We start from the raw sequence: 72,089 nt of genomic DNA on the forward strand, positions 1-72,089 counted from the left end.
GGAAACAGTGGCTGACTTTATTTTTCTAGGCTCCAAAATCACTGCAGATGGTGTTTGCAGCCATGAAATTAAAAGATGCTTATTCCTTGGAGGGAAAGTTATGACCAACTTAGATAGCATATTGAAAAGCAGAGACATTACTTTGCCAACAAAGCTCTGTCTAGTCAAGGCTATGGTTTTTCCAGTAGTCATGTATGGATGTGAGAGTTGGACTATAAAGAAAGCTGAGTGCAGAAGAATTGATGCTTTTGAACTGTGGTGTTGGAGAAGACTCTTGAGACTCCCTTGGACTGCAAGGAGATCCAACTAGTCCATCCTAAAGGAAATCAGTCCTGAATGTTCATTGAAAGGACTGATGCTAAAGCTGAAACTCCAATACTTTGGCCATCTGATGTGAAGAGCTGACTCATTTGAAAAGATGCTGATTCTGGGAAAGATTGAGGGCAGGAGAAGGGGACGACAGAGGAAAAGATGGTTGGATGGCATCACTGACTCAATGGACATGGGTTTGGGTGAACTCCGGGAGTTGGTGACGGACAGGGAGGCCTGGTGTGCTGCAGTCCATGGGGTCACAAAGAGTCGGACACGACTGAGCGACTGAACTCAGTATATATATATACTGAACCCTGTTAAGTAGTGGTATGAGCTTCTCTATATCCTTACTTATTCACATGATCTGATGATTTCTTAGAGAAATACCTCACTTCAAATATGTCTGAAAGTCTGCCCAGCAGCCCCAGTACTTATGTCTTGTTAGGTTATTCTGAACTATTTCAAACCTTCTCCATGTTTCTCAAATTTTTGCTACCCTTCCCCTAATCATCACATCCTACTTTATATATAAGATATAAAGGGTCAAACTGGATCACCTTCATCTGCCTGGTATCAAACATACAACTTATAACTGTCTACCCTCATCCCGTTCCATTTAACTTTTTTTTAACTGTTTCTTTGCTCACTGCTATTTCTTTTTTTTTTTTCACCGCTATTTTTATTTCACATCATTCACTTTTTCAGATTCATTTATTTCATTTTGCTGTAATTGGGCTTCCGTGTTGTCTCAGACAGTAAAGAATCTGCCTTCAGTGCAGGAGACCCAAGTTCAATCCCTGGGTGGGGAAGAGTCCCCGGAGAAGGGAATGGCAACCCACTCCAGTATTCTTGCCTGGAGAATCCCATTGACAGAGGAGCCTGGTGGGCTACAGTCCATAGGGTTGCAAAGTTTCGGACATGATTCAGTGACTAACACTTTCACTTGCTGTAATACTTACCTGAGTAATTCGTAAAGGTTCTGTATATGCCTACAATGTGTTCTGAATATATCAGAAAATTAGAATCTGCAAATTGGAGCTTTGTTCCTTGTATTACTTCACTCCTCATCCTTCCCCACTCAGGGCCAGTCATTCTATTTACAATCATCCCTCCGGATCCACAGAGGATTGGTTCCAGGACCCCAGTGGATGCCAAAATCCTGAGGCTCAACTCTCATATAAAATGACATGGTATTTGCATATGACCTATGCACATCCTGCCCTGTACTTCATTATTATATTTTGGAGTGTATTTATTTTTATTGAAGTAATGTTGATTTATAATATTAAATAAGCTTCATATGTATATTTCTACTTTTGTATACCTTACAATATGCTCACCACCAAAAATTTAGTTTCTATCCATAACCTTACAGTTGATCCCCATTTCATCCTCCCCACCTTCCTCTGGTAACCACTAGTCTATTCTCTGTGTCTATGTCTTTGTTTTGGTTTGATTTGTTCATTTATATTGTTGCAATGGAATATACTAAGCCAAAGAAAAGAAATCTTGCCATTTTGCAACAACATGGATGGACCTTGAGGTTTTTATGTTAAGTGAAACAAGTTAAATGGGAGAAAAACAAATACTGTATGATTTTTACTCATGTGCAGAATATAAGAAACAAACAAAAATCAAAACAAACTTTTAAAAAACTGAAGTATGGTTGATTTACAGTATTATACGTTACAGGTGTACAATACAGTGATTAACATTTTTAAAGGTTATATACCATTTAGAGTTATTATTAAAATTCCCATGATACTTTAAATCATCTCTGGGTTATGATAATACCTAATACATGTCAGTGCTATGCAAATAGATGTAAATACAATGTAAATGCTATGTATATAGTGGCCAGCTCTGCAAATTCATGTTTTGCTTTTCAGAACTTTCTGGATTATTTTCTATTGAAAGCCTTGGTTCTTCTTTTTATGTTGTAGGCTTTCTCCAACTATTTCTGGTAATCCTTTGTTGTCTGTGCATATTGGTGAATAAGGGACAACTTGATTAGCAAAGATAGGTTGCCTGGGTTCCCTCTGCAGTTGTGTGTCTCTGTCCCCTCTCCTTAGCAGAAGGACTTTGTATAAGTGGGTTGTGTGTGTTGAACTGTCAGGCTCCCCTTTAAGGTAAGTGCCTCTGCCAGAGTCAGAAAGGGCCATTCATTCTCCTTACTCCCTGCAAACTGCCGAAACAGTTTTACTCTGGCAGTGGAGAACTTTAGTGTATTTCTCTCCTGTCCAAAGTTGCTTCTCTCTTTTTGTTTTTCCATATATTTTGCAGAAGTCCAGATTACACCAAGGTCTGTTCTGTTGTTGTTTTCTCCCCCTAGGATCCTGTATTCACACTAGCAAATTTTGGGAAGCAAATACCTCACTTGCTTTAGTGTGAAATTTTAGGCTTTAACCTTGGAATGGGTTGGGGGAGGGGGTGTAGGACTGATCACAAGGGGGCCCAACTGATCCTTCTTTCCTGAATGCAATTCTTTAATTGACAAGAGAGCTTCCCCTCCTCTTTGCATTTATTCATTCTGAAATTTTATTTTCTCTAGATTTAATCCAGTAATTTTCCCTTGCAGGTTTTGAACTGGACTCCTCCTTCTCTTTTATCACTGAGATCATATTCAATTTCTATCCTCAAGGGATCTTCACAATTTCTGAACTGCTGAAGGTACAGTTTGCTTTAAATATACCAGTCTCAGTCCTTTTGCTATTCTGATGTTTCAAGAGATTTGGAGAAGAGAGGATGGAGACAAAGTTACAAGCACTTAGGCTGCCATCTTGATCTAATCTTAACAAAGTCATTTTCGTCTGTCAATTTGACTGAGGCAATGATAGTGGCTCACTTTGAGAGACCAGAGGAAAAGACCTCTTCCAGTTCTGGCTTCTGATTAGTCAAGACTTCTAATAAGGGTGCATTAAGATTAATCTAGTTTTCTGCAGACCAGTGCTTCTGAGAGCACCAAGGTGACAAATAACAGGCATGATCTCAGAAACACTGTACACAAAAAAATGTGCCCCCTCTCCGTGAGCTGATTAGAAAAAGGCACTCCTTTGGGTTGTTCTTGTTTAGTTGATAAGTCATGTCTGACTCTTTGCAACACCATGGACTATAGACTGCCAGGCTCTTCCTGGGATTTTCCAGGTAAGGATACTAGATTGGGTTGCCATTTCCTTCTTCAGGGAATCTTCCCAACCACAGGATGCAGAGGTAGAGGGGACAAAACCTTAAGGGTATGAGGTGTCTTTCACGGGTTTCAAAAATGTTCTGAAACTGACTAGTGATGGTTACATGTACCTGGAATTCGCTAAAAATCATTCAATTTTACACCTTGAATGTGTAAATTGTATGGTATGTGCATGCGTGCTTAACTGCATCTGACTCTTTTGTGACCCCATAGGCTGTAGCCCACCAAGCTCCTCTGTCCATGAAATTCTCCAGGCAAGAATACTGGAGTGGGTTACCATTTCCTTCTTCCTCCAGGGGATCTTCCCACCCCAGGGATAGAAACCAAGTCTTTTCCGTCTCCTGCTTCAGCAGGCAGTTCTTTATCATTAGCATCACCTGGGAAGCCCTTTAAACACAAAGAAAAGTTTAAAGAATTTCACAATGAACACCAATATACCCCCCAGGTAGATTGTACAATTAACATCCTATCATTATATTTCCATAGCTTTATTGTATTCTAGCAGTACTAGAAATAGAAACAGGAAAAATAAGTATCCCATTTACAATAGTGGAAAAGTTATGTGTGAAACATCAACTGGCAAGACAAATGAGGACTCCCCAAATTCAGCTGTCCCTAGACAAAGGATCAGAAAGGAGCAACCTGGCAAGACAGAACATTTTAGAAAACTGATGTATTCTAGCCAAATGCCACGGAAAAACTGCGCCCCACCCCTCAGCCATGCCACCCTGGGCAGACTGCCTCGAGGCCGCCATCTTATTTCTCCCGCGCGGTTGCTCAGCAGAGACCACGTGAGGAGCCTGCCGGCCCTCCCTCTCCCCTGGGATGGCGCGCAAGGAGACCCGGAGGAGAGTCAGAACTTTCCCACTCATTAGTGTTAGTTCAGGAAGTGTCTGAATTTACGGACATGGACCTACTTTTTTGGCCAAGAGACGCTAAGTGGTGCCACATCTTTACTGAGGTTTTCAGTTATTCTATATGTTGTACTTTCGTTCGTTATTCTCTAACTTCTAGAAGAGGGAGATTAGAGTTACAGCTTTTATTAACGTGCAGGATGGAGAATTAAAGGCAAAGTATGTGAGAGAGTATCTGTCTGAAAACTGTCGCTGGGAAAGTGACGACCAGAGGAGGACCCTCAACCGCCATAGGTCGGTAGCCCTGATGAGGTCACAATAGAAGACCATTGGCGACCTGGCTGAAATTACAAGTGAGCTCACATTTGGGAGGGCCCTCGAGATAGTTGCGGGACAGTTGGAGGCGAGCCTACCGCTATGCATTCAAGCCAGCGGGGGCTCAAGCCATAGGAAAAAAAATTTTTTTTTTTACCTTCCCGCTCTCTCTAAGCCATCGTAATTTGAGGTAGGATTTGAAAGGCTACGATGGTTGTCTGAACAAATGTGTTTTTTCTCCCCTGAACTAGCTTTCAATGAAGGAAGAGAAATAAAAACAGATCCATAGCCAAGGGAAAGGTAAGATTAGCGGGCCAAAATTGTGAGGATTTTCTTGAAGATAGGAACAAATATGGTAAAATTAGTTGGGAAACCAGAGTCATTGAATCCATAAGGCCATAGAGAAATGGGAGAGGGCAGCTGTAAAACCAAACTCTCTGTTCATTAACCTAGCTCCCAAATACAGACGATGTCACAGTCACCTGGTCCATTGGATGGAAGTGACAATGAAGCCATCCCAGAAGGCAGTGAAAGTGAGGCATTTACTGGTGAGTAAATGAACTTGTAACACTTTCAGTCCAAATAATTGTTAAGAATATGTCTAGGGAGCTTGAGTCAATTACCAAGTTATTCCTGAGAAGATCAAGTATAATGAAACCTTTAATAAAAAAACATAGCAAGGTGGAAATCAGTTTACCTGAGAGGGATCAGGGGATGGTGATCAAGTGGGCATTTCTGCTTTTACTTTGTTGTGGTTGTTTTAGTGAGAATGAACTCATGTAATATTTTGATAAAAACTTTATAATAAAGTTTGATCATATTTAGTGTTGCTAATGGTGTACACAATCGGTGGTCATTCTGATGGTGGGTGTGTATCTGCAACATTCCTTAACGCTAATATATTTGTCTATCAAAATTTAAATATACCTTCTGCCTGACCCAATTCTATTTCTAGTATATCGTCAGAAATACTTCTACACAGGCGCAAAGGTCTGTATTACAAGATCTTCATTGTTTGTAGTAGCAACAAATGGAAGTAACCAAATGTTCCAAAATAGGGGAATGGTTACATAAAATGTGGTAAGTTTTTATTATGAAAGAGTACTGCAGCCCTTAAAAAGAATTAGATAGACCCTCATGTACTGTTATATTAGGCTTAAAAAGCAAATTGTAGAGCTATACATATAGTAATGACACCATTTAAAAAAAAACACTGAAGCTTTATATTTGTATACATATATATATATACACATAAATACTGAGGAAAACTATACACGAAACTTAGTGAACAGACACTTCCACTTTTTATCCTATATTCTTCTATACTTTGTATTTACAAAATGTTTGTGTGTCATTTGTATAAATAAACAAAACTGAAAGATAAGCATCAATAGAATAGAAATAGTTTATAGAACTTCCCAACCACTAATAGCTAAAAAAACAAAAAAGGAAATTCAGTCAGTCCAGCAAAAGTAAGGAAAAGGGAAAAAGAAACAATGAAGTGTGATAATTAGAATTTTTTTCTTAAATGACAGGAATATGTACACCCATAAACACTTGTGCCTTGGTTTCCACTGGGGATTGATTCCACAATCCTGTCTCCACACCCGCTTCCCTCCCCACCCCTATTCCCCCATATGCCCCCACCTCCCCCCACCCACTACCTCTGGAATCCCCAGATGTTCAAGTCTCTTATTAAAATTGTGTAAGTCTCATGTAAAATTGTGTAGTACAGTCTGAACTCCACATATGCTAGTGTGAACTGGCAGATACAGAGGGCTGAATGTACTACGCTGCCCGTAAAAATGGTAAGGTGAATTCTATGAGTACTGACACAGAAAAATGTCCATGTTATAATATTAAGTGAAATAAATAGTCACAGAACAATTCACACAGTACAATCTATTTTTTTTTTAAGCAAAACTCTGTAAATAGCTAAATATATAGAAAAAGATATTTAATTAGAAAACCGTTAACTAAAGTTACCTTTGGGGATTGGAAGAAGCTGTCACCTTTTTTTGTAGTCAAAGATTGCTGAGACTTAGACATATCTAATTTAGTACAACTGATCGTATTGCTCTCTTCCCTGCGTGAAGCCCTTCAGTGGGCTACCCATGACCTAAATGGATTGAATCCAGATCCTGGAGCATGACGTTCAAAGTTCACCATGATCTGAATCCTACCTGATTGTCTTCATCTCCTACCATCCTATTGCATGCCAGTAGCACAGCATGTCATGCTTGCATTTGCTTAAATGCACCATTCTTTTCCTCATACTTCCATGTCTTTGTACACATCGTTGCCTTTTTCAGTTAACCTGTACGTTTCTAGATGGCACCATCGTGATGGCACCATCGAAATTAAGTGCAGATTTGTATAATAATTCCAAGTCCCCATTTTGTGGACTATGGAAAGTCTATTCTTCCACCAGGTTGGAGGGCGATTCCTCAAGCTCTGGAATAGTTTTGGGGAATCCTCAAGTAATGCATAAATATTCAAAAAATCAGTCCTAGTTGTCATTTGTCATCTCTGCCAGGTATTCATTCTCTAAACTGCTATGCTAGCGTTCAACTGATCACCGCTTGCTGTCTTTATACTTCTTAAAACTTTTTATTATATAATTTTAATATATACAAAATAATATATGTGACATGTAATTTATGGAGTATAATAAAACAAACATCCAAGAACCCATCGTCAGCTTAAGAACTAGAACACTACCACTGCTTTTTTTTTTTTAACGGGACTTTTCTTTTAAATAAATATTTATTTTTGGCTGTGCTGGGTCTTCGTTGCTGAGTCTGGGTTTTCTCTAGTTGCTGAGAACTGGGGCTACTCTAGTTGAGGGGCATGGGCTCCTCACCACAGTGGCTTCTCGTGTTGCAGGCCACAGGCTCTAAGGCCCTCGGGTTTCAGTAGCTGTAGCCTGGGGACTCCAGACCAGGCTCAGTGATTGTGGAAATCTTAACCACTAGACAGCCTGGGAAGTTCCTACTAGAACATTACCAATGCTTTTGAATCTACCTAGATTCTCCGCCCCCTTGCTTCCCCTAAAGCAATCCCCTATCATGGATTTTGTGTTTATTACTTTCTTTCCATATTTTATTTTTATCACATTATATATCCATGAGTTTTCTTATTTTTGAGCTTTAAAAGAAGTATCATTGTATGTATTCATCTGTGATTTGCTTCTTTTCTTATAACATTCCTGTGATTTATGGATGTAGCTACAATTTATTTTTTAACACTGTAGTATTTTCTTGTGTGAATATACCACGTTTAGTCATTCTGTTGAAGAATATTCTCTTGCCATTCTTTGAAATCTGTGTCACAGGTGATACAGACTAGGAACAGAAAATCCTTAGCATGTTTTAAATCCTTTTGTCCTTTGTACCACCACTAAACATTCTCCATATGCCTCTTTTTTAGCACTTAGCATATTTAAGAGCAAGGATCAGCAATTTTTTTTTCTGTAAAGGACTAGGTAGGAGATATTTTAGGCTCTGCGGGCCATATGGTCTGCTGCAGCTACTGAACTCTGTTGTTTTAGCATAAAAGCAGTCACAGAAAATATGTAGATGAATGAGTATGGCAGTGTTCCAATAAAACGTTCTTTATAGACAGGCAGCTGGCTGAGTTTGGTCCACTGGCCATCATTTCCCAAACCCTGCTCAAGTTCAGCTGAATTCCTGTAGTATTGTCCACTATCATGGTTATAACATGCATCTGTATCATCTCATTTCTTTTTCATTATCTTATTTCCCATGCCTCATCACACCCTCATCCTGCCCTTTGTGATTCTGAGCTCCTGTAGCTAATGATGAGGCCAACTTTTAAGTCCAATTCCTAAATGAGTGTGACTCAAAGCAAGAATTATTATCAGTAGCCACAGCTGCAACAGCAAGTAGGGTACAGAAGTAAGGCCCAGTACTAAGAGGCCTAGGAATTGCTATACCAGATTTGAGGCTGGGATGCTGCCTTGATTTCTCTCCTGAGCATTCTGGAGTTTCCAGTTAGGACTAAAGCTATTCCCTGAAAACTAGTTTCCTTGCAATTTTCTGAATATGCCTTATTCTCTCTCACCTTCAGGATTTAAAGTGAAAGAGACCGGGATGGGGAATTCGTGTAACTCTATGGCTGATTCACATCAATGTATAACAAAACCCACTGAAAAATAAAAAAATTAAAAAAAAAAAAAAAAATAAAGTGAAAGTGAAAGTTGCTCAGTTGTGTTTGACTCTTTGCCATCCCATGGACTATATATAGTCCATGGAATTCTTCAGGCCAGAATACGGAAGTGGGTAGCCTTTCCTTTCTCCAGGGGATCTTCCCAACCCAGGGATCAAACCCAGGTCTCCCTCATTGCAGGCAGATTTTTTACTAGCTGAGCCATGAGGGAAGCCCAGTGTGCTCCCTATTTTCCTTCTTTGTGCCCTCTGCTCATTCACACTCCCTTTGCCTGGCTAATTCCCACTTCCCTCTGAGATTTACTTTCTCTGAAAGCTACTCTTAACTCCCCAGCCCAACCCTTTCTCCACCCCACCACACCCTACCTTCCTAAGATGTGCAGAGGTGTCTCCTCTGTGTTCCTTTTTCAGTTCAGTCCCTCAGTCGTGTCCAACTCTTTGCAACCGCATGGACTGCAGCACACCAGGCTTCTGTGTCCATCACCAACTCCCAGAGTTTACTCAAACTCATGTCCATCGAGTCGGTGATGCCATCCAACCATCTCATCCTCTGTCGTCCCCCTCTCCTCCTGCCTTCAATCTTTCCCAGCATCAGGTTCTCTTCCAATGAGTCAATTCTTCACATCAGGTGGCCAAAGTATTGGAGCTTCAGCTTCTGCAGCAGCCCTTCCAATGAATAATCAGGATTGATTTCCTTTAGAGTGACTGCTTTGACCCCGTTGCTGTCCAAGGGACTCTGAAGAGTCTTCTCCAACACCACACTTCAAAAGCATCAATTCTTCTGTGCTCAGCTTTCTTTATTGTCCAACTCTCACTTCCACGTGTGACTACTGGAAAAACCATAGCTTTGACTAGATGGACCTTTCTCAGCAAAGTAATATCTCTGCTCTTTAATATGCTATCTAGGTTGGTCATAGCTTTTCTTCCAAGGAGCAAGCGTCTTTTCATTTCATGGCTGCAGTCACCATCTGCAGTGATTTTGGAGCCCAAGAAAATGAAGTATATCAGTTTCCATTGTTGCCCCATTTATCTACCATGAAGTGATGGGACCAAATGCCATGATCTTTGTTTTTTGAATGTTGAATTTTAAGCTAGCTGTTTCACTGTCCTCTTTCACTTTCATCAAGAGGCCCTTTAGTCCCTCTTCGCTTTCTGCCATAGGGTGGTATCATCTGCATATCTGAGGTTATTGATATTTCTCGTGACAGTCTTGATTCCAGTTTGTGCTTCATCCAACCTGGCATTTTGCATGATGTACTCTGCATACAAGTTAAATAAGAAAGGTGATAATATACATTCTTGATGTACTCCTTTCCTAATTTGGAACCAGTTCATTGTTCCATGTCCAATTCTAACTGTTGCTTCCTGACCTGCATACAGATTTCTCAAGAGGCAGGTAAGGTGGTCTGGTATTCCCCATCTCTTTAAGAATGTCCCACAGTTTGTTGTGATCCACGCAACCAAAGGCTTTAACATAGACAATAAAGCAAAAGTAAATGTTTTTTTCTGGAATTCTCTTGCTTTTTCTCTGATCCGGTGGATGTTGGCAATTTGATCTCTGGTTCCTCTGCCTTTTCTAAAACCAGCTTGAATTATCTGGAAGTTCTTGGTTCATGTATTGTTGAAGCCTAGCTTGGAGAATTCTGAGCATTACTTTGCTAGCATGTTCGATGATGGCAGTTGTGTGGTAGTTTGAACATTCTTTGGCATTTCCTTTCTTTGGGATTGAAATGAAAACTGACCTTTTCCAGTCCTGTGGCCACTGCTGAGGTTTCCAAATTTGCTGGCATATTGAGTGCAGCACTTTAACAGCATCATCTTTTGCTCATCAATAGCTCAGCTGGAATTCCATCACCTCTACTAGCTTTGTTTGCAGTGATGCTTCCTAAGGCCCACTTGACTTCACATTCCAGGATGTCTGACTCAAGGTGAGTGATCACACCATCGTGGTTATCTGGGTCATGAAGATCTTTTTTGTACAGTTCTGTGTATTCTTGCCACCTCTTCTTAATATCTTCTGCTTCTGTTAGGTCCATACCATTTCTGTCCTTTATTGTGCCCATCTTTGTGTGAAATGTTCCCTTGGTATCTCTAATTTTCTTGAAGAGATGTCTAGTCTTTCCCATTCTATTGTTTTCCTCTATTTCTTTGCATTGATCACTTAGGAAGGCTTTCTTATCTCTCCTTGCTATTCTTTGGAACACTGCATTCAGATGGATATATCTTTCCTTTTCTCCTTTGCCTTTTACTTCTCTTTTTTTCTCAGCTATTTGTAAGGACTCCTCAGACAACCATTTTGCCTTTTTGCATTTCTTTTTTTGGGGGATGGTTTTGATCACCGCTTCCTGTACAGTGTCACAAACCTCTGTCCATATTTCTTCAGGCACTCTATCAGATCTAATCCCTTGAACCTATTTGTCACTTCCACTGTATAATTGTAAGGGACTGTGTTCCTATTACCAGCCTTTATCCACTCTGTCCTATAATTGTCTGCCTCACCCACTAGGCCAGTTGAGAACTGTTTGAGGGCAAGGGTTGTCTTTGTATACTCAGTGACTGGATCATAACTGGTCCTGAGACAAGGTTTGTTCAGTATTTGCCTGGATTTGACTAGGAGAAGGAGCTGGATTCAGTCTCCAGTGAAGATCACCACCGGCTGAGGGTCCAGCCAGGGGACGGACCGACTTTCTAGAGCCAAATTGCCACTCTGTCCTTGAATGTGCATTGCTTGCTGCTGTGTTCTGTGTACTTGATGATAACCTGCACTAAATCCAAGAAGCTTGCTCTCCTTTTGGGCACTGTGATTTGGCTCATCTCAATAAAAGAGTTGTTTCATTATTCCTCATTTTTTTTTTGTCCTGGTGAGTGGGGCTCTGGACATTTTTTCCTAACCTGTCTATACTTGAAACAATTTTATGGCATATCTCCTTACTAAATTATAAACTATGGGAAGTACTGTATTTGGAGTTAGAGAAAAGCTGGATTTGGTTAAGTTTGCTTTTTTGGGCTTCCCTGGTGGCTCAGATGGTAAAGAATCCACCTGCAGTACGGGAGACCCGGGTTGGATCCCTGGGTTGGGAAGATCCGCTGGAGAAGAGAATGGCTACCACTCCAGTATTCTTGCCTGGAGAATTCCATGGACAGGGGAACCTGGCAGGCTATAGTCTATGGGATCACAAAGAGTCTCACATGACTGAGAGACTTAAATGTCAGTATTCAAATGTTTGTGACTTTGGCAAGTCATTTTAACCTCCTTCCACAAGCCTGTTTCTCATCTGTAAAATTCGGATGGCACTTGACCTATCTCACAGTGTGGTTATAAGGATAAAATAAGATTGTGTGTGAAAGTGCTTTGGAAAACTGTAAAATCAACTGCAAATGGAATTTTGTATTAGTTCTGTATTCCCTTCTGAGATCTAGCACCATGCCTTGCTCAGAGAAGTTTGCTCAATACATTTTTGTTGAATGACCAAATGAATTGGCAAGAGAGATAATGCTATCTGTGGGAATAAAGGACATTTAATAGAATCAGGAAAAACAGATCATTTGGCAATAGAAACATCCATATGGTGAGTGATAATTCAGAAGTTGGGCATTTATGGATAGCTCCAAACCCATATTCCCAATGTCTGCTCTTTGTTTTGCTTATTTTAAAAAGATGAATTTTCTTTTAACATGATTTTGGCAGCTGAGATAAGCTGTTAATTTTTACTTGAAGCTAAATATGCAGTCCTTTCAAAGCAGGGTTGGCCCCAGGCAATACTGTGAGGTCAGCAAAATGTACTCTCAGAAATCTTTCCTCCCTTGATGGTAACTTTTCCTCCTACCCACACTGCAGGGCCTACACAGAGTTCTGTTTACCTCCAAGCACTGAAGACTTTTGTATTATCCTTTGTTTCTAAGAAGCATTCACCTAAAAGGGTCAGGAACTAAGTCTCTCTGGTTAATTTGCATTTGAAAGAAGGATTCCTAGAGAAGGCGACTATTTTTATCAAAAGGAATGAATAAATAGTTGTGAAATTTCAGGCATTAAAAGAAATACTAAGGGTTATCAGCCTTATTCAGATCACCATGGTACTTCACCTACTGCTGTGGTCTCAATCCTGGAGTTATTTAGAATCACCCAGAGAACTTCTTTAAAATACTGATAATTGAGATTTAATTCCATTGGACTAGGTTCAGGCAGTCCAGTTGCTCAGTTGTGTCCGACTCTTTGCAACCTCATGGACTGCAGCACACCAGGCCTCCCTGTCCATCACCAACTCCTGGAACTTGCTCAAACTCATGTCCATCGAGTCAGCAATGCCAGCCAACCATCTCATTGTCTGTGGTCCCCTTCTCCTGCCTTCAATCTTTCCCAGCTTCAGGGTCTTTTCCAGTGAGTCAGTTCTTCGCATCAGGTGGGCAAAGTATTGGAGCTTCAGCTTCTGCAGCAGTCCTTCCAATGAATATTCAGGATTGATTTCCTTTAGGATTGACTGGTTTGATCTCCTTGCAGTTCAAGGGACTCTCAAGAGTCTTCTCCAACACCACAGTTCAAAAGCATCAATTCTTCTGCACTCAGCTTTCTTTATGGTCCAACTCTCACATCCAAACATGAAAAGTGAAAGTGAAAGTCACTCAGTCGTCTCCGACTCTTTGCAACCCCATAGACTACACAGTCCATGGAATTCTCCAGGTCAGAATACTGGACTGGGTAGCCTTTCCTTTCTCCAGGGGATCTTCCCAACTCAGGTCTCCCGCATTGCAGGCGGATTCTTTACCAGCTGAGTCACCACATGACTACTGGAAAAATCTTAGCTTTGACTAGACGGACCTTTGTCGGCAAAGGAATGTCTCTGCTTTTTAATATGCTATCTAGGTTGGTCATAGCTTTTCTATCAAGGAGCAAGTGTCTTTTCATTTCATGGCTGCAGTCACCATCTGTAGTGATTTTGGAGCCCAAGAAAATAAAGTATGTCACTATTTCCATTTTTATCCCATCTATTTGCCATGAAGTGATGGGATCGGATGCCATGATCTTCATTTTTTGAATGTTGAATTTTAAGCCAGCTGTTTTCACTCTCCTCTTTCATCAAGAGGCCCTTTAGTCCTTCTTCGCTTTCTGCCATAAGGGTGCTGTCATCTACATATCTGAGGTTATTGATGTTTCTCCTGGTAGTCTTGATTCCAGCTTGTGCTTCATCCAGCCTGGCATTTCGCATGATGTACACTGCATATAATTTAAATAAGCAAGGTGACAATATACAGCCTCAGTGTACTCCTTTCCCAATTTGGAACCAGTCTGTTGTTCCATGTCCAGTTCTAACTGTTGCTTCTTGACCTCATACAGATTTCTCAGGTGGCAGGTCAGGTGATCTGGTATGCCCACCTCTTTAAGAATTTTCCACAGTTTAAAAAAAAAAAAAAAGAATTTTCCACAGTTTATTGTGATTCACACAGTCAAAGGCTTTAACATAGTCAATAAAACAGAAATACATGTTTTTCTGGAATTTTCTTGCTTTTTCAATGATCCAGTAGATGTTGGCAATTTGATCTCTGGTTCCTCTGCCATTTCTAAATCCAGCTTGAACATCTGGAAGTTCTTGGTTCACATACTGTTAAAGCCTAGCTTGGAGAATTTTGAGCATTACTTTGCCAGCATGTGAGATAAGTGTAATTGCGCAGTAGTTTGAATATTCTTTGGCTTTGCGTTTCTTTGGGATTTGAATGAAAACTGACCTTTTCCAGTCCTGTGGCCACTGCTGAGGTTTCCAAATTTGCTGGCATATTGAGTACAGCACTATAACAGCATCATCTTTTAGGATTTTCAATAGCTCAGCTGGAGTTCCATCAACTCCACTAACTTTGTTCATAGTGATGCTTCCTAAGGACTATGTTCAGATCTGGGCATGGGTGTTTTTTGGGAACCCAATTTAAACCTAAATTGGCCGTGCTCTTGAGCGAAGGAAAAGCTGAATGCCATTGTAAGATTAAACCTTAAAGTAGGATGGAGGTAGAAAGACTCAACTCCATAATAAGCAAGTGCTTGGCAGCACCAAAGGAAGAAGTAGTCTGTGACTGATTTGTCCCCCACTCCCAAACCCCCAGAGGAAACTGCCTGGCCCTATTAGTCCTTAAATCTACTTTCCAGATGGTTCACAGGTAGGACAGTACATAAAATTTCTGAAACAAGGGGATAAATTTACTCCAAGTCAGTAAATCTTCAGTTGATGAGATAACTTTAGAAATGATATAACACAGAAATGATCTTGTTTATTTTTATTTATTTATGTTTTGATCTTGTTTTAAAACATGAGATCTGTGTCATTTATTTACATTTTACTGAACATCATAGATTCAGCATTTGTAATTAAGTTCCTTGCTTTATAAAGCAGTTCCAGGATGGGCAAAGGGTGAATACACAATGTATAGTTGGAGCATCATTGCTTAAGCTTTGGCCTCCTCAGTCATCCCCCAGCAGTCCCTTGCTGCTGATAGCATAAGAAAGCCCTTATTATGATAAAATTTTTACTATGTCACCACTGCTTGGTTTGACACATCTGTATTTCTCTCCTTCAAAGACGGTCCTTCAGAAAAATGGATATAGTACATGTACCACCTTTTCCCCAGAAGTTGTCTTTTCTGGACAGATTCTTAAAAAAGGCTTGCTGCAGAAACATGTTTCTGGGCAAGCACTGTCTGCTCTTTTTAAGGAAAATCCCACCCATGAATAACAAGGCTTCAAAGAGTAACTATTCACTGACAAGCCCCTCCTCAGAGATGTCTAGAGAAGAACCCAAACCAAGCACCCTGGGGAATCCCCATGATCAAAAAAGGAAAACTGCTTACACTCTGCCTATTTAGAGAGATGCCTACAGAGAAAGAGGGATGGACATTAGATAGTCCTGTCTTTATTTGTATCTCTTCCTTTATGCATATATTTACCTTTATAAATAGCTACAGATTTATTTATTTACTTGATTAAAAGAAGGCTAGTAATACTTCATCTGGGGGTATTAAGTTTAACTAATGTTTCTAAGGTATAAGTTGAACTTACAAGATGAAAGATTCTGTGTATGGAATATGTGCACAGTGCCCAATTGGGTTTAATCTGATAATGCCATAAATGTATGGTGTCTACATTGCACAGTTTTATTATTGTGGTTTCATTGAGTTAACCATGAAAAATGTATTTTACTGTTGAGAATGTCTTTAGTATTTGCTGACAAACATTTCAGTAGACACCCAGGTGGCGCTAGAGGTAAAGAATCCACCTGCCAGTGCAGGCGACACAGGAGACATGGGTTTGAGTCCTGGGTTGGGAAGATCCCCTGGAGAAGGAAATGGCAACCCACTCCAGTATTCTTGCCTGGGAAGTCCCATGGACAGAGGAACCTGGTGGGCTATAGTCCACTGGAGTCACAAAGAGTTGGACACGACTGAACATGCAACATGATTGTATGTTTTGGTTAGCCCCAATTAGTTGATTCTTGACGTCAAAGATGTTTTACAAAGCAACGTGGGTTTTTCTTCCTTTTAAATTGGTCCAAAGTTCCAAAAAGACACAAAGTTCTAGTCTTCATACATTACACAGTAATATCTAAGTTGGTTTGTGCCACAAAACGTAAATGCTAAATTTTTTAAATTACATAAATTACATATTCATACTAAGATGTGCTAAATATGTAAGAATCGACCTGGACAAAATAAGTTAAGGTTGTAAAATGTCAAAAGGAAGATTTTTATTAATCAAAAAGAAAAAATATTTTCCTCTAAATCTCACTTAAGGATATTTCGCGGAAAACTTAACTAGTAGGTTAGCTACTGGGTCATTCAAAGTGAGCCTAGAGCTCAGGAGCCAAGGATCTGTGCTTTCAGAGCTAACATGTAACACGGAAGACTGAAGGGCTTAGATAACCACGTCAGATTGGGAGCTATTATTACAACCACATAGTTGAATATTAACAGGACTCGACTATGCTGTATATTAGCACAAAAGTTTATCTTTGGCACTAAGAATTTGTAATTTTTTAAATAGCTAGCACTTCCCTAATATTCCTTCTAAGGAATATAATTACATGAATTAGAACATAGCCTACTTTTTTTTTTTTTGGTCTTAAAAGGTCCCTGGTTAAACTGCAAATCCTCCTAGAAAGGATACCACTTTGGGCTATTATCAGTTGGCCCATCCATATAACCTTCTAAGGAATATAACTACATAAATGAGAATGACCTTTACTGTTAAGTCCTGAAAATTGGTCAGTTAATCTTCCCTTACGAAGACATGGTGTTATTTTATTCTCATTCAATGAAATATTCCATTCAGTAAGTATTTACTCTGCATTTACAGTTGTTCAGCACCGTGTGAAATGTGAGACACAAAAAGGGAGGGTTTAATATTTTGGGACACCTTCCCTGGCCTTAAGAGCTTACATGTCTCATATTGGGCAGGAAGAACAACATGGCACATTCAAAACAAATAGGAGCCCATCTTTCCCCTTTGAGGCCTCTTATCTCTCTTCTTTGTGGCCCTGGTCCCTAAGTTCCATTAGAGCCTGGCTTTCAGCCTGTCCTCATCAAACCGCACAAAGCTGGATAGTGGCCCAAGGTGGTACCTCTTCTAGGAGGATTTGCTTTTTAATGAAGGACTTTTTAAGACAATAAAAAATAAAAAGTGGAACTGTGTAAACAAAATTAGAAAACTGATTTATTCTTAGGATTCTGATTTGTCTATCTCAAACTATACAATACAAACTGCTTTTATTCCCTCACAATCCCCTTACTACCCTGCTTTTAAAAGCCCAGTTTGGTCTCCATACTGTCTACTTTGGCCTACAGGGTAGACTCCAAAATTTTTTACTTCACCTGCCAGGCATCCTTGAGCCTCATCTTTCTTACTTCCAACCAGACATACTACTTTTCAGCCTCACTGCATTTTTCATATTTCCATAAACAGGCCGGGTCGTTTCACAACTCCCTGCTTTGCCCCTGTTTCCACTGCTCAGGGTGCCTTTCAGTCCTCTCCCCTGTCTTTTTGGCAACTCCCTCTTTGAGACCCAGCATCAACCTCAATTCTTCCATGAAGCTCAAACCATTCCAGACTTCTCTCAAATGTCTTTCACCTGTTCCCATAGCACTTTTTACATTATACTACTGTTACAGAAATTAATTTTGAAACTCTTCTCCCACTGCTTCTCAATGACAGGACCTGGTATTGTGTCTGGCATACAGTGTTTCAGTGCATGCTCCTTGAATGTTTCTGCGGTTAGGAAGAGCAACAGGTTGTCAAATTTAGTTTTCTTTGCCAGGTTCTCCTACCTCCCCTCCTCCAATACCCTCGGGTTAAATAAAAACTCCCAACAGGGGATTTACATGCCTTATTGTTGTTAATGTACCCAAATTTAAAGGTTTGTTTTTAGGATTAATGTTTTAAAATTTGGGCTTGTGTACTATATTGGTAGAAAACATTGACTTTTACCGATATTGTTTTCTTAAAACGTCTGGAGAAATAACATGAACCAGGATTTCGTAAAAAGAAGTGGTTTTGTTTAGTCTGTAAATTACCGGGTTAACGGCTGATGGGAGCTGGAGCTGGGATTGGCCCTAGGAATTGTGCTAGAGGGACGTGTTACCTTCATGTTCCTTGATCTTAGAATGCATTACCCTTTTAACTCTAGCCAGCCATCTTAGAGAATGCTCCCGGTAGGAAGGTAACAGGATTTGCATCTATGTTACTGAGAAAAGTATCAAAACTCAGTATTGAGTCAGCGGCGTCCTTGACATGAAAGAGAAACAATGTATATAGCTCAACTGAATGAAAAACTCAATTTATCTTCTCTGTATCTAAGCTTTTTCTTTTCCTTTCCTGTCTTATCATGACATCCTCCCTAGCATCAGGCATAATGGCATGACTGTTTCCCTTCATTTCAAGTTACTCCTCTCGCCTTGCAACCCCTCCTTATTCCTTTATCTCTTTCAAAGTTTCTATTCTCCGTTCCTTTCCTTTTACTCCCTCCCTCCCTCTTATTTTCCCAGCTAGCTCACCCCGCCCCTCACCGTCACCACCTTCCCTCCCCTGCAGACTCCTTCCCGCTCCTTCTCCCGCCACCACCCCTCCCTGCCCGCCTCGCATTCAGGAAGCTCCAATCCGGAGCTCCGAAGGTGTCTCGAAGGCCCGCCCCCTCCTTCCTTTCCCCTTCTCTGCCCCCCCTTCTCCCTACCCCCCACCCCCCAGTCCTGCAGACCTGGGGGCTTCGGGATCTGGGCGCTATGAAAAGTGTCTGCCCAGTCATTTCCGGTAAGGGCGTTGCGGCGCGAAGCTTCCCGCGGGACCTTTTAGGAGAGGGTGGGAGCTGTCGGTGGGCCGGGGGAGGAGAGTGCCGCCTAGGAAGGGGAGCTGGAGAGGGCGGGGTAGGGAGAGCGAGCGCGAGGGCAGGAGCGCGAGCGTCTCCGGCGCCTCAGCGGCCCCTTTCCCACCGCCTCCCCGCGCCAGCTCCCCCGCCCCCCGGGCGCCTGCAGTGTTTCTCTCCACCCCCCTTTCGCAGACTGACGCCGCTCCTCCCTCGGTGCCGCGTGACCGGAAGTGGCGCCATCTTTAGCCTCCTGTGCTACTGACAATAACAAGCTCCGGTTCTCTCCCCCTCCCCCCTCCCCCCAAGCACTGCATCTCCCCTCCCAGGGAGAGGGAGAAAAGGAGGAGGAGCTGCAGCCTCTCAGACTTACTGAGTCGCTCCTGCAGAAAGGGGGGAGAGAGACTGAAAAGCAGGGGAGGGGGACGGCACGGCCGTTTACCTGTCTGCCTCCTCATTCGCTCTCCCCCCTTGTTCTGCCTACTCCTGGTGTCAGCCTATCCTCCTTCCCAAACCCTCCCATTCCCCGGGTGGAGCCCCCCCTTCACTTTCCTTCTCGTCCTCTGTGTTTCTCCTCTCTTTATTCCCTTCCCCCTCTAGCATTGCCACCTTCTCTCCTACACGCACACAGGCATATAAACGTAGGATTTTGATGCTCGTCTGCCTGTTGACCCCGCTATTTTCATGTTTCCAACAGGTTTTTCTTCCCCCAATCCCTCAGCTGCTGCTGCTGCTCAAGAGGTCAGATCAGCCACTGATGGTAACACCAGCACCACTCCGCCCACCTCTGCCAAGAAGAGAAAGTTAAACAGCAGCAGCAGCAGTAGCGGCAGTAACAGTAGTAACGAGAGAGAAGACTTTGATTCCTCCTCTTCCACTCCTCCTTTACAAACCAGGGATTCGGCATCCCCTTCAACCTCGTCCTTCTCGTGCCTGGGGGTCCCAGTGACTGCTCCCAGCCACGTACCGATACAGAAGAAGCTACGTTTTGAAGATAACCTGGAGTTTGTAGCGTTTGATGCGAAGATGGCTGAGGAATCTTCCTCGTCCTCGTCCTCATCTTCACCAACTGCTGCAACATCTCAGCAGCAGCAACTTAAAAATAAGAGTATATTAATCTCTACTGTGGCTTCGGTGCATCACGCAAACGGCCTGGCCAAATCTTCCACGACCGTCTCTAGCTTTGCTAACAGCAAGCCTGGCTCAGCTAAGAAGTTAGTGATCAAGAACTTTAAAGGTAACCAGGGCCAAAATCCATGATCACGTACTCAGGATTTGACACTTGAGTGGTCACGTGCTCTATTTATGCTAATATGTTAAGCAGTATAGAGGTGGCCTAATGTTTTATGCATAATCAATGAGGAGGAGGGAGGTCCTTTTTGGGTGGAGGGTTCATTTTCCGGGGGTGGTTAGTATCCTTCTGCTGAAGCATACACCAGGTATTTCTGTGCAGTATTTTGAGGTCTGTCTCAGCCTATTGTATCTGATCTGTTATTCTTCATAACATTGGCAATCGATATGATTGATCCGGATTTTACAGGTGAGAAATTTGTACTCTAAAAATGTTTATTTATTTCAGGTGCATAGTGAACCTTGGCACTGCTGGGATTTTTATTTTTATGCTTCAGTAGGCCATAATATTTAGTCCCTAGAAATTCAGGTAGCAATAGTGATCTTTTCATGTTCCAAGAAGACTTTTGTGTAGATTTATAATGTTGAATACTACATTCTTGGAACTCATGGAAGCAGTAGGTGGAGAAAAGTATTTATGATCTCTGCATTTCTTTCCAAAGGTAGGGTTTGGAAGTGAAAAATACCGTGTATACACAGAAGTAGTAACTCTAGTAGTAGCTTATCTATTTTTTTTATCATATCACTGAAATGGGTTTTAAAGTACTGACCTGCAGCTTTTAGGAGAATTTGTTCAAGTCTTTGAGGTATGTGATTGAGAGTATTATGAATGCATTGATGCAAATATAAAATCAGCAATTTTGCATAATGTAATTGAGCTACTTTTTAATCTATTGAGTGTGTTTAGGTTTCTCTGCGTGACTTTTTCAACACCCTAACTGGCAACTAATGCTAAAATGTTTATTAAGTGCAGAAATAAAATGAATGAACTAAAGTAATATTGACCAGATCAGTGCCTTGTGGCTAAATATTAGGATTGAGAAAATTAGATTCCCCATGATTGTATTTTCACCATTAGTGTAGAAATCAGGAATATGCTCTATTTTGTCTCAAGCAGAGGGTTATAGTGTTGTTTGTTTTTAACCTTTTCTTTTTCCTGTCACTCCACTCCCACCTCCAGGCTCTGAAGTGTTGTAATCTTTCTGATTTAATAGTAGACCTGTCTGAGTAAATATGAATTGTAATTGACTAGTTTGTTCACTGTTTTACTTTAAATATATCAATTTAATAGCCAAGGATTTTTAAAGACATGAGCTATGACCCTAATTGTATTTGTATACTGGTTTCAGAGATTTTGTTTGGGTTTTTGTTTCTCCCCCTCCTAAAATAGAAACACATTATTAAGGTATCTGGATGTTCTAATAAAAAAAAATTGCTGATCAAGGAAGTTTAAATTAAAGCCTGGACTAAGATGTTCCTGTTTATTCTGAAAGTGCTACATAGGTTCTGGAGTTATTAGAATGTTTTTATTTCTTTATATTTCATTCTGCTCATAAATGTAGTTTAAATTAAAACATGAATTAGGATGTTTCTCTCCATTTCTGTAGATGGTACATAAATATGGGAGTCAGACAGACCTGAATTAGAATCCCAGTTTTTCCATTGACCATCTGTGGTGACCTTGGACAAACTTTAGTAAATGAGTCTTCCAGCCTCAGTTTCCTTAGTTGCAAAATAAGGATAATAATACCATCCTTAGGACATTATTAGGAAGATTAAGATGTTTATAAAGTACTTTGTACATAGCAGGCACTCAGTATTTTAAATCTCAGATACAAAATTCATGTTGACTTAGGTTTTACACATGATGGAATAGGATCAGGATTAGTTTTTATCTGTCATTTTCAGATTTTTGTCTTTTGAAGCAATTCAAACAATAGAAAAAAACTCTCACCTTCTGTTTTAATAGGTGAGATAAAATGACTTGCACAGTGTTCTGGCATTTGAAATTTTATTACTAAGCCTAAATATAATGGTTACTTTAATAATTAGGTATGATAATTATAAATATCACAATTTACCCTTGAAGAGCAATAATACTAGTAGTTTATGGATCCTTTTGTTAGTATATCTTGCATGTTATTCTGATTATCAAACCTTTTATTATATTATCTAGATAAGCCTAAATTACCAGAAAACTACACAGATGAAACATGGCAGAAACTGAAAGAAGCAGTGGAAGCTATCCAGAATAGTACTTCAATTAAGTACAATTTAGAAGAACTCTATCAGGTATGTATAGGTGTGGATAACCAGATTTGGTAAGCATAAATTGAGATGCAGTGCATATGGAGTTTACTTTCTGAAATGGGTGCTTATGTAGATTTTTGGTTCCCTTCTAGTTCCAATTTCTTGATTAATGCATGCACTGTTTTATAAACAGACCATATATTCTGACATCAACTATGGCTACAGTCTTATTGGTATAAATTGGGCTTATCTTGGACCCTTCTAATTAGGATTTACAGTTAGGAGTACCTTGGTATAGTAAGTTTTACCTGTAATAGAAACCTATAGCTTGGATCCCAAAGATAATTTCTGGTGACATTTTCTATTGTGATACTTCTTGCTAAGTGGTATTACCTATAGGAAAGGCCTCAAGAAATGCTGTATACTTTATTCTACCTCTTTCCTCTTGGCAAGCTTTTGTCATTTATTTCTCTTCTTCTTTATGTTTGTCGTATCTCTTGGCCTACAAGACACACCTTAGCCCCCAAAACAAGCAGCAGGTTGTTCATCAACTTGGTCTGAGGTTCAGATTTGTTTCTTTTGCTTAACAAATTGATCTGTCCTTGAAATGTTTAACTTAAAAATACAGTTACAGATTTAGACTTCTTGTTACCAAGATACTTTGCCCTACTGTATTTTTGCCACAACCAATTCAAGAAGTTACTTTCCACTATAGTGTTAGCAGTTTCATATTTTTAAAAAGTGCTGTAATGGCTTGAGTTTTTGTATTAATGAGTACCTTGTAAGAAATTATGTTGGTTCAGTTTATCAAAATTTGTATTTTTCATCTATTCATTTTAGTTGTGGAAGTAGTATGGTGATGGACAAATAGTGAATCAGGAGTCAAGACAAAGGGGTCTAGTTTTGGCTGTATTAGCCTGTGATCTTGGGCAAGGTATTAAACCTCTCTCAGCTTCTGTTTCCTTCTCTGTAAACAGGGGGAAGAACTGCTGTATCTATTTCACCAAGTTGCCTATAAGACTCAAATAAGATGTTTGTGAAAAATACCGTGAAGCACTATGATAGAAATATAAGTTGATGTTATCACTAGTTATTTCATAATCCACAGTATGATTTTTTTACTTAGAGTGTGTCAATTGAGATCACCAGTTTCTGTTGCTATTTAAATAAAATGTATCAGCACATGCCAAACTCTCAGAATGGTGCCCACTGCATAGTAATAATGCTGTGTGGTATACACAAGTGTCAGGTAATAGTAGTAGTACTAAGGTATTACTAAGGATAAGCCCACCTCATTTGGCTGTGTTGGTACATTACACATGTGGATCCTGAGTTGTACAATAATAAATGTAGAATTGCAGTTAGACTTGAAGCGGTTATGTGGTCCAGTGTTTTTTCTTCATGCAGTATATGTGATAGCCTACAAAGTAGGGTTATCTCGTTTAAGCATTATAGAAATGCTTTGTGAACTAGATAAGGTAGTAGTTGTTATCCCCATTCTATGAAGAAATGAAGTCTCAAAGGGACTCTGCACTGGAGAGCATATTGGCAGAGCAGGGGACTTAAACTGAGATACCCAAATTTTTAGTCCAGTGCACGCACTCCACATGCCTCTGTAGTGCAGTGTTTGAAGCAAATAGTCTTACTTTAGGGGAAAGAAACTCTGTCATCAGAGAAGATAATTTTTGTTCATACATGCATGTATATGGTGTTTCTTTGGAGATGCTGGCATACAGCTTTAATTTCAGTAATGTGTTAGGTATTTCATGTTGATAACATTTAGTTTCTAGTTTTTAATTTTATTTTTTAACTGGTGGGAAATTGCTTTACAAGGTCATGTTGGTTTCTGCTGTACAACACAAATCAGTCATAATTATATATCCATATATATATATATTCCTCTCCCTCTTGAGGGTCCCTCCCCTCCGCTCATCCCACCCCTCTGGGTCATCACAAAAGGCCAGACAGGGCTCCCTGTGTTATATAGCAACTTCCCACTATCTTATCTATTTTACGCATGATACTGTACATATGTCAATGCTACTTTCTCAATTCTTCTCACCCTCACCTTCCCCTGCTGTGTCCGTAAGTCCATTCTCTACTACTACCGTTTTTCTAGGTTCTGTATAAGTGCCTTAATATACGATACTTGTTTTTATCTTTGTGATGATTGTAGTTGTTAATGAACTCTATTTGCTGTGCTTTGAATATTTTTCTGGAGCTTGTGGGTTAAAAACTATTTTTCCTGATAAATTTTTTTTTTTTTTTTTTGGCCATGCAGTGTGGTTTTTGGGATCTTAGTTTCCTGACTAGGGATTGAACCCGCGCCCCCTACAGTGGAAGCACGGAGTCTTAACCCCTGGACTGCCAAGGACGTCCCTTTTCCTGATAAATTGTTTCTGTTAAATCTCTTTATGTTTCAGGAGCTCATAGCTCACATTTTTGTGTGTTTTTCCTTCCTTATGCTTCAGAATTTCTACCTGGTGTTGTTCAGTTGCATTTCTTTAGCCTAAAATCAGTTATAACTTTTTGCTGTTAGCATTTTTATAATACTTTACTACTTCTGCTATAATAAATTTAAAAGCATTTGTTTCTAGCTCTTTTGTTGTTTTCTACCTTAATTTTGTAAATGCTCCTTTGGATTGTTCTCAGATTATATTGAGATGTTCAAGTTCAAAAAAGAGGATAAAAAAGTTAAATTGTTTCATACCATCTGGATTTCAGGTGCTTGTTGCATTTTTGAGTGGTTGTTTCATTTTTGAGTGGTTGAAATGTAATTTAAAAGTACTCTCCTAAAATTGAAACAATGTAGAAATATGTAGCATACCAAACAAAAGTTCTACAAACTCCTCATTCCCCACCTCTCTCTCTATCCTTGATGTAAATACTTATTTGGCATATGTCTATGCAGAACTTTTTTCTATGAATGAAAAACCATTTTGCTTTAAAGCTTTAGCATGGAAGTCTTCCCTAGTGTAGATTGCATATACTTCCTCTTAAGTTTTTAATTTCTAGAAAAGAACTTGCTGTTCTGAGTATATTTGCAATAAGTAAATGTCATCTTTTAAAAGTGATTCAAAGTGAGACTTATCTTTCCTCCACAACCTTGAAATCCTATAAGAGTGAGGCAGTGGTTCGTGTTGTTTTGGTTTAGATATTTTTGTTTGTCTGTTTGTTTTTTAATATTTATTTATTCTTCATTGTGGCATGTGAACTCTTAGTTGCAGCATATGAGATATAATTCCCTGACCAGGGATTAAATTTGGGCCCTCTGCATTGGAAACACGGAGTCTTAGCCACTGGATCACCTGGGAAGTCTCTGCTAGTTTAATTTTGATTGACAACAGATAGGAGTATGGTTAAATGCACTGACTTTTGAGTTGATCAGCCTGCCTTAGATTAGAGATCTGCAACTCATGATAACTTTGGATCTGTTACTTCTCTAAGCCTTGGTTTTCTCATTTGCAAAACAGGGAGACTAACACTACCTGTATGGCGTGGTTATAAATAAATACTGCGAAAAAGTACTTAACTACCCAGCCTGCTATATGTCTGTGTCATCGATGATAATAATGATAATAAGTAGTATTTGAGTCTTTTAAAAAAGATATCTTTATTTTGAGATTACATTTTATTATACAGCTCTAAAGCCACACATATTTTTAAATTCTAAATCCACACTAGGCCAGAACAGCTGGCTCGTAAATAGATTACATTCCAAAGGTGCATCAGATCCATGACTGATTCATGTCAATGTATGACAAAAACCACTACAGTATTGTAAAGTAATTAGCCTCCAACTAATAAAAAAAAAAAGAAACCATCATTAGCCAAACTGAAAAATAATAGAGAAAGAGAACTGTCTAGGAACAGTGTCCCTCTGCACTTCTCAAGAATGTGTCTTATTTTTACATGTGGTATCTTAATAGTTGAAATCTTGGTTTTAGTGTGTGACTTTTACTAAGTAATAGTTTAAGTAATGGGATTATTATTTTCCTCATGTTCTCAGCCTTGTGTGAGTAGCTGCGTAGTGTTGTTGGGGTTTTTTTTATAATTTTATTTATTTATTTTTGACTGTTCTGGGTCTTCATTGCAGTGCAGAAGTTTCTCTTGTGGCGAGCGGGGGCTTCTCTAGTTGGAATGCTCAGGCTTCTCACTAAGGCGGCTTCTCTTGTGGAGGACATGCTCAAAAGTTGTGGCGCATCGGCTTAGTTGCTCCATGGCATGTGGAATATTCCTGAATCAGGGATGGAAGCTGTGTCTCCTGCATTGGCAGGCAGATTCTTTACCACTGAGCCACCAGGGCAGCCCCTGTGTAGTGTTTTTATATCACCTGCCTCTTTTGGAGCTGGCTGGTTATTTCTGTATGAAAGTGTTACATTTATTCTTAATATAAATGTCTAGTTCTTATCTTTGAAGATTAGTTCCTACTTCAGATCTGATGAAAATAATTCATTAATAATGGGAACTCTTGTTTGGTTTGCTGCTTGTGAAATAAATATTAAATAACGAGCCAATTAGTGATTGTAAATGAATCAAGTAGTGATGTATTAATCTAGTGGATGGCCACAATACTAGAAAGAAATAGTACATCCATCCAAGTATAGTTTATTTCCCATTGTAAAATGGGGTTTCTTAAGTAGTCATTGGATATGGGAGACTAGGAAGATTCTTAGCAGAGGTGATTATTGTATTCTGTGTTGATGACTAGCTATTGTGTTCTGTAAGTTTAACTGTTGATATTGTTAAGCTTAGTCTGTCACATTACTATTACTCCTGTTTTTACTGCATTGTTAATACTATCCCTGCTATTTACCCAACTACAAATTCTTAGTCCTTGATAATTTGTCTTATTTAAGTTGTTTTTACTGGATGTGAAAAGAAAAATAATTTAGGTTTCATTATTTGGCTTCCTTCCTGCAATTCTCAGTTTTTTATATATTCTGGTCATTTTATTTTAGCCATTTTTACTAGACATAAAAAGACATAATTTGGGTTTTATTGCTATATCAGTTGAAAAGTTTTGTGATGTGGTTTTTCTTTCTCTATTTAAGCATATGGTTTGAAAAAGAAGCCCCAACTCATTAGATCAGCGACCAGAGTTCAGCACCCTGGAGGGAATTGAATCTTTAAGTGTCTCTTGTTGCTGAATCAGAAAATTTTCTAGATTTCCTCCCTTACCATTAATTTTTGCATTCTTTGTACTTTTTATCCTTATTTTAATCCTCAGTTTTTAAATTCTAGTCTTAACCTCATTTCCACTCTTCGTCCTAAATGGAAGCTTATGTGCCTTTGCTGTTTCTTAAATCTTGTATTTCATAAAGCATCTAATTTCAGGAACTATAGTTTTGCATTTCATTTGCTACACATTTATATTTTCTTTGGAGTATTTTTTGTTTGTTTTTCTTCAGATAAACATGTTTCTGATGCAACTTGGAGGGAAGAGGCTAGGATTTGGAACAATAAAAGTTAAAACCTTATTAAAATATTCTTATTTTATAGCTGACACCTGCAAAAAGGATTTAAGGCAGCATATTTAACCAGTAGTGATTGGGAGCTTAAATAAAAAGATAGTTTTTATTTAAGAGTCTTATAGAATTATCTAGATTGTTTACTATAGTTACCTGTGAAATGAGGTTATATTAGTAATAATTATACCAGATCAAACTTCCAAGGATTTCCACAGTGTTTAATGAAGTGTAAAATAATACATTTCTAAAATTCCTTTTCAAAGATCTGGAATAAAATAGAGTTTACCTCAAACTCCTCTAAGTGGTGATTTAACTCTTATTCGTATTTCTATCCCAGCATCTAATAGGATAGAGTTCTTAGTAAACACCCCATTCTTCTTGAGTCAGTGACTGTTTACTATGTGCAAAGCTAGACAAATGCCATGGACATATAGAGATCACTTAGTCCTTGCCCCTGAGGTCTTTATATTCTAGTAGGCTCATGAAGTTAGTAGTTCATGACCAGCATTTTTTTAAAGAAGTAAAATAGAAAATATCGGAGTAGGTCACAAATAGTAATGGTAAGTGCAGGTTCATGAAGATACTGTTTTGTTTATGTGCAATGGATTGTGACATAAAATGTATTTTACTGTGGCTTGTCAAAAACTTTTGGAAGCCACAGTTTTAGGCACACATGATTGTTCCAAACAAACCTTGCTTGAAAGTGAGGAAAGCAGAGTATTTAGATCACGGGGTGTATGGAAGATTATAAACAGACAAGAGAGTAAATAATGGTAATATTGAACCTTGAATTCCATGCTGGAAAGTATGATGGTGGGAAAGATAGTGTTTTATTGGGGGAGGCAAGTACTTAAATTTTTTGAATATTTTATATGTTCATCTGACTCAAAACCCAAAAAATATTAGAGAGCATGTAGTGAAAAGTTTCACTTCCACTCCAACCTCCCTCCTCCAGCAAACAAATGTTATTAGGGGTATCATTCCAGAAATGTTTCATGTGTGCAAAAACAGCTGTGTGGAGGTTTTCTCAATTTTCTTTTTTATATATATAAATAATAGTAGACCACCATTCAGCACCACACCATTCAGTCCTTTGTTTTTTTATACCTGTTAGGGAATTTCTCCATAACAGTACCTGAAGAGCTTGATGGAAAAGTTCTTAAAGATGGAAAATTACTGGATCTGGTCTATATGTTAAGCAGTCAAGGCTATATTAGAGACTAGCAAGGGGTTCTATTCCATCTTGACCTTCAAAACTCACCTTAGATCCTCCTGCCTTTGCCTTTCCTTTTTTTTTTTTTTTTTTTTGCCTTTCCTTCTTTTATTGCTTCTAATAACTTAAGCCTGGTGACAGGATGAGATGGCTGAATGTCTTCAGCAATGCAATGGACGTCAACTTGGGCAAACTCCGGGAGATGGTGAGGGACAGGGAGGCCTGGTGTGCTGCAGTCTATGGGGTTGCAAAGAGTCGGACACGACTTGGTGACTGAACAACAACAAACAATCTTAAACCACTCTCCGACTAAGCACACATGAAGCCATATGCATATAATGTGTGTGCACACGCACTTAGTCGCTCAGTTGTGTCCAATTGTTTGCAACTCCATGGACTGTAGCCTGCCAGGCTCCTCTGTCCATGGAGTTCTTCAGTCAGGAGTACTGGAGCGGGTTGCCATTTCCTACTCCAGGGCATCTTCCCAACTCAGGGATCAAACCTACATCTCCTGCATCAGCAGGTGGATTTCCTACCATTGCTCCACCTGGGCCCAATTCTCTGTTTCTCACTATTCTCATAAGCTCTTTATCCACATCCCTCTGGGTCTTTGGAACTCCACCTCTTTACTTCTGCTCAGCAAACCTTTCCTGACTTTTCCCTGCCATAAAGATTGAGTTAGAGACCTCACCTCTATGTTTATCCCCATCATAACACCTAATAGTGTGTTGTAATTACATAGTTTCTGACCAGCTTTATGCTGTAAGCCCCTTCTGTGTGTAGGACACGTTGCTATTTATAAGTACATTAGTTTTTTTTTTTTTTACTATTTACTATATTCACCTGGTTTAGAGCCCCAGAAGTATTAAAGAACATACAGGTACATGAGCCCATGGTCTGGTCTCTCTCTGTCATTAAGGAGAGTTGGGGGCCAGGATATACACATTAAAAGATTCAGTGTTGATTCAGTGACAAGTCAGTGTGGTATGATTGTTGATAGCACCATACGAGTCATTGGTACCTGAGACAGTTAAGGAAAGCTTATTGGAAGAAGTGGAACCTTGCTGAGTAGTAAGGGAATGTGGTATCCTGTATGAGAAGATAAACAGGTGGGATGAGAACTAATGTATGGAAGAAAGTATCACAGCAGAAGGGAATGGTAGTAGGACTTGGAAAAGTACTTGAAGTGGGAAATGTGAAGAAGATGCAGTACAAAGAGAATTTAAGCAGGGAAACAAGAAATGCTGAGAAAACTAGTCATTCAAAAGGAACACCAAGATACAATGAGAAGGAGGAAGAGAGAGAGTCCATAGAGGGGGACCATTGTGAACCAGTCAGGCATATGAAATAAACATAAACGCACTCTTAGACATTTGTGGCCTGACCCAAGGCCCCATCGTAAGTGGTGGCCAGCAGGAACTTAGCTTTCTTATTCCTCTTTAGCTGCTGGATCTAAGTGGTCTGCTATTTCCTGGTAAGGTGTAGCACCTTTCCTCCTTTGGTGTAAGTGGTTTCCTTTAAGTTTTCTTTTCATTTATGAGTTTATTTGCTGAACCTGCATGCTGGGAATATGACTTCCAACTACATATTTATAAAATTCCAATCCAACCAACAGGACTTGGATAGTCCCTTAGAGTCAATTTTAATGGAATTTTTGCCTTCTGTTGTGGTGAGAAAGAAATCCTGGTGTTATACTTAAGTCCTTACTAGTTGGAATCGTAGATTATTTCATAGTCCTACCATGCCTGTTGTATTAAATTTGAAAGTCTTTTGATACTCCTAAGAAGAAACTCAGTGAAATCTCAGTTTTGTCTTTTTGGGATCTGACTATAAAAGACCAATCCAACAATTAGAAAAAATAAAAATTTAGTATTTCTTTAGTAATTAATGTTTATTCCATTGTGCAAAATTTAAAACATCTTTATTTAAATATTCTTAAGCTGCAACATTGGCGACAAATCCTTGTATAATTATTTCATTCTCATAACACTGCTTGCAATAAATTCTGTATTTCTCTGTTCAGGAAACCAAAGAAAGTATAAATAAATTTCAACTCAGTGGTAGTTGGACTGCCCAGTGAAAGTCACTCAGTTGTGTCCGACTCTTTGCAACCCCATGGACTATACAGTCCATGGAATTCTCCAGGCCAGAATACTGGAGTGGGTAGCCTTTCCCTTCTCCCTAACCCATCTAATAAGCAATTGGTGAAATTATTTTTCAAACTCAAAATGAAATTCTGCTTATGAAAACAATTAACATTTTTATGAATAAGACAGAATTTATATGTAGCAGCTGTTATAAATTGGATATCTTTAGAAGGGGAGAATTTGACCTGATTCCCCCCCATACTTAAACTGTACTGCCAGAGTAAACATTAATTTGGGGAGGGGTGGTATAGTACACTGGTTATGAAAAAAGTTCACTACTTGCATTGATATTTGGTTGTTTTACCTTGTGTTTTAAATGAATGAATAATCCTTTTTAATAATTTGACATGGTAGAAATAACAAATAATAGGAATTAGATGTAAATAATCAAGAAATATATACACACAGACACACATTCACTCCTTAAGAAAGTATGTGTTTAATTTTACAGGCTGTGGAAAATCTCTGTTCTTACAAGATTTCTGCAAACTTGTACAAACAGCTGAGACAGATTTGTGAAGATCACATCAAAGCACAGATTCATCAGTTCAGAGAATATCCTTTTAAAAACAAAAAACCTTGTATTTTCATCTTTTCCTTCCTCTCTGTCCCTCACTTTTTAAACCAGCTTAGAATGGAATGCCTGTGTTTTGTAGATTTGTTGTTTTTTGTTCATCTTGCCTCTAGGGAAAAAAGCAAAATTTCACTTTTTACCTCTAATTAGGGTCCAAATCTACGTTGTACTACTAATGTAAATAAATTTCTTTATGTCTTTACTCTTTTTATCCTACCAAATTTCCATTTGAGGAAAGATAATCAGGAAATAATAAACTGAAAACACAATGCTCAGTTATACCTAAGACTTGCTTTTTGTTGTTTTGTTTTGACCTTGTGGCATGTGGGTTCTTAGTTCCCAACCATAGATTGATCAAACCCATGGCCCCTGGAGTCTTAACCACTGGACCACCGGGGGAGTCCCTAAGACTTGTTTTTAAAGGTTTTTTTCTTTCTTAGTGGAATCTAACATGTTTTTACAGTTTAAGAAGTAGCATTTTGTTCTATAAGTATTATTTAGTTTCATTTAGTATGTAGGGCTTTCCATATTTAAGACAAATGTGCTCTTAAACATTGCATGTATTAACTTGTCCTAAGCATTTTTAAAATATCCTTAACGTGTATCTCACAGAGTCTTTGGATAGTGTTCTTTTTCTCAAGAAGATCGATAGATGTTGGCAGAACCATTGTAGACAGATGGTAAGATGCAAAAAAGCATTACATTTCAGTTAAATATTGTAGTTAAAATAAGTTTCTTCAAATACAAGAATATTAGTTTTAAAAGTTTTGCAATAGGGGGACTAAAAACTAATTTTGGGGAAAAAAACTAATTTTGGTTGAGTTTTCTACTTTAAAATTGCAAGTTATAGGTAGACTAGTATTTTATAATGACTTATACCTTAGAATCATTTTTATTTTTGTAGCACTATAAGTGTTACAAGTGTAAAATGCAAATAAGGGTTACATTTTGTCAGTCTTAATGGCTATCCCACCTGTTATTTGGTTATCTACCAAAGTGCCTACTGGTCCTGCACTTTAGCTTATTCACATCACAACCTTTCCTCTTTCCCTAATCTGGTATTATTTTAAACCTTATATTCTGCAAGTTAAAAATCTTAAAATCTGTCCCACACATTCAAAATCCCACATATACAATTTTAAGACAGTTTCACCCTGAGAACCGTTGCTGACGAAAAATTATATGCCCCTTGATTCTGTTTTGATATTTAGTTAATTTTCAAGTTGTAAAGAGGTCATAGACCTCTTTTTTTCCTAGAAACTACAGCAAGAATTAAGAATGGTATGGGCATATTCTCAGATGTGTTAATCTGTATGTTTGCTCCTAGTAGTCTAGTATATATACAAGTAAATCCAGTCTTATTTTATAAAATATTTCAGCTTCACAACATATAAAAAATTGGTTGATTTCTTTTTTTCATTGACAGATCATGATCAGGAGCATTTTTTTGTTTCTGGATAGGACTTACGTTCTTCAGAATTCAATGCTACCATCCATTTGGTAAGGATGCAAGAAAAAAAATTATGAAAAGATTTGTTAACAAATCATAGTCAGATCTTAATAACACTAATAGAAGAGAGTAATACAGGGAATATTCTCCTAAAAACTCACATTTAGCTTCTAGACTTGTATTTATAGCAGTTTTACTTTCTTATTTATGTCTTTTCTATGCTAATATTGGAGATAGCTAACATTCCCTGAGCATATAAAAATTTATGAAGACATTTTTTTGTTAGCCAAAAGGATTGAAGTTTGCTCTGGACTGTCTGAATGTGCATCATTTTGTTGCTGATCAAGAGTTCACTCATTATCTTTTAACATTATTAGGGAAAATTCCATGTATACACAAAAATAGAAGAGTCTAATGAGCTCTTCCCTCCACCATGTGCCTAGCCTCTACCTACAGCAATTATCAGAGTTCACTGATTTTTGAGTACTGAAGGCAGATGACAAATGAGCAATTAAGCCTTCATTATGAGTACAGTGAAGACCATTTTATAGCTTTGAACTAATTTTGTCTCTTGATTTGACCAAGGAAGAAATCCACCAAAGGAAATAAATCAATAAAACTTAGTTATGGAGGAAGATGGGAATTTAGCTTCAGTTCTCATTAAAGACAAAATGAGTTTCCTGTATGCTTTCATCTAATAATGTTATTTAAAATTAAATATGTGGATTTTATACTTTTACAGTAGTTGCTTCAAAACCTGGAACCCTAATTAACATGTGGTGAGAAGTTAAGCAAGCCTCTCCAGAAGTGGTATCGTTTTAAATTAATTTAGATTATGTGTATATTTTTTTATTTTAGGGACATGGGGCTGGAGTTATTTAGGGCTCATATTATAAGTGATCAGAAAGTCCAGAATAAGACAATTGATGGCATTCTTCTTCTGATTGAGAGGGAGAGGAATGGTGAAGCAATCGATAGAAGTTTACTCCGAAGCCTTCTAAGCATGCTCTCTGATTTGCAAGTAAGTTAACTACTTCACTCACTACAGAACTGATTGCTATACCTAGTCTGATGTTTAAAAAACAAACACAGAATTTCCTGGCGGTCCAGTGGTTAGAACGCCATGCTCTCACTGCTGAGGGGCCTGGGTTCAATCCCTGTTCAGGAAACCAAGATCCCACAAGATCCGTGGTGTGGCCAAAAAAACTTTAAAAAAAAAAAAACCAGACTCATAATGCTGTTCACATATAGGGCATTCAGTAAACATTTATTGAATAATTGAACTTCTTTACTTTGTTACCCCCTCCCAGATTTATCAGGATTCTTTTGAACAACGATTTTTGGAAGAAACTAACCGACTGTACGCAGCTGAAGGCCAAAAATTAATGCAGGAAAGAGAGGTATTTAAAAATCTTGATGAATAAATCCACTGTGTCTCATAATAGACCCTACTTTATAGAACGTAAGCTGCCCTTTCATTTATCTTCCAAATGTTACGCTGCGATAATTTTACATGTGATTTTACTTATGATTCAGCCTTGTCACATTTGACAGGGCTACTCCCAGGATCTTTTGGACTTGACATTTACTAAATGATTTATGGAGAGGAAAACAATATATAAAAAACTTATCTTTGTAGGTTCCTGAATATCTTCATCATGTTAATAAACGTCTAGAAGAAGAAGCTGACAGACTTATTACTTACTTAGATCAGACCACCCAGTAAGTATTACACACTCAGCCTAATAGCCTTAACCTGTGCTGTGGAATCACTTAAGGCACTTTGGGCATCCCCAAACATGTTAGTAAGTATTTTCAGGTAAAACTTGAGACTTTAACAGTTGTTTTCATAATGCAAACTTCAAGTTGTTCCTTCCCCTACTTAGTTTAGTCAAGGGTTTGATTATTGGTTGTCCATATGTGTTTAGGATGTAATTAAAGAATAGTATTAAAAGCTGATGTGATCTTTGAAATCTTCAGGCTGATTAAAATTCAGCGAGCATTCATAGGAGAAAGTATTTCTCTGCTTTCCTTAATATTACCAACCAAGGAATTCCTATAAGCAGATAGGTAAATACTTCCTAGTAAAAGCAGAGAAGTTTAGGAAAAGCCAGCCATGGCAAGACCATTGAAATATTTATTTCGTGATATACCAAAATTCTGAAATACACAATGTTTTCCTTCTAGGCATAGAGTAGAGTAACTCTGAGCACAATAAATTTATTCAGAGGAATAGGAATATTGAAATTAACAAAGCGAGCTAGTTAATTTTTTTATCCCCCAGGAGAGACTAAATTTTCAGCAGAATCAGTTGTCTGATTCTACACTTGATCTTTGCCTAAAGGCCGAGAAGTGATGTTTGTCTAATTCTAAACTTTTTTTTTTCCTTATAGGAAGTCATTAATTGCTACTGTGGAAAAACAACTTCTAGGAGAACACTTAACAGCAATTCTACAGAAAGGTAATTGTCAATTTACAAATAAGAGATTACTTTTAAAATAGTAGCAAGCAAGTAAAAACATTTTAAAAGCTTGCCTTTTTAAAGGTTTGATAGCAGATTACTGCATTCCTGAGGTAGGACACAGCGCTTTGCCCCTATTCATCACAGTAAACTTTTAGGAGGTGCCTCTTTCCTTAACTTTATAAAGATACAGTAAGTGAGATGAGAGGAGTCTTAACCAATTCCAGTAAAGAAACAGTAGGAATTTGGGGATTTTTAATTTAATTTTTAAGGATAATTAAATAAGGAATAATAATAAGGAAATGTTAAATATTAAGTATTTAATATTAATATTAATTATACTAAATATTAAATAATAGGCAATAATAAGGAAATGCATTCCCTTTTGCACTAAAGTGTTTTTGTTTCTAGCATATAAAACCAAGCATTTCTATTAATCCTAAGTGATATATGAGTATACCCTGAATTTTACTTTAACAGTGTTACAAATAGGCAAAAGTCTTACCTTTCTCTCCAGCCATCTTTTGTATAAAATATCTTAGAACTTTAATGCAGTTATATTTTTATTTCATTCTGAAAATCAAATACCTTAGGACTTCATTTAAACTTGGCCTATTGATGCATAATTTTTATATACCACAGGCCTTATCCAATACTCTGAAATATAACTGTGTACAGTAATGCAAATATAATATGGCTATTGCACATATGAGGTATTTGTAACATGTATTTGAAAGTGAAGTGAAAGTCGCTCAGTCATGTCTGACTCTTTCTGACCACATGGACTGTACAGTCCATGGAATTCTCCAGGCCAGAATACTGGAGTGGGTAGCCTTTCCCTTCTCCAGGGGATCTTCCTAACCCAGGGATCAAACCTGGGTCTCCTGTATTGCAGGCGGATTATTTACCATCTGAGCCACAGGGGAAGCCCAAGAATACCATATTTACACAGACCAATTTTTATAAGTTGGTTTATACATGGGATCTACTATGTTAAATGGTACAGACCATTATATAATTTTTGTTTTTATGTAAGTTCACTATATTTAGTTTTCACTTGGAAAGGTAATTATCTCTTTGAGTTTAATTCAAAGCACACTCTATATTAAAATTCACAGACTAGTCATAGTTCAAACCAGTATCAGAATAATTTTAACTTCTTTTTTATTTAAATACCTGACATTTTTGTTCACTTTTTTTTAAAATACCAAATGTTTCAAAAATCAGGTTTAAATAACCTCCTTGATGAAAACCGAATTCAAGATTTATCTCTCCTGTATCAGCTCTTCAGTAGAGTTCGAGGTGGCGTTCAGGTTCTCTTACAACAATGGATTGAGTACATTAAGGTATTAACATTAAACATTTTTTTTCCTCTCATGGCTTATAATCTGTATACCTAGAGTACATATGAATAAGTGTTTTCTTATTTGTTAGATCCCTTTTTTTTCAAGTAATGGGAGTTTTGAGAGCAGTCAATCTGAGAATAATAGCCATGTGGCAAATTAACAATAAAACAGTTATCTTCGTGCTGTGTGATGTGATTTGTAGCTCCAATAATTATAGTAGTGAATGTGGAGAAAGGAATAGGACTTTTTTTGGATCCAAATTTCTTTCCTTTGGTCTTACACTGAAGGCAGGTTGCCATTTTTTAAAAATTCAAACTGACTTTAAAAGCAGGGGAAAAAAAATCCTAGAAACTTCTACAATAAGACCCCATTATGATATTTTATACCCAGTGGCTGTTCCTTACCTTGTGATTATAGATGAGTGGTATCAGTCTGGATGTTTTATCACTTTATCTTTTCTTGATTTCAGAACTTGCTTTATTTTATTTAATTTTTTGAAATTTTAAAGTATGTGGGTATGTGTATATACTTAAATACGATTTGGGGGATTGTCTTCATTGCAGATAATTAAATTCTAGTAAAAAGTCATTTTTGTTTTTTTAGGCATTTGGTAGCACTATTGTAATTAATCCTGAAAAGGATAAAACCATGGTTCAAGAATTGCTGGATTTTAAAGATAAGGTTGACCATATAATTGATATCTGTTTCCTGAAGAATGAAAAATTTATCAATGCTATGAAAGAAGCATTTGAAACATTCATTAACAAAAGACCAAACAAGCCTGCTGAACTTATAGGTATTTCTTCCAGTCCCTTTTCCCATTTAATGTTCTTCTTTTATAAGGTTTTGTATATTAACATCTTTGTGCCATGTCTTTCAATAACAGTCTAATTTATTTCTAGTTACTTAGTTGGTGGTTTCTAAGAAGCTGAATGCAAGGAGTAGTCCTTCATGCTAAAGAATATCTCAAAGCCCACATTATCAAACATGGTCTTTCTTTGTAAGACAGTACATTGGACCCTGTTTACTTTTTATGTATAAAAAGCTTGATAGCTGTTTTACAAGCCTACAGCAATTTAGAGGTGGGACAGGGTACTTTTTCTTGAGGCCCACACACAGGAAAGGCTAGCACAAAATTACAGTTGCCAATGAGAAGGAATGTTCAGGATGAAAATAAACCTAGGAATCTGGGCCTATTTAGAGTAAAGAGTGTGGTGTACTGCAGTTCTTCTCAGTTTTCCCCACCTGGGTCAGAGGAGGAGGTACCTGAGAAGACTCTTCACTTAAAGGATGAAATTTTGTTGGTTTACTATTTACCCTTAAAATTTTTGCAGTTTTTGCCTCCTACTCTGTAATGTATCTGATTTGTTTTAATAGAAAAGTAGTATTTCAGATTGCCTACCATCAGTGTAAAATGAACATTCCAGAAGATATGCCATGTCTTTCAGTGACTTTGACCTCCTGCACAAGGCTGTAAACACCTCCACTACCATCCCCCACCAGAGTTTCTTTATCCCATTAGTATGGTAGAAAGTACATTAGGTCTGGAGCCAGAAGACTTGGGTTTGAGTTGAAGCTTTTGTATTTTTTAACTCTGTGACACTGAACAAGTGGCTTGATGATCTCCCTGACTTTGGAAACTTTTTTAAAATGCATGTGTACATGTAAAACATTGAAATACTCATTATATCATACTCCTGTTTGATATTTATAGTGACCAGTATCTCATGGGTACTGATGATCACTGAACAACAAACTTTCCCCCCATTTTAGCGAAGTATGTGGATTCAAAGCTTCGTGCAGGCAACAAAGAAGCTACCGATGAAGAACTTGAAAAAATGTTGGATAAGATTATGATTATATTTAGATTTATATATGGTATGTATTTTTGTTTTAATATTGTTCTCTTAAAACAAAGCACTCAACAGAGAAACTGACGAGTAAAATCAACCTGTAAGGTATATTTACTTGGGGGCTAAATATTTAAAATTCTATTAAATTCCTTGCTTTAAAATTATTGGGGTACTTGAGGAACGTTGCTTAATTGCCTTGTGCTCTGACTTTTCCACTGTTAAGAGTCTTGAATTTTGCTGCTTATTTTAATCTCAGGAGTATTGATGCCAAAACTACTAGTCAACTAAAGTTTTTCTAAAGAAAAGTTAATTCAGTCTTAATTCTTTACAGCAAAGAAGTCTTGAAATGTCTGGCACAAAAATCTACCTCTAATGTTTCTTGCATTTAGCAAACTTGGATAAAATGTGTACATTTAAATGACTTGGGTTAATGGTTTGATTTATTAAGCACTTTAAGTCAATTGTGTCAAAACCTTATATTGGAATGTAATGTAAGAGTTGTGTTTTATTATTTATATAGGTAAGGATGTTTTTGAGGCCTTCTATAAGAAAGATTTAGCCAAGCGCCTTTTAGTTGGGAAAAGTGCATCTGTCGATGCTGAAAAATCAATGCTGTCCAAACTTAAACATGGTATGTTTGTCATTCTTCTGATCCTTTTCTTCTTTAATTTCTGACAGAAAATATTAGCTTAATTTATACTCTTTCAGTCAGTTGCCTCTTTTGTCAGTCATTGTAAGTTCATATGATTAAAAATGTAAATTGAGTAAGCTCATGAGGTTTCCAACCTATTTACATGTGCAGAGCTGTCATAATTTTTTTAAAAAAGAAAATATTGTTCTTGTTTTTATCATTTGTATAAAATTTCCCATTTACCTATGCCTAAAAAGTAGATAAAGTTACTACAGGATTAAGATTTTACTCTGATTTAGTGGGGCATACTTTGGGGTAAGGCTCTTTTTATTCTTATGAGTAGTTACAGACCATATTTCATCCTAAAGTAAGTTTTACATTTCATGTTTTCAATTCTAAATTCTTTGTTTTTAACCACTTTAAAATATTGTAAATGTACGAACATCTTTACTAGAATGTGGAGCTGCTTTCACCAGCAAACTTGAAGGAATGTTTAAAGACATGGAACTTTCTAAAGATATCATGATTCAGTTCAAACAGGTAAAAGTGAGTTAAACTCTTAATTCCTCCAACTTAAATGTTATCTTCTTACTTTGGTTTGTACTGAAGAGGATAAGTAGAAACTTGTATCTGTTATAAATACTTCATAGCAACTTAGATGATAGTCACAGTAGAGGAAAATAATCACCAATGAAAAGTAAGTATATTTGACCTACTTCAAAATTTATTCTCAATATACTCCCAAAATAACACAAAAATAGAGATGAAATGTATTGAGAAGAAGTCAGGACAGGAAAGGCTGTAGCTAGTGAAAACAGGGCTTCTAGCATCTAACCACTGGTGATGAGTTGCATGTTCAGAGCTAGTGATAGAGATGGAAGAGGTGATAGAGTGATTGTATAAGGCCTTTGGGGACCTTGGGAATGAAACGCTAGATCTATATATTTTGCAGATGTTGGTAGAAGCTAGTTTTGAAACATGTAAGATTATAGGTAATAGTGATAGCAAGATAGATTTTCCTCTCCTAGGTTTTTAACAGTGATTTCTTTATCACTGTGTTGCTATGGTGGGAGATGAGAGTGGAAGACTCAAGAGAAAGATCAGGATTAGTAGGATCATGGGTCCTGTAGTAGTAGCTACAGAATAGGATTTACCTGCTTTGCCCTCTCCCCTTCTTCTTCCTTCCCCATTTCAGGTCACTCCCTGCAAACACACAGTGGAACAAGTGAAAAACCAGACACTTGGGCTTGCTGGTGGGGTGAGGAATGGGGGGTTGCTGCCGAGTTTTCCAAGCCATGTAGGGTTCTCCAAAAATGGATACTGCAGGTGGTATGGGGAAAAGAATGGAGAAGAAATCCTGTAACAGCCCAGTCATATGTGAGAAATTATTTAAGTTGTTAATGCCTCTGAAGGAGTCACCTGATCCTTGTGTACATTGTAGCAAAATGTTACCTGTGTACTTTTCTGGAGCTTTTAATATAGGCTTCATTTATAGTTCTCTTAATAGTTTTGCCTTTTATTTTAAAGATGATCAGTATTCATGTGTAGTTTTGTAGTGAGGAGCTTCTTATAATGGGTCATTTTTATGGCATGAAACATATGCATTTTAATTTTTTAAGATCTCAGTGTATGTTTTGATCTTATTGTAGTATATGCAGAACCAGAATGTACCTGGGAATATTGAATTAACTGTGAATATCCTGACAATGGGTTACTGGCCAACATATGTGCCTATGGAAGTTCATTTACCACCAGAGGTAAGAGTTACTGTTTTAAAAGTTCGTGTAAACACACCCATACCAAATGTCAACTGTTTTTTAATGTTTTGTTCTTTTATTTATATTACTTCTATACTTGTATGATTAGAGCATAGCTTATGATGCCAATTCCTGAGTTTGGGGCTAATTTCCTTGACTCTTCTTTCAGTTCCCCAGATTGTATTAGTACCCATCACTGCCCAGCTCTCAAAAATTCGTGATGGTATATTACCTGGGCTGGAGGGTGGGATTGCTGAGTGATGGATACTTGGGTAAATCCATCCTAACTCCTGGGGAAATGTCTTAACTCAAGACTGAAGCTTAGGAAAGGGATTAAGGCTAGAGAGATAGATACTGAGTCCTTCATGAAGATGATCATGAAAGCCCAGGGAACAGATCTCCCTCATTAAGAGAGAAAATATGGAAACAAAAAGAACAGACCTAAGGCAGAACTTTGAAAAAGGCTCACAATTGGTAGGTGGTAGGAAGAGGTACCTATGAAGGAAACTAACGAAGAAGCACTAGTGAGATAAAGGAACCAGCATGATGCAGAGGCACAAAAAACACTGGAGATGAATGTTTCAGAAGAGGGGATGGGACTTCCCTAGTGGTCCAGTGGCTAAGACCACCAGCTCCCAATGCATTGGGCCTGGGTTTGATCCCTGGTCAGGGACTATATCCCATATACTGCAACTAAGTTTATAAATAAATATTGTTTTTAAAAGAGAGGATGATAAAATGTTGCAGACAGATCAGAGAGGGTAAATCTGATTAATACTATTAAATTTGGTGGCTATTAACCTTAAATCAAAGTGATCAGTGGCCCTATTGGGTATAGTCTTTAAAACTTCCACACATTTTTACACATGTAAATATAAAAAAGTAGTGAATGTGATACTAGATACAGAGCTTAAATAAAGCATTATTTATTGTAGATGGTAAAACTTCAGGAGATTTTCAAGACATTTTACCTTGGCAAACATAGTGGCAGGAAACTTCAATGGCAATCAACTTTAGGACACTGCGTGCTAAAGGCAGAGTTTAAAGAGGTAAGTGGATATTCCCCCAACTTAGTTTTCATCTTCATCTTTTATACTGAGATCATCCCTCTTAACTTGAAAGTTTTTAAGGTGTTTTTTTAAGGTATTTTATAACTTTGTCTTATATATGTGCATGACATAGTGAAGGCTTGTCATAGCTCTGTGTATATGAATGTGGTCTTTTCCACACTTGATTGGGCTCTACTGCAAAACAAAACCAGTAACTCTTTTCTCCCACATCCTTTCCCCACCTGTGGATGCAAAATTCAAGCTGCCACTTTTGACAGGAAACTTCTTTTTTTGTTGCTGAGAGCTAGAGAAGAGAGTGGGCGTTAAGGGGAACAGTTCCCATATCTAATTTCAAAAAAATGCTACAGCTTTTCATGACTAATCTGAATCAGACAAATTGAAAATGCATTGAAATAGTGATTTCTTACTGCTCGTAATAAATATCTGTAATGACACATAAAGTTGAGTTATTAATTTTCATTACTTTGTTGTTCTGTTTTAATTATAAGGCTTAAAAAAGACCTGTAGAAGGGTCACTCAATCCTTCCTCCTATTTTAGGTAGGATCACACCTAAACCCTCCATTGAACATACTTACTTTTCTGGATAATGTTAATCTGTGGTTTTAAATCCACTAATTGAAAAATGCTTTTCCAGTAAGAGATTAGTTACTTGATTAATTTTCATGTGCTTTTTTTTTAAATGATGGCTAAACACTGTTGTTTCTCCAACAGGGTAAAAAAGAACTCCAGGTCTCTCTTTTTCAAACACTGGTGCTGCTAATGTTTAATGAGGGAGAGGAGTTCAGTTTAGAAGAGATCAAGCAGGCTACTGGAATAGGTTTGTGTTGAATCAGTTGATTAGCAAGCATTATTCAGTGTCCACTATGTGCACCTCACTTGGTTAAGTGGTCTGGGGGACTCTAAGGAAATAATCCCTCTCCTCAGGACTTAGACCCATGGGGAAAGGGGGAAATGACACTTAAAATAGTTTCACAACCAGTGAGTACCAGTCTGTGGTGCTGACGGAGTGTGTTAGTTCATTGAAGCAAGAGACCAGTGTGGACTGGCACAATGGGAAACGCCTTCATGAAGGAGGTAGGGTTTGAGCTGGGCCTTCAAATTTTAGTCACGTTGCAAGAGGAAATACCATGAGAAAAGGTATGGAGAAAGAAATGAGCACACCTTGGGCAGGAGTCATTTGGGCAGCGTGCCTAGAATCAGTAGATAGTAGGGCAGCTTGGAAGTTGAAGAGATTCCAGGCCAGAAGCTCCTGGGGGTAATTCAGGCATAAAGTGATAAAGAGCTTAGACTACAATGAGACCAATGAGAAGAGAGACAAGGCATCTCTAAGGAAGCAACTACTAGATACATGGAGGATGAAGGAGAGGAAAGAGTTAAAAGATGATTCCAGGATTTCTCACCAGAGTAGGTTGGTAGCTTCATGACTAACAGTTGGAAAGAAGATACAGTTTTATGGGGAAGATGATGACTAAAATATTGGACATACTGACATTGATGAGCATAAAAGAGCCAGGTGGAGGTAGCCTTTAAATGTGGGGCTGGGGAAAAGTGGGATGTCATTTCTGAAGGTGTGATGGTTATCCACATGGAATGATAATTGAAGCCTTTAGAGGATGACCAGGAAAAAAGTGATTGGGTGGGACAAAAAGGATGTTGTTCATGAACCTTGAGGAAAATGAAACAATTGTAATAGATGGGTAGGGTAGAAGCTAGACTGAGGTTGAATGTAGCTGTCCATGTTGATGTGCTAGTAACAGATAGCTAAACCACTCTTTCTTCTTCAGAGGATGGAGAGTTAAGGAGAACATTGCAGTCATTGGCCTGTGGCAAAGCCAGAGTTCTGGCGAAAAATCCAAAGGGTAAAGATATCGAAGATGGTGACAAGTTCATTTGTAATGATGATTTCAAGCACAAACTTTTCAGGATAAAGATCAATCAAATTCAGATGAAAGAAACGGTACTTTTTTTTTTTTTTTTTGCATTCTTCGCATCCTGATGTACTAGAATTATATGTGTTCATAGTAATAAAGATTTATAAAGAAAATTTTAGCCTAGAATACCACCACCAGCGTTAATATTATCTGGGCCTGTATCTAGCTCAGTGTATTTCAGTATTTGATTTTGTAGGGCCTAATAGTCAACATAGTTTTATATACTGCTTTTTTGTGTGTTTTAGGTCTTTATTTTTCCATGCCATTAAACATCTTTGTAAAATGGGAGATGGCCACACAATATTCTTTTATGCAGCTCTAATAATTTATTCAGCCAATGTCTATTGTTGGGCAGTTAAATTTATAACTTCTTAGTATTATAAATAAAACAGCAAGGTGTATCTCTGTACCTAAATCTTAATCTTTCTGATCTTTCCTTATAAATTAATCATGGAAGTAGATCTTTTGGGTTAAAAAGTGTGAACATTTTAAGAATCTTAATACATTATGCTATTTTGTGTTCCAGAAAGACTGGACTAATTAACACTAATAGCATGAGTGCCTGTCTCACTGTGCCCTCGCCAGCACTAAAGATTATATTTTCTTTTTCTTTCTCTGCCAGCTTCCTTGGTGAAAAATTGGAATGATTTAGTTAGTACTTTTTTGATCAGCAGTGAATATTTTGTTTCTGTCATTTGAGTTTGTTAGAGACTTTTATTAAGGAAACCAGCAACTGCAGCATTTCCTGAAACCAGTTGGTTTCAATCACAACAAGGTTTAATGTAGTACTTGAGAAAAAGTTTTAATATGGGGTAGAGGTCAATGTGGGCTTCCCTTATAGCTCAGTTGGTAAAGAATTGGCCTGCAGTGCAGGATACCCTGGTTCAATTCCTGGGTCGGGAAGATCTGCTGGAGAAGGGAAAGGCTACCCACTCCAGTACTCTGGCCTGGAGAATTCCATGGACTGTATAGTCCATGGGATCACAAAGAGTCGGACGTGACTGAGCGACCTTCACTTTCACTTTCAGAGGTCCATGTTAAGCTTCCCAGGTGGCACTAGTGGTAAAGAACCCACCTGCCAATGCAGGAGACATGAGAGACACAGGTTTAATCACTGGGTCAGGAAGATCCCCTGGAGGAGGGTGTGACACCCACTCCAGTGTTCTTGCCTGGAGAATCCCATGGACAGAGGAGCCTAGCAGGCTATATAGTCCATAGGGTTGCAAAGAGGTGGACACGACTGAAGTGATTTAGTATAGCACAGAGGTCAGTGTTGCAGACAAGTTCCTCTTTTGTTAACATTCACACCAAAGGTGTGATATTCCCTTAAATTACTGTGTCATTTTAAAACATGTATACTGTATCAGAAAGAAGCTGACTACAAAATCTCCAAACTCGGGACTTCCTGACAGTCCAGTGGTTAAGACTCTGTGCTTCCACTTCAAGGAGGATGGATTCGATCCCTGGTCGGGGAGTTTAGATCCTACAAACTGCACGGTGTGGCAAAAAATAAAAATAAAGAAGCCCAAGCTACTCCTAATTTAAGTACTAAAGAGAAACATGATAGCTGCAACATTAAAATTAGTTAACTGGCTTTTTAAACTGTGTATTTCTGATTTGTGTATTACAAAATAAAAATAAATTTTAAAGTTTGACTCTCAAAAAAAAAGTTTGACTCTAATTAGCTTAGCTGGATGGTACCACATTTTGTTTGAGTCAGATGTCAGTGTCAGTCACTTTTACAGATAAGCTAATGTCACACAGAAATCTGGTCAGCAACTGCTTGTGACACATTAAGATTTTGAGAACAGAATAAAAGGAAATGATACATTCTTCATCAGCTGTCTCTCTAGAAAAACCAAGATGGTATTTTTCTGTTAACTAATATTGGTATTACTTCATTGATACAGGCCACTAGGACAATCAGGAATTATGTTTGTAGGGGGTTTTTTGGTCATTGTATTTATGAGGTTTCTTTTGATAATTCAGCATATTTAAAGCGTTAATTGTGTCATGGCCCTAAAACATACAGTTTGTATAAGTAACCAGGTTTCACTTCAGGTACAGTTCCTAAGTTTAAAACTTTTTTTATTAGGTTGAAGAACAAGCTAGTACCACAGAAAGAGTATTTCAAGATAGACAATATCAAATTGATGCTGCAATTGTTCGAATTATGAAGATGAGAAAGACACTTAGCCACAATCTCCTTGTTTCAGAAGTGTACAACCAGTTGAAATTTCCAGTGAAGGTAGGTACTTCTGTATTTTATTACTGAGCTGCTTATATATAAAAATTATATTGTTTTATATGTATATATAAATTAGATTTTTTAGACACAAATCTTACAAACGTAGAATAAAACCTCAAGACCATTTAGAGGGACAAAAGTTTTCATTTCTCATGCTTATATATATGATTTTTTAAAAAAAACTTTATTGGCATATGTGGGCAGCTGTGACAAAGGGGGAAAACAATTTATAAAAGTTCTTATACCTGAAACTTGAAATTTTCAAGTTTATTCACTTTAGTTTTTTTTTTTTTTTGAGCTTCTTTGTTATTTAAAAAAATTTTTTTCTCCTAAGAATACCTTGCTATTTGACAGATTTGGTTATTTTAATTAAGTCTTCTGTTTAGTTAGCTTGTGTAAAGGTCCATTAAAAACCATACAGGCAATTATATTCCAATTTAATAAAACTATAAAGTCATCATTAGGCATCTTTTTGTAAAGTTTAGTGATAGTTCTGGCAAACTAAAATTAGTCATCACATGGATATGTTTCAATATAAATTCCCAGTAATGAAGCACCTTAGACAATGTGGTGGTGTACTGGACTGTATCTCATGTTATAGAAGATTCCTAAACTCTTGTGATGATACTTTTTAGACTTTGGATAGACTCTTGACTATTTCACCTTTTGGGCTTGTTTTCCTCTTTTGTAAAATGGAGATGATAATAGTACTTACCTCATAGGATTTTGGTGAATCTTAAATAAGATGATATTTTTAAAAACTTAGCACTGGGCCTGACACATAAATGCTTGTTAGCTGTTGATACTGTCTCCTCATGACCACACTCTCACCCTCATCCTATGCCTTAACAATCATTTCACCTCCAGCCAGAGAGCTCACTGATACTGGATAGCTAAGGAAGTTATTAGGACCACTATAATAAATATGCTGATATTGGTCTTTCACCATAATTAAGAGCAAGTCATTTTGATTTTCAAACCTTGGAATTCAAACCTCACTGAAATTTTGACTGCCCGATCAAACTACTTTCGCTCTTTAACTTTCTTGATCAAGTACGCATTTTACACAATCTGAAAAGCTATTAGCAAGCAAGATTATATTCTCTTTAAGGCTAGATACAAAAGACAGTGGACTTTTGTTGCCCAACAGCTAAGAATGCAATTGAGAACAAGCTATAAGCTTTCTTAATGATTTTTCAACAAGTAGAATTTAAAAATTCAAATCATTTTGGGCAAGTAACAGTTAAATCTCACATTAAACCTGGAATACAGAGATCTGAATTATGAGATGATACTTCACTTATCAAGCCAGTTGTTGTAGTAGTCGTGTAAATAGTGATTTCCATAGTATATCTGTAATTTATAAAAATGCAACCTGACTTTGAATTTGAGTAAACTCTGGGAGATAGTGGAGGACAGAGGAGCCTGGTGTGCTACAGTCCATGGGGCCTCAAAGAGTTGAACACAACTTGGCTACTCAACAACAACAATAGCAACAAAACCTGACTTTGAGAACCAGCTTTTTTCCAAATTTAGGATCTAGTTATCTTCTCAAACTATCTTGGCAAAACTAAATAGTATTCTGTTTCCTTAAACTATAACATGTTCTTCGTGTGAAGTTATGATGGTCTTTTGTATTTGTGCAGAGAATAGCTGGTTCTTAGCAGACCTCTTTAAAATAGAGAATGTACTATATAACAATAGGACAAGATATGACAGTATGTGTATAGTAGAAAAACATTTTTAACCTGATTTATTTTCATCATGCTTTCCTCTTTAAGGAGATTTGAAAAAGAAAAAAAAATTAAGGAAATTAAATACATTCAGTGAGCCTAAGCTGTTTTTTTTAAATTGAATATTGATAAAGGGGTTTGAGCCAGTGGGTTATGAACTATGCACTGAAAATTTGCCTTCTCTTACAGCCTGCTGATCTTAAGAAGAGAATAGAATCCTTAATTGACCGGGACTACATGGAGAGAGACAAAGAAAATCCAAACCAGTACAATTACATTGCATAAAATGTTGTTGGCCTTGAAGCATTTGCTGTCATATACAATAGCCAATGGATTAACTAACCTGTTGTTGTTTGAATTCTTTTATACTACCAATGACCAAATGAAGCAGTGTAATGGGAATAGTTGAGTGACTTTTCAATGGTTAACATGCCCATTTAAAGAGTAATACTTACCTTTAAGAAGAATGTTGTCGAACTCTTTGCATGTTATTTAGTATGATGTGCAGAAAACTCTTTTAAGAAAGTACCCGGTTTTCATGATTCCTATTTGGAACTGGGGAAGAGGTCCTTATGGCTATTAAAGAAGGAGGAAGGGGTTCTTATACACCATTTAATTATGAAGCAAAAGGTTTATTTGCTTAAAATGTCATTTAAAGATACTTAAACTGCATGCAAACTTTATTTACTGTACAGAGTTCTGGATGTATTTATCAAATAGAAAAACCACCCTGGACTTGATTGTTCACCTGTTTTGTGATTTCCCTTGAAGAGAAAAATACGTTGTCATAGCTCTTGATATTTTACTAAGTAATGTTCTGTTACACTGAAAGGGATGTTTTTAAAATTTTTATTTGGAAACAAGTTTTCAAGTAGAGGGACAGTTGCTTACATATTGTCTTATATACACACATCCTAAAATGTTCCATTTATGAGATGTGTGTGTATGGTTCAGCCCTGAGTTTACTGTGCTGATTAACAGGTACTTATAAAAATAGCTGAAATAGAAAATTGCTGATCAGTTGTGCTAGAAGAAAATGGTAGGAGAGAAAAACCCAACAATTTCTTCATATTAAAAATGAATATAATATGAGCATTGCAAAAGAGACCAAACCCACATTTGTAACTTTTTACAAAAGCAAAAATTCACAAACTAGTTTTCAACTTCCTTTAGACTTCAGCATTGTTTGGACAGTTTTGTCTTTAACTTGGACCAATTGTAGATTGTTCCAGGCTTCCTGGGATTTAGCATTCCTATTTTCTCTACCAAAGTTTTTTTTGGAAGCACCTCAACTCCTTTTCGTTGGCATGTTAGTCTTTCCTGTCATCCTTATTTTAACTTCCTTAAAGCCCTAGATAGAACTAGATCCTTCCTCGTTTCCCCCACACACCCCCTAGTTGGGATTTCAAATTCTGTATTGTGCGATCTGCTTAAAGATAAAGAGTTCTCATAGCCACTGGACACCTGCTTTTCAGAGGAACGTCCTAGGATTATTCATACATATAAAACAGCAAAAGTATTGTCTTTTTCAAATTGATAATGTGAGTAAAAAGCTTCTCTTTACCTTCAGTGGTTTTTTGTTTTTGTATTTGGGGTTTTGTTTTGCTTCCTTGTTTGTTTTTCCTTGAAGCTTTGAATTAATCTTGGAAGAGAAGCAGAAATTTTGGTTTAAAAAAATCAGAACTGCTATAGTGCTTTTTGCAGTAGTTTATTTCCTTGACTATTTGAAGCTATTGGGAAGAATAGCTAGGTCCTAACCCTGGATCGGAAAGATCCCCTGGAGAAGGAAATGGCAACCCACTCCAGTATTCTTGCCTGGAGAATCCCATGGACGGAGGAGCCTGGTGGGCTACAGTCCACGGGGTCGCAGAGTCGGATATGACTGAGCGACTTCACTTTCACTTTCAACCCTCAGCTGAGAAGACTTTCAGCTCTAGTGTTTGCTGTTGATTGTTTTCTTGAGTTCTCAAAGACCTGTGACCATATTTTTTTAAGTTGCCTGTTTTCTAATTGCATCACTTTACACACTGTTGTCTAATAATATGTGGTATTTAGAATGCCTTCTTAGAGCAGCCATTGCCTGTATTTTCTTAGCACCTCCTTGGTTTTCTTATGTGAACTCATCTGACAGGGAAATGCAGCTTTGTTGTTTGCCCTCTCTGCATATTGGACCATCTGAGTCAGTGTTCTAACTAATCCCTGATGGTCTCTGAGCTACTGTTCTACCAGACTCAGTAGTTATGTGCTTCAGGAATTTTTCGGTAGAATTGGTCCTATTAGGAGACTCTTCATGTCACCTTTGTTATCTTAAAAGCTGGTTCCTTCGCTGAGGCTCTTAATTTTTTGAAAACTTGATTCTATTTCAGCTGAAAATTGGCAAGGCTATTTAAAAAATTGATGGAAGCCATTTAAGAAACTGAAAAGTAATCACAAACAACATTGGGTAGTTGTGACTTTCAGTTCTGTATCAGTTGAATTTTTGTGCTCTTCTCCCTGTGTACGTGGTGGTTCTATTTTTCTCCAATAAAACTTTTTATTTAAAAAAATTTGTGAAGAAGATCTTTAAAATTCAGATATTCTAAGAATGTTATAAAACTACAGAACTTAAAATCTTCTTCCTAATGATTAATGAATTCATAGTTGTCAATTTTATTTTTAAAATTTCTCTTTATTTTTGTGGTGGTTTGATGATAATGCTATAGGAGTGTAGAGGGGAAGGGATGGTAACGGGTGATTTCCAGGAATCCTCAAGGAGAGTATTTATTCTTAACTGTCCTATTTTAGAAAAATCAAGCACAAGTATAAACACCATTTCATCCAAATCTTTAAAGTCAAATAGTTTATAAAGTCAGTATGAAACTAGTCTAGATTAAAGTTGAGAAGTTACTTGTTGTTTTTGTCCCTAAGTCGTGTTTGACTCTCTTACAACCCCATGGAGTGACTGTAGCCTACCATGCTTCTCTGTCCATGGGATTTTCCAGGCAGGAATATTGGAATGAGTTGCCACTTCCTTCTCCAGGAATCTTCCTGACCCAGGGATTGAACCCAACCACATCTCCTGCATTGTTAGGCAGGTTCTTTACCATTCAGCCACTGAGGAAGCCCCAAAGTTGAGAAAGAAAGAAAGTGAAGTTGCTCAGTCATATCCGACTCTTGGTGACCCCATGGACTGTAGCCCTCCAGGCAAGAATCCTGGAGTGGGTTGCCATTTCCTTCTCCAGGAGGTCTTCCCAACCCAGGGATTGAACCCAGGTCTCCCACATTGTAGGCAGACACTTCACCATCTGAGCCATCAGGGAAGTCCTCAAAGTTGAGGATTGGTGTTTTTAAATATTTACTAGAATTCACCAATGGAGCTATCTGGTCCTGGGCTTGCTTTTATGGGGAATTTTTTGATTATTGATTCAATCTCTCCACTTAACAGTTTTTTTTTTCGGATTTTCTATTCTTGAGTTGGTTTTAGTATTTTGTCTTAAAATAACTACTATGACTTTTGTCTAGTATTTGCTTATTGCTTAACAGCCTTTCCTTATATTCTTATCTTCTCTTCATATTAGATGGGTTTTCCCATTTTTTCCCTTAATCTGACAATTTTTGTCCTTTTTTTTTTTTTTAGACACCAAAAATTATATCTATTTGCATTTGTTTCTAACGTCTTACTGGTTGCTCTCTTTCCTAATTTTCTTTGCTTTTTCTCCTTTCTCAGCTTTAAAAAATAAATATATTAAGTTCTGTTTGTTTACTTTCTTATTCCATTTTCCCCACTATTTATTTGGAAAGTATATATTCTATTTCTTTTCTTTTACTGATTACCTTCGATATCTTAGTATGTATGCTTAAAATCTAAAATGAATGTCTAAATTTTCCTCCCAATTAATACAAAGATGTTAGAAAACTTTAATACTGATCACCTCTTCCCCAACTTACACAGTATTATTGTCCAGTGCTTTAGTTTTGTCCTCTTTTTAAAAAATGAATACCACAAATTAAAACATTAGTCTGCTCATATACCACCTTCTCAGGGAAGCTTACCATAGCCATTATATTTAAAATTTCAACTTGCCCACCAGCCCGACCACACACTACCAATTCCACACTCACCTTACTTTTTTACCTTTCTCACATATCATTTGTCACTTTTTACATCCTATGCAGTTTACTTGTTAATGATACTCATGACATGTTGTCTGTTGAGAATAGAGTTTAAGTTCTGTTAGGGTAAAGACCTTTGTTTTGTTCAAACATGTAGGGAAGTTTGTAGCCATGGTAGGTGCATTAGTTTCCTGTGGCTGCTGTAACAAATTAGCACAGATGTCATGGCTTAAAACAACAGAAATTAATTCTCTCACAGTTCTAGAGGCCAAAAGTTGGAAATCAGCTTTACTGGGCTGAAATCAAGATGTTGGCAGGGCCACACTCCCTCTGTAGCTATATTCCCTGACTCATGTCCCTTTCCTCCACTTTAAAAGCTGGTTCCATAGCATCTTTTCTTTGACTCTTCTTCTATCACATGACTGACTTCTGTGTGTAATTTCTCTTTGAAGTAGGTAAATTCGCTCAGTCGTGTCCAATTCTTTGCGACCCCGTGGACTGTAGTTTACCAGACTCCTCCCATGGGATTTTCTAGGCAAGGGTACCGGAGTGGGTTGCCATCCTTCTCCAGAGGATCTTCCCCACCCAGGGATCGAACCAGGTCTCCTGCATTGTAGACAGATGCTTTGCTGTCTGAGCCACCAGGGAAGGTTAATTTCTCTTTACCTCTCCTTAAAGGACAGGTGCGATGGCATTCTGGACCTACCAGATAATCCCAAAATAATCTCATCTCAAAATCCTTAAATCACATCTGTAAAAGCCCCTTTTCCAAATAAGGTGTGACATTTTACATGTTCCAGGGATTAAGACCTAATAGCTTTAGGTGAACATTATTCAGCTTACTATAGTAGGTGATAAATAATACATGCTAAGTAAATGAATGATTTATTTTATACCAAATATAGATTATATACTTGTCAGATTTTTTCCTTCACCATACCTCCTGGCATCTCAGAGCTTCTTTCTCAGTTAATTTTCTTTCCTTCTTGAAGTACATCTTTTAGAAGTGTATTGGGTGTAGGTACATTATGTAAATTTGTTTCTTCTTGACCAAGAACATTTTTGTTTCAAGTCTGTTTTGAAATGTTACTTTTCAAGCCACACAATTGTTGGTTGCCTGTTACTTTTTCTCAGCACTTGGAAGGTACCATCATACTGCCTTCCAGGTTCCATTATTGTGATAAAGAATCTACCCGTTAGCCTCATTTTTTTTTCCTTTACAGATGATCATGACTTATCAGTCTTGATTACAGTTTAGATTGCCTCTTTGCAGCAGATGTTCTGCAGTTTCAATATGGAGAACTGTGGATTTGCTTTTATTTATCCTTGGCATATAATAGTGCTTCATTTGCATGTGAATTCATGTCTTAAATTAGTTCTGAAAAATTCTCAACCATTATTTTGTTTTTCAACTATTGCCTCCTCCATTATTTCTCCTTTCTCCCCCAGGAACTAAGTCAGACATATAAAGCTTCTTATTTTATTTACCATGTCTCTCTTTCACATTTTCCACCCGTAAGGCTGCATTCTTGGTAATTTCTTCAGAACTGTTTTCCAGTAAACTAATTCTGTCTTCAGTGCCCAATCTTCTGTTCAATTCATCTACTGAACTTTTAAACAGTTTACATTTTTTTATTTCTAAAAATCCTGTTTGCTTCTTTTATAAATCTACCTAATCATTTCTATAGTCTGCTGTTGATGGCTCATTTTTGTGGTTCTTTTAATATTTTTTTACACTAGCAACTTTGTTTTCTGTATTGGGTAATTCCAATATCTAAAGCACTTGAGGGATATGTATTTGTTGTTTATTATTTCTGCTGATTCATTGAGGGTGGTTTGTTTCCTTGCATATTTGTTATCATCTGCATTGTGATTTTAATTTACATTTTCTTGATTACTAATAAGGTTAAGGTTAAGCATGTTTTTCATATATTAATTTAACCATATGGATTTCCTCTTTTGTAGTGTTCTGTTCAAATATTTTGCCATTTTTCTTATGGATAGTCTGTCTTATCCTTTTTTAAATTTTTCTCTTTGTTTGGGATTTGGGTTTTTTTTTTTTTTTTTTTTTTTTGCCACTTCACTTGTGAGATCTTAGTTCCCCAACCTGGGATTGAACCCAGGCCATGACAGTAAGAGTGCTAAGTCCTAACCACTGGACTGTCAGGGAATTCCCTCTGATTTCCTCTTTGAATAACATTTTTGGTATCCACTTGTTTGTACTTTTCCATTTTCTTCCTGTTTCTAGTTTCATACCATTATGATTGCAGAAAAAATGCTTGATATAGGGAGTTCCCTGGTTGCCTAATGGTTAGGAATATTAGCTTTTAGTCTTTGTATGTCCTTATAGTCATGTCTGACTCTGCGATCCCATGGACTGTAGCCCACTAGGCTCCTCTGTCCATGGAATTCTCCAGGCAGGAATACTGGAGTGGGTTGCCATGCCTTTCTCCAGGGTATCTTCCCAACCCAGGTCTCCTGCATTAGCAGGCAGATTCTTTACCATCTGAGCCACTGGGGAATCCCTTAGTCCTGAAGTGATTCTCTTGTAGGCAGGATATTGAAATATATGTTTTTTTTTAATCGAATCACCCTATGTCTTGATTGGCAAGAACTCGATGTGGTTAAGAACTCTTTATTATCACTTAAAGTAATTATTGATCCAGGGAGTTGCAAAAAAGTTGGACATGACTTAGCAACTAAAACAACAACAATGTACTTATTGCCAGTTTATCACTTGTTTTCCAGTTGTTTTTGTAGCTCTCTGTTTATTTATTCTGTTTCATCCCGTGTGGTTTGATGATTTTCTTTAGTAGTATACTCTAAGATCATGGCATCTGGTCCCATCACCTCATGGGAAATAGATGGGGAGACAGTGGAAACAGTGTCAGACTTTATTTTTGGGGGCTCCAAAATCACTGCAGATGGTGACTGCAGTCATGAAATTAAAAGACGCTTACTCCTTGGAAGGAAAGTTATGACCAACCTAGACAGCATATTAAAAAGCAGAGACATTACTTTGCCAACAAAGGTCCGTCTAGCCAAGGCTATGGTTTTTCCAGTGGTCATGTAGGATGTGAGAGTTGGACTGTGAAGAAAGCTGAGCGCCAAAAAATTGATGCTTTTGAACTGTGGTGTTGGAGAAGACTCTTGAGAGTCCCTTGGACTGCAAGGAGATCCAACCAGTCCATCCTAAAGGAGATCAGTCCTGGGTGTTCATTGGAAGGACTGATGCTGAAGCTGAAACTCCAGTACTTTGGCCACCTCACGTGAAGAGTTAACTCATTGGAAAAGACCCTGATGCTGGGAGGGATTGGGGGCAGGAGGAGAAGGCGATGACAGAGGATAAGATGGTTGGATGGCATCACCAACTCGATGGGTATGAGTTTGAGTAAACTCTGGGAGTTTGTGATGGACAAGGAGGCCTGGTGTGCTGCGATTCATGGGGTCACAGAGTCGGACACGACTGAGCAACTGAATTGAACTGAGTACCTATCTTTTTAGTTTTTGTGTATCGTTTTTAATTTGTAGTTACCATAGAGTTCATATATGTTTACCTACAATTATATCTACTTGGTTTAAACTGGTAGTCATTTAAATTCAAACACATTCTAAAAGATAACATGTTTCTATATCCCCGCCCCATTTTGTATTTTTGATGTCCTATTTTATATCTTCATGCTTGTCCCTTAATTGTTTGTTATAGTTAGTTTTTATGAATTTTTGTCTGTCTTCATATTGGCCTATTTAAGTGGGTGATTTTCAGTCCTACTGTATAATTGCCTTTCTGAGTGGGATTTTCCCTTTCCTGTAGATTCTTCTTATCCACTTAGAGAATTTTTTCAGGGTAGGTTTAGTATTGATAAATCTTTTAGGTTTTGCTTGTCTTAGAAGGTTCCTTATCTCATTTTCTTTTCTAAATGATAATCTTTTTAAACTTATTTTATATCAGAGTATAGCTGATTAACAATGTTGTGATAATTCCAGGTGGACAGTGAAGGGACTCAGCCATACCTATACATGTATCCATTCTCCTCCAAACTCCCCTCCTATCCAGACTGCCATGTAACATTGAGCAGGGTTCCCTGTGCTATACAGTAGGACCTTGTTGGTTATCCATATAAATGATAATCTTATTGGGTAGAGTATCCTAGATTGTAGGTTTTTCCCTTTCAGCACTTAAAATATATCATGTCATTCCTTACTGGCCTGCAAAGTGTCTGCAGAGAAATCTGTTGATGGCCTTATGGGGATTCCCTTGTACATGACTCTTCGTTTTTCTCTTGCTGCCTTTAAAACTCATTCCATGTAACATGCAGAATTTTCCCCAAACAGGGATTGAACCCATGCTCCTTGCAGTGGAAGCATTGAGTCTTAACCACTGGACCACCAGGGAAGTCCCAAGAACTCTTTTATTTTTAACTTTTACCATTTTAATTATGATATGTCCTGGTGTGGGAATGATGATATGTCTTGTTTGGGAATGTCTGTGCTTCCTGTACAGATGTTTCCTTCTTCAGGTTTGGGAAATTTTCAGTCATAATTTCATTAATACATTTTCAATCTTCTCTCTCCTCCTGGGACCCTTATGATGCAAATGTTGGTACACGTAATGTTATCCCAGAGATGTCTTAAATTGGTTTCAATTTTAAAATTTTATCGTGATCTTATCACCAGCCCAGGTTGGATGCATGAGACAAGTGCTCGGGCCTGGTGCACTGGGAAGACCCAGAGGGATCAGGTAGTGAGGGAGGTGGGAGGGGGGATCAGGATGGGAAATACATATAAATCCATGGCTGATTCATGTCAATGTATGACGAGACCCACTACAATGTTGTAAAGTAGTTAGCCTCCAACTAATAAAAATAAATGAAAAAAAAAAATTTTTTATCATGATCTTAAATGAAATATGTAAAACTATAAAACTTTTGGGAAAAAAAACAGGGAAAAATCTATGGGGACTTACGCTAAAGTGTTCTCAGATCAAATCAAAATATGATTTGATTCATAAATGGAAAAAGTGATAAATTTGACTTAATTAAACATTATTTTTTATCACTTTTACTGGTTTATTAACTATAACTGTTCTGAAGGTATTTTAGTGGTTACTTTAGATTTTCTTTTTTTTTTTTAGTGGTTACTTTAGATTTTATAGTCATACATTTTTAACCTGTCATATTCTACTTTTGGGTGATACTGTACCACTTCATTTATACTACAAGAATCACACAATAGTATTCTTCCCTTCTATTTACATATTTTATAAACTACATGAAATGCTGTTACCGTTTTTGTTTTAAATCAAATATAAAGAGATTTAAATGATTTTTTAAACTCTTAGATATTGGGACTTCCCTGGTGATCCAGTGGCTAAGACTCTGCCCTCCCAATGCAGGGGGCCTGAGTTCAATCCCTGGTCAGGGAACTAGATCCCACATGCCACAACTAAGAGTTTGCATGCCGCAACTGAAAGATCCTGCAAGCCACAACAAAGATTGAAGAACCATGACAGCCAAATAAGTAAATAAAAGTTTTTCTTTTAATTTTTCATATTTACCCATGTAGTTATCATTTGCAAAGCTGTTCATTCCCTGTATAGATCCAGATTTCCACCTAGCATAATTTTTCTTCTGTCTGAAGGACATCATTTAACATTTCTTTTAGTGAGGGATCTGTTGGTAATGAGTTCTTTCTGTATTTTTTTTATGTCTGAACATGTTTCACCTTCATTTTTTGGAAGATATTAGATATATAATTCTAGGTTTACAGTTTTTTCTTTTAGTACTTTAAAAATTTTATTCCACTGCCTTCTTGATTGCATGGTTTCCAGTGAGAAATCTGATGTCATTCTTTGTGAACAAAACTTTTTTTCTCTGGTTGCTTTTAAGTTTTTCTGTTTGCCACATGTTTTGAAATATTTCATTATGATGTTCCTTATGGTGGTGTTTCTTCCTGTTTCTTGTAATTTGGGGTTCACTGAGCTTTTTGGATCTGTGGGTTTATAGTAGTCATAAAGTTTGGAAACTCTTGCCTGTTTTTCAGACATTTTTTCTGCTCTCTCCCTCCTTTATGAACTTCAGTTAGGCCATTTAAGATTCTCTCACAGTTCATTTATGCTTTTTGGTCTGGTTTTTCTGTTTCCTTTTTTTTTTTTTTTTTTGGCCATGAGGTATGCAGGATCTTAGTTTCCCAACCAGGGATCAAACCCTCACCCCCTGCATTGAAAACTCAGAGTCTTAACCACTGGACTGCCAGGGAAGTCCGTTTATATTTCCTTTTGGGTAGTTTTGTTTGTTGCTTGTTTTCAAAAGCAGTTTTTATTGTAACAGTTATCAGTTTATATCAAAAAATGGGTCAAAAATAAATGAGCTGTTAAAGACTTGGGTTAAGGATCACTGCTGTCATTTGCAAATGGATCTATCTTAAGATAAATGATTCAATGATCATATACATCTGATATTTAACTGTTACAAACTTCATTGTTATATACAATGTATTCAAATTTGAAGTATGCAAGAGCATGGCAAATATTTAATAGAATAAATTTTTCTTCCTTTAAAACATTAATGCAGGTAGCATTTATCTAGGTTACAAACCAAATAGGTGATAACAAGAAAATAATCTCACAACTCAACTTTAAAAGAAGAGTCTCGGGACTTCCCTAGTAGTCCAGTGATTAAGAATCTTCCTTCAACATAGGGGACACATATTTGACCCCTGACCGGAGAACTAAGGTCTCATGTGCTGCAGGGCAACTAAGCCTGTGTGCCAGCAACCAAGAGCTGGAAGAGCCCATGTGCTATGAATAAGACCCAATGTGGCTAGATAAATAGTAAAAATAAAAGTCTCTTAATGGCTTAATTTTTATGTATAAATCCCTTGCCACTAAAAAGAATATTTCTGATCTGTGAACAATTCAAAAGTAACCCAATAAAATTAATTTTCTGGATACAATTTTGTACTATTTTAAGACTTTCAGTTAATAGTTTGAATTCTCTAAGTAGTTTGTTAGCAAGAAATCAGGAGTTATAAATTAGGACCCATGAATAAATCACTGTATGATTTCTCAAGCTTTGGATCAGAGAATGTTTGTTTTAATTTTTCTCTACTTTTCTAGATCTGCCTGTTTTCTCTTTTTTATTATTATTATTTATTTATTTGACTGTGTCAGGTCTTAGTTTCAGCACACGGACTATAGTTGTGGTTCATGGCCTCCAGAGCACAGAGGCCCAGTAGTTGCAGTACTCAAGCATAGTTGTTCCATGGATGTGGGATCTTTGTTCCCTGATCAGGGATCTAACCTGCATCCCCTGCATTGCAAGGTGGATTCTTAACCACTGGATCACCAAGGAAGTCCCTCCTGCCTGTTTTCTAGGATAAATACAGGAACAATAAGAGGGAGGGTGTACTACATTATGTAATTTTTTATATAATTATTTATTTTTGGCTTTGCTGAGTCTTCATAGCTGCACAGGTTTTTATCTAGTTGGGGCGAGTGGGGATTACTCTCTGGTTGCAGTCTACAGGCTTCTCACTGCCACGCTTCTCTTGTTGCAGAGCATGGGCTCTAGGGCAGGTGGGCTTCAGCAACTCCAACTCCTAGGCTCTATAGCACAGGCTCAGTAGTTGTGGTGCACAAGTTTAGTTGCTCTACAGCATGTGGGATCCCCAGGCCAGGGATCAAACTTGTGTCTCCTGTATTGGCAGGCAGATTCTTTACAACTGAGTCACCAGGGAAGCCCTAAATAATTTTTGAGTAAAAGAAAAGGTAAGCCATCAGACTAATTATATTCTTTGTAGCCAAAGATGGAGAAGCTCTATATAGTCAGCAAAAAAAAAGACCAGGATCTGACTGTGGCTCAGATCATGAACTCCTTATTGCCAAATTCAGACTTAAATTGAACAAAGTAGGGAAAACCACCAGACCATTCAGGTATGACCTAAATAAAATCCCTTACCATTATACAGTGGAAGTGACAAATAGATTCAAGGGATTAGATCTGATAGAGTACCTGATGAACTATGGATGGAGGTTCGTGACATTGTACAGGAGACAGGGATGAAGACCATCCCCAAGAAAAAGAAAAGCAAAAAGGCAAAATGGTTGTCTGAGGAGGCCTTACAAATAGCTGTGAAAAGAAGTGAAAAGCAAAGGAGAAAAGGAAAGATCTACCAGTTTGAATGCAGAGTTCCAAAGAATAGCAAGGAGAGAGAAAGCTTTCCTCGGTGATCAGTGCAAAGAAATAGAGGAAAACAATAGAATAGGAAAGACTAGAGATCTCTTCAAGAAAATTCGAGATACCAAGGGAACATTTCATGCAAAGATGGACTCAATCTTTATTGACAGAAATGGTATGGGCCTAACAGAAGCTGAATATATTAAGAAGAGGTGGCAAGAATACACAGAAGAACTGTACTAAAAAGTTCTTCATGACCCAGATAAGCACAATGGTGTGATCACTCACCTAGAGCCAGACATCCTGGAATGTGAAGTCAGGTGGGCCTTAGGAAGCATCACTACGAACAAAGCTAGTGGGGGGTGAGGGAATTCCAGTTGAGCTATTTCAAATGCTAAAAGATGACGCTGTGAAAGTGCTGCCCTCAATATGCCAGCAAATTTGGAAACCTCAGCAATGGCCACAGGACTGGAAAATGTCAGTTGTCATTCCAATCCCAAAGAAAGGCAATGCCAAAGAATGTTCAAACTACCACGCAATTGTACTCATCTCACATGCTAGCAAAGTAATGCTCAAAATTCTCCAAGCCAGGCTTCAATAGTATGTGAACCATGAACTTCCAGATGTTCAAGCTGGATTTAGAAAAGGTTGAGGAATCAGAGATCAAACTGCCAACATCTGCTGGCTCATCAAAAAAGCGAGGGAGTTCCAGAAAAACATCTGCTTTATTGACTATGGCAAAGCCTTTGACTGTGGATTACAATAAACTGTGGAAAATTCTTCAAGAGATGGGAATACCAGACCACTTGACCTGCCTCCTGAGAAATGTGTATGCAGGTCAGGAAGCAACAGTTAGAACTGGACATGGAACAACAGACTGGTTTCAAATAGGAAAAGGAGTACGTCAAGGCTATATATTTTCACCCTGCTTATTTAACTTCTATGCAGAGTATGTGATGAGAAACGCTAGGCTGGATGAAGCACAACATGGAATCGAGACTGCTGGGAGAAGTATCAGTAACCTCAGATATGCAGATGACACCACCCTTATGGCAGAGAGTGAAGAGAACTAAGGAGCCTCTTGATGAAAGTGAAAGGAGAGTGAAAAATTTTGCTTAAAGCTCAACATTCAGAAAACTAAGATCATGGCATCTGGTTCTGTCACTTCTTGGCAGATAGATGGGGAAAGAGTGGCTGACTTTCTTTTTGGGGGCTCCAAAATCACTGCAGATGGTGACTGCAGCCATGAAATTAAAAGACACTTACTCCTTGGAAGTAAAGTTATGACCAGCCTAGACTGGGGTCACTAAGAGTCAAACACGACTGAGCGACTTCACTTTCACTTTTCACTTTCATTCATTGGAGAAGGAATGGCAACCCAGTTCAGTGTTCTTGCCTGGAGAATCCCAGGGACAGAAGAGCCTGGTGGGCTGCTGTCTATGGGGTCGCACAGAGTCAGACATGACTGAAGCGACAGCAATAGCAGCAGCAGCAGACAGCATATTAAAAAGCAGAGACACTACCTTGCCACCAAAGGTCCATCTAGTCAAGGCTATGGTTTTTCCAGTAGTCATGTATGGATGTGAGAGTTGGACTATAAAGAAAGCTGAGCACTGAAGAACTGATGTTTTTATTTTTTTTTTAATCTGGTGGAGAGGGAGGTGGGAGGGGGGATCGGGATGGGGAATACATGTAAATCCATGGCTGATTCATGTCAATGTATGACAAAAACTACTACAATATTGTAAAGTAATTAGCTTCCAACTAATAAAAATAAATGAAAAAAAAAAAAAAAGAACTGATGCTTTTAAACTGTGGTGTTGGGGAAAACTCTTGAGAGTCCCTTGGACTGCAAAGAGATCCAACCAGTCCATCCTAAAGGAGATCAGTTCCTTGGAAGGACTGATGTTGAAGCTGAAACTCCAATACTTTGGCCACCTGATGTGAAGAACTGACTCGTTGGAAAAGACCCTGATGCTGGGAAAGACTGGAGGTAGGAGGAGAAGGCGACGACAGAGGATGAGATGGTTGGATGGCATCGCCAATTCAATGAACATGAGTTTGAGTAAACTCCAGGAGTTGGTGATGGACAGGGAGGCCTGGCGTGCTTTGGTCCATGGGGTTGCAAAGATTCAGACACGACTGAGTGACTGAACTGAACTGTATATATATCAAATTGCCACAATGTACTTTAAAAATCTTACAATTTTGTCAATTATACACCTTGATAGAACAATGTTTTTTCAAAATGTTATTTTTCAGAGGATGTCATTTGGGAATAGTCTTTCATTTTGACTAAGGGCCAATCTGAATATGAAAGAGACCAACATGTGTAGTAAACAAACATTTCAAAGCTGATTGTACAACTTTTTTTTTTGATTGTACAACTTTTAAAATTTCTCATCCTATTTGTAATATAAAATATACAAAGAAAAAAAAAAGGGTTAGAGATTTTCTGGAGATTTCTTTGGAAAATTCATGGCCATGCTATGCTTCATGAATGGAGAGGTTTGGGATAGGGAGGGGAGAGGCAGATGAGTTGTTAACTCCTTCAGCTCAAGCTTAACTTGGGCTACTTCCACTGAGATTACTTGAAAGTTTGAAGTATGTTTATAGCAATTCAGCACCCTGAGACCTGGTTCTGCCATATGCCTGAAAACTAAAGAGAACTAAGGCAACAGGATGGAGGGATTTGTCTGGGAAGCAAATACACTTTCTCTGATTGTAGGACTGACACATTTTTACTGACCCAAACTTGAAGTTTATTGCCGTAATTTTTTTTTAAGTCACTCAGTTGTATCCGACTCTTTGTGACCCCATGGACTATATGGTCCATGGAATTCTCCAGGCCAGAATACTGGAGTGGGTAGCTGCTCCCTTCTCCCTGGGTTGGATCTTCCCAACCCAGAAATCGAACCCAGGTCTCCTGCACTGCAGGCAGATTCTTTACCAGCTGAGCTACCAGGGAAGCCCCATATTAAATATGTTAAAGATGTATCATTTATCTAACATTTCTAAATATCATATTTGGTACAATGCTGAAAATCTAAGATTTATGTTACTTTATAGATATATTGCTTACTAATCTCTTGCTTGAACTACATCAGAGTGATTCATATTAATACGGCTTCAGTTCAGTTCAGTTACTCAGTCGTGTCTGACTCTTTGCCACCCCATGGACAGCAGCATGCCAGGCCTCCCTGTCCATCACCAGATGGACGGAGTTTACTCAAGCTCATATCCATTGAATCGGTGATGCCATCCAACTATCTCATCCTGTGGCATCCCCTTCTCCTCCTGCCTTCAATCTTTCCCAGCATCAGGGTCTTTTCAAATGAGTCAGTTCTTCAACTCAGGTGGCCAAAGTATTTGACTTTCAGCTTCAGCATCAGTCCTTCCAATGAATAATCAGGACTGATTTCCTTTAGGATGGACTGGTTGGATCTCCTTGCGGTCCAACGGACTCTCAAGAGTCTCCTCCAACACCACTGTCCAAAAGCATCAATTCTTTGGCACTCAACTTTCTTTATTGTCCAAATCTCACATGTATGGACATGACTACTGGAAAAACCTTAGTTTTGACTAGATGGACCTTTGTTTCAAAGTAATGTCTCTGCTTTTTAATATGCTGTCTAGGTTGGTCATAACTTTTCTTCCAAGGAGTAAGCATCTTTTAATTTCATGGCTGCAGTCACCATCCTGGAGAAGGCAATGGCACCCCACTCCAGTACTCTTGCCTGGAAAATCCCATGGATGCAGGAGCCTGGTAGGCTGCAGTCCATGGGGTCGCTAAAAGTCAGACATGACTGAGCAACTTCACTTTCACTTTTCACTTTCATGCATTGGAGAAGGAAATGGCAACCCACTCCAGTGTTCTTGCCTGGAGAATCCCAGGGACAGGGGAGCCTGGTGGGCTGCCGTCTATGGGGTCACACAGAGTCAAACACGACTGAAGTGACTTAGCAGCAGCAGCAGCAGTCACCATCTGCAGTGATTTTGGAGCCCCAAAAAATAGCCTATCACTGTTTCCCCATCTATTTGCCATGAAGTGATGGGACCAGGTGCCATGATATTAGTTTTCCGAATGGTGAGTTTTAAGCCAACTTATTGCTGAATCATGTGGAAAGACTAGTTTTAGGTTTTTGAGGAAACTCCATACTGTTTTCACCAGTGGGTGCACCAATTTACATTCCCACTAATAGTGTGTAAGTATTTTCTCTTCTCTACATCCTCTCCAGCATTTGTTATTTGTAGACATTTTGTTGATTTGTATTCCTTTTAACAGGCATGAGGTGACATCTCATTGTTTTGATTTGTGTTTCCTTGATGCTTAATGATGTTGAGTATCTTTTATTATACCTGTTGGCCATTTGCACGTCTTCTTCAGAAAAATATCTGTTCAGCTCCTCTGCCCATTTATTGATTGGATTTTTTATTTTTGTTTTGTTTCTGTTGAATTCTATGAGTTCTTTAGTTTATCAATCTAGGTCTTACATTAAAGTCTTTAATCCATTTTGAGGTGATATTTGTGCATGGTATAAGATAGGGGTCCAATTTCTTTCTTTTTTGTCAGATATTTTCAATTGCTATACCCTTAAGATCACTAATATGTTCTTTCACAATGTCTAATTTGCAGTTAATACCATCCAGTATATATTTCATATTAAACATTGTAGTTTTTATCTCTGTGAGTTCATTTATGTCTTTTCTATATCTTCCATGTGATGACTTAATTTTTTGAACATATGAAATACACTTATAACTGGTTTAATATTTCCTGCTACTTCTAACATTTCTGCTTTGTTTTTGATCAATTGATTATTCTCCTCATCATGGCTTGTGTTTCCTTGCTTCTTTGCATGTCTAGTAATTTTAATTGGATGCTGGGTACTGTCAATTTTACCATTTGGGTCTTGTATATTTTTGTACTTCTATGAATCTTCTTGAGCTTTCTAGTGTTAATTATTCTCCACTACTCCAGCAAGACTTGTCTGTCTACTCAATGCCCTGAATGTCATGAGGTTTTCTATTCAGGCTGGTGGGAACAGGCACTATTCATGGGCTTACAGGAGCACCACGCATTGTTTCTTCACATTCTTTCAGATGGTTCTTTTCTATGTGAGTTATTTTCCTCACATGAATGCACTGCTTAGTTTTCTGCTGAACACTTGAGGGGCACCACCTGCAGATCTTTGGAGATCTGCCTCTGTGCAGTTCTCGCCTCTCTGTTACTCTGTCTTAGGTGCTCCAGTTGCCTTGAAGTCTCCAGATGCTCATCTGTGTCTACTCAGTCTAGGAAGTCTGCCAGATGCCTTGGTTCATCTTTTTTGGTAAACAAGGCTGGCTCCATGGACCTGTGACAGTAGCGCAGGACCCCAAGCTCCAAAAGAGCCCATGTTTGACTTTAATACTCTGTGGCCACCATCTTGAACTTCATAATAATTTTATCTTTGTGATTTGTAAGTGAAATCCCATGAGACGAGAGAACATACACTGGGGGCTTGGAGCCTGGGTTCACACGCCGCCCTTCCTCTCTCTGTCTCACTCCTTTGGATAGTTTCTTGCTGACCACTCTCCACTCTCGACACCCCAACCTCCTCCCTCGTCCCTTCATCTAATAACTAAAGCTGCTGTCTGTCACCAGTGGGGCCTTGGGCATGGACACAAGGAAAGTCGGGATCAAATGCTTGTCCCTGTGGCATCTCAGGGAGGGGCATGGTGGCAACCATCCCTGCTGCAAGCTGGCAGCCTCACAGGAGATTCAGCTAGGGTGAACCTCTTGCCTACTTTCTTAGTTATCTACCCATCTTGGCACAGAAGTTTCAGTACTCTTGGGGGCTGCCCATCCACAGTGGTTTGGAGTGTCAGAGCCATGGGAAGTGGAGATTCCTGGCTCACCTTTCTGAGGGCACTGATTCAGTGGTTGGTATCCAAGACAGCAAAAATGGTTGTCTGAGGAGGCCTTACAAATAGCTGAGAAAAGAAGAGAAGCAAAAGGCAAAGGAGAAATGGAAAGATACCCAACTGAATGCATAGTTCCAAAGAATAGCAAGGAGAGACAAGAAAGCCTTCTTAAGTGAACAATGCAAAGAAATAGAGGAAAACAATAGAATGGGAAAGACTAGAAATCTCTTCAAGAAAATTAGAGATACCAAGGGAACATTTCATGCAAATATGGGCACAGTAGAAGACAGAAGTGATATTAACCTAACAGAAGCAGAAGAGACTAAAAAGAGGCAGCAAGAATATACAAAAGAACTGTACAAAAAAGGTCTTAATGACCCAGATAACCATGATGGGTCAGTCATTCACCTAGAGCCAGATATCCTGGAATGTGAAGTCAAGTCAAGTGGAAGTATCACTATGAACAAAGTTAGTGGAGGTGATGGAATTCCAGTTGAGCTATTTCAGACCCTGAAAGATGATGCTGTGAAAGTGCTGCACTCAATATGCCAGCAAATTTGGAAAACTCAGCAGTGACTGGAAAAGGTCAGTTTTCATTCCAATCCCAAAGAGAGGCAAATGCCAAAGAATGTTCAAACCACCACACAACTGCACTCATCTCACATGCTAGCAAGGTAATGCTCAAAATTCTTCAAGCTATGCTTCAGCAGTATGTGAACTGAGAAATTGCAGATGTACAAGCTGGATTTAGAAAAGGCAGAAGAACCAGAGATCAAATTGCCAATATCTGTTGGATCATTGAAAAGGCAAGAGAGTTCCAGAAAAACATCTTACTTCTGCTTCATTGTCTATGTTAAAGCCTTTGACTGGGTGGATCACAACAAACTGTGGAAACTTCTTAAAGAAATGGGAATACCAGACCACCTTACCTGCCTCCTGAGAAACCAGTATGAAGATCAAGAAAGGACAGTTAGAACCAGACATGGAGCAATGGACTGGTTCTAAATTGGGAAAGGAATACATCAAGGCTATGTCACCCTGCTTATTTAACTTGTATACTGAGTACATCATACAAAATACCAGGCTGGATGAATTACACCCTGGAATCAACATTGCTGAGAGAAACATCAATAACCTCAGATATGCAGATGACACCCCCTAATGGCAGAATTCGAAGAGGAACTAAAGAGCCTCTTGATGAAAATGAAAGAGGAGAGTGCAAAAGCTGGCTTAAAACTCAACATTCTAAAAACTAAGATCATGGGGACTTTCCTGGTGGTTCAGTGGCTAAGACCCTCTGCTCCCAATGCAGGGGGCCCAGGTTTGATACCTGGTCAGGGAACTAGATCCCATGTGCAACAACTAAGGCCTGGCACAATCAAATAAATAAGTAAAAATATTATTTTTTAAAAAACCCTAAGATCATGGCATCTGGTCCCATTACGCCATGGCAAATGTGTGTGTGTGTGTGTGTGTTAGTTGCTTGGTCATGCCTGACTCATTGCAACCCCATGGACTGTAGCCCGCCAGGCTCCTTTGTCCATGGGATTCTAGTAAATAGATGGGGGGGGGGGGTAATGGAAATTGTGACAAGCTTTATTTTCTTGGGCTCTAAAATCATTGTGGACAGTGACTGCAGCCACGGAATTAAAAGATGCTTGCTCCTTGGAAGAAAAGCTATGACCAACCTAGACAGCATATTAAAAAAAAGAGAGACATTACTTTGCCAACAAATGTCCGTCTAGTTAAAGCTATGGTTTTTCTAGTAGTCATGTATGGATGTTGAGAGTTGGACCATAAAGAAAGCTGAGCACCGAAGAACTGATGCTTTTGAACTGTGGTGTTGGAGAAGACTCTTGAGAGTCCCTTGGCCTGCAAGGAGATCCAACTAGTCCATCCTAAAGGAAATCAGTCCTGAATATTCATTGGAATGACTGATGCTGAAGCTGAGAGTTCAATACTTTGGCCACCTGATGCGAAGAACTAACTCATTGGAAAAGACCCTGATGCTGGGAAAGATTGAGGGAAGGAGGAGAAGGGAGCGACAGAGGATGAGATGGTTGGATGGCATCACTGACCTCAATGGACATGAGTTTGAGCAAACTCTGGAGAGATGGGGAAGGACAAGGAAGCCTAGAATACTGCAATCCATGGGGTCACAAGGAGTCAGACACTACTGAGCGAATGAACAATATAGAGCAGAAGCCAGCAGCTGGTTTGCTGCAAGCATGTGTGTGCATGCCTTGTCAGAGGGCACAGCCTCTGGGCACCTTTGTGAGGGTCTGCACTTGCCCTGCAAGAATCCCATGTCTGAGAGAGTGTAGCATTAAACAGCACATAAAAGCCACCATGGTGGGTTAAGAAAGAGACTGTCAGGGGAAAAGGAAAACTTTTTTTGTGCCATTTGCATAAAGGCGTTTACATTTTCATTTTGACTGGGCCCTGCAGCTTATGTAGCCGGCATCCATCAAAAGACTCATCTAATCTTTTAACCGTCTTTCAGAGATCAGTTTTTATTTATTGCCTGATGTGTCTTTAAAAACCAATCATTGTTTCATGAGTTTTGTATGTTTTTTTTTTAATCTTTTTTGGCTGTTTCAGGCAGAACATAAATTCAGTCCTTGTTACTCCATCTTAGCTGAAGGCAGGAGTCCTCTACATTTCCATACATTTATCTTAAGTATTATGCATTAGTATTGTGCATAAGTATTACACAACTGCATAAAAGCTCAACATCAGATTAATGGCAAGCTAAACTAATAATAATATTTGAAATTCTTAAAGATAGATATGTCAGACATGGAAACAATATTGGGGACTTCCCTGGTGGTCCAGTGGTTAAGAATCTGCCTTCCACAGCAAGCATCACCCTCAATGGTGAAAAATTGAAAGCATTTCCTCTGAAATCAGGAACAAGACAAGGATGCCCACTCTCACCACTACTATTCAACATAGTGTTGGAAGTTTTGGCCACAGCAATCAGAGCAGAAAAAGACGTAAAAGGAATCCAGATAGGAAAAGAAGAAGTGAAACTCTCGCTGTTTGCAGATGACATGATCCTCTACATAGAAAACCCTAAAGACTCTTCCAGAAAATTACTAGAGCTAATCAATGAATATAGTAAAGTTGCAGGATATAAAATTAACACACAGAAATCCCTTGCATTCCTATATACTAACAATGAAAAAACAGAAAGGGAAATTAAGGAAACAATACCATTCACCATTGCAACAAAAAGAATAAAATACTTAGGAGTATATCTACCTAAAGAAACAAAAGACCTATACACAGAAAACTATAAAACATTGATGAAAGAAATCAAAGAGGACACAAACAGATGGAGAAACATACCGTGTTCATGGATTGGAAGAATCAATATTGTCAAAATGGCTATTCTACCCAAAGCAATCTATAGATTCAATGCAATCCCTATCAAGCTACCAACGGTATTTTTCACAGAACTAGAACAAATAATTTCACAATTTGTATGGAAATACAAAAAACCTCGAATAGCCAAAGTAATCTTGAGAAAGAAGAATGGAACTGGAGGAATCAACCTGCCTGACTTCAGACTCTACTACAAAGCCACAGTCATCAAGACAGTATGGTACTGGCACAAAGACAGAAATATAGATCAATGGAACAGAATAGAAAGCCCAGAGATAAATCCACGAACCTATGGACACCTTATCTTTGACAAAGGAGGCAAGGATATACAATGGAAAAAAGACAATCTCTTTAACAAGTGGTGCTGGGAAAACTGGTCAGCCACTTGTAAAAGAATGAAACTAGAACACTTTCTAACACCATACACAAAAATAAACTCAAAATGGATTAAAGATCTAAATGTAAGACCAGAAACTATAAAACTCCTAGAGGAGAACATAGGCAAAACACTCTCTGACATAAATCACAGCAAGATCTTCTATGACCCACCTCCCAGAATATTGGAAATAAAAGCACAAATAAACAAATGGGACCTAATGAAACTTAAAAGTTTTTGCACAACAAAGGAAACTATAAGCAAGGTGAAAAGACAGCCCTCAGATTGGGAGAAAATAATAGCAAATGAGGAAACAGACAAAGGATTAATCTCAAAAATATACAAGCAACTCCTGAAGCTCAATTCCAGAAAAATAAATGACCCAATCAAAAAATGGGCCAAAGAACTAAACAGACATTTCTCCAAAGAAGACATTCAGATGGCTAACAAACACATGAAAAGATGCTCCACATCACTCATTCTCAGAGAAATGCAAATCAAAACCACAATGAGGTACCATTACACGCCAGTCAGGATGGCTGCTATCCAAAAGTCTACAAGCAATAAATGCTGGAGAGGGTGTGGAGAAAAGGGAACCCTCTTACACTGTTGGTGGGAATGCAAACTAGTACAGCCACTATGGAAAACAGTGTGGAGATTTCTTAAAAAACTGGAAATAGAACTACCATATGACCCAGCAATACCACTTCTGGGCATACACACTGAGGAATCCAGATCTGAAAGAGACACGTGCACCCCAATGTTCATTGCAGCACTGTTTATAATAGCCAGGACATGGAAACAACCTAGATGCCCATCAGCAGATGAATGGATAAGGAAGCTGTGGTACATATACACCATGGAATATTACTCAGCCGTTAAAAAGAATTCATTTGAATCAGTTCTAATGAGATGGATGAAACTGGAGCCCATTATACAGAGTGAAGTAAGTCAGAAAGATAAAGAACATTACAGTATACTAACACATATATACGGAATTTAGATAGATGGTGGCGATAACCCTATATGCAAAACAGAAAAAGAGACACAGAAATACAGAACAGACTTTTGAACTCTGGGGGAGAACGTGAGGGTGGGATGTTTTGAAAGAACAGCATGTATATTATCTATGGTGAAACGGACCACCAGCCCAGGTGGGATACATGAGTCAGGTGCTCGGGCCTGGTGCACTGGGAGGACCCTGAGGAGTCGGGTGGGGAGGGAGGTGGGAGGGGGGATCGGGATGGGGAATACATGTAACTATATGGCTGATTCATGTCAATGTATGACAAAACCCACTGAAATGTTGTAAAGTGATTGGCCTCCAACTAATAAAATAATATTAAAAAAAAAAAAAAAAAAAAAAAAAAAGATGCTCCACATCACTCATTCTCAGAGAAATGCAAATCAAAACCACAATGAGGTACCATTACACGCCAGTCAGGATGGCTGCTATCCAAAAGTCTACAAGCAATAAATGCTGGAGAGGGTGTGGAGAAAAGGGAACCCTCTTACACTGTTGGTGGGAATGCAAACTAGTACAGCCACTATGGAAAACAGTGTGGAGATTTCTTAAAAAACTGGAAATAGAACTACCATATGACCCAGCAATACCACTTCTGGGCATACACACTGAGGAATCCAGATCTGAAAGAGACACGTGCACCCCAATGTTCATTGCAGCACTGTTTATAATAGCC

General features: G+C 38.2%; 1 protein-coding gene across 2 annotated transcripts; it reads left to right on the plus strand.

Annotated features, from left to right (window-relative positions):
* Positions 1–19,017: 19,017 nt before the first annotated feature.
* CUL4B (cullin 4B) lies at positions 19,018–49,188 on the plus strand. 2 transcript variants are annotated; one of them, XM_065914803.1, is made up of 21 exons: positions 19,018–19,134; positions 19,884–20,423; positions 22,494–22,609; positions 31,850–31,953; positions 32,583–32,652; positions 33,399–33,472; positions 34,281–34,443; positions 34,733–34,822; positions 35,062–35,144; positions 35,816–35,883; positions 37,111–37,229; positions 37,833–38,025; positions 39,003–39,107; positions 39,603–39,713; positions 40,168–40,259; positions 41,363–41,470; positions 42,406–42,519; positions 43,253–43,358; positions 44,326–44,498; positions 46,568–46,720; positions 48,643–49,188. In XM_065914803.1, exons 1-21 carry the CDS (start codon positions 19,107–19,109, stop codon positions 48,736–48,738), a joined length of 2,706 nt encoding a protein of 901 aa, XP_065770875.1. In that variant the 5' UTR covers positions 19,018–19,106; the 3' UTR covers positions 48,739–49,188. The 2 variants fall into 2 exon arrangements, with proteins under 2 accessions (XP_065770875.1, XP_065770876.1); XM_065914804.1 differs by having other exon boundaries at positions 19,092–19,134; positions 40,168–40,253.
* The last annotated feature ends 22,901 nt before the right edge of the window (positions 49,189–72,089 follow it).

The sequence above is a fragment of the Muntiacus reevesi genome, chromosome X, assembly GCF_963930625.1.
Source record: "Muntiacus reevesi chromosome X, mMunRee1.1, whole genome shotgun sequence".
Classification (NCBI taxonomy): Eukaryota; Metazoa; Chordata; class Mammalia; order Artiodactyla; family Cervidae; genus Muntiacus; species Muntiacus reevesi.

Coding starts and splice junctions, on each gene's coding strand:
- CUL4B (XM_065914803.1), top strand. CDS start 19,107: ATGAAAAGTGTCTGCCCAGTCATTTCCG. Junction 39,108..39,602: donor TATATTTAGATTTATATATG/GTATGTATTTTT, acceptor TTATTTATATAG/GTAAGGATGTTTTTGAGGCC. Junction 46,721..48,642: donor AGTTGAAATTTCCAGTGAAG/GTAGGTACTTCT, acceptor CTTCTCTTACAG/CCTGCTGATCTTAAGAAGAG.